We start from the raw sequence: 72,089 nt of genomic DNA on the forward strand, positions 1-72,089 counted from the left end.
ACACAACTGTTGCTTTTTTTAACTAATTAATCTCATTAATTAGATCAATAATTGATTTAAAGAACCAATCATACATTATATTAAGATACTATCCATAAATAGATGATCTGCATTAACTATTCTACAGCTAAAGTTGATGTATCATATACATAACTAATGTATCAGCAAAACTAAAAAAAGGGGAAATCAGGTAATTTTGGTATGATGAGGGATGTATAGTAATTAGACTTTTCCATTATGGGATTTAGGTAAAGTTTACAATAATTTTTTGGGCGGAAATTAGGGCAAGAGTAATACTGGGATGGAAAAAATACTAAATCATGCACTTAGTTTAATGTTGAATTATTGATTTCTTTTTTGATAAAAAATGTAAATACGCCAATATAATAGTTAAAAATTACACTCGATAATGTTTTTAAAAAAAATTCTACTGTCAATATATTTATTTACATTGAACCTTAATTATAAATATGTACCTACACTTCATCACACACTTTCCACAGACCTATAAACCAGCAAACTTCTCCATCACTGGACTAGTATTTATTTATTTATTTATTTTTAAAAAAGGATCTTTTTTGCAACATATTTTGGAAAATATTTTCTTATTTTTATGAAGCTTGTTTTCCTAAAAAAAAATATTTTTAAGAAGTTTATTTTTCTAGAAAAAATAATTTTAATAATATTTTGATCAATCAGATATGAAAAAATTGAAAAATATTTTCCTCTATACCAAATACACTCTTAAGTTTCAAGTTCATTAATTAAAAAATTAGTATCTGACTCCTCTTCGTTATATTTTTTTTCTACATTTCTTCAAATACATATTTAAATAAATATCATTTGTCCTGTTTATTAATTCTTAAAGGCCATCTTTAACAAGTATATTAACTATAATTAGGTGGATAAGATTTTGAAATGCACTAACTTTGGAACCAAAAGATAATTTCCCAATATTATTCCCCAAATCATATAGTTTTTTTCCAAATCTTATCCACTTATCGATGATTTAAATATACTTATTAAATTAATATAATCTAGACCTTTTAAAAGTAGATAGGACAAATGGAATACATCCAAATGTGTACCTGAAAAAAAAACAGTAGGTTGAATACATTCATAACCTTTTTAAATTTGTCATTAAATTTTATTTACACATTTCAACTATAAAACTATAGGTTATTCCAGATGAACAGATAAAGAGTTTATATATAACACTCTTTTAATTCAATTTTCTTAAAAATAACTAAATTAATTACATGAATTGTGAAACGCTTTATTAAGTAGAAAATTGCTTTCCTTATCTTCATAACATGATAATCCTTAAAAGTTGCAGTGATTCTATCATAAAAAAAATCATATGTTATTAAGATTCTTCATTTTCGATGCTACATTTGTGTTAATACGATGTGGATGTGAGTGTGGAGTGTGAAATTCGTACCCAACCTGGTCAATCAATTTTGAATACTTTGACCAAAATCGACGAATTTGTTTTGAACATATTAATGATTTCTATAACCAAAACAAAGCTAAGATGAAATTGAAGAAAATATATTATCTCGTATAGAGAAATTTCTAGATAACTCTTTTTTCTATTATCTTCTTCCGAAATTCTCCTCTTGATCAATATTCTCTCCTCAAATTTTCCACATAACCTGTATAAGACACCCACACCCAGGGGTGGAGCTAGTGTAGAACGAGCGGGTTGATCGAACCCAATAACTTTAATTCAAATTTTATATCTTTCTTAAGAAATTTAATAAATATGTACAAGTTATTTAGTTTAAAAACAGTAACCTAAAAGAATTAGAATCTCAAAATTATAAGTTTTAAATCTCAACTCCGCCACTAATTCACACTCAGTCCAAGCAACTTAGGAAAAACATACACTCATTATTTTCCAACATTCCTATTAAGCATTTTCATATTTCCTAAGGTTGATAGACAGTTTGACTAACTCAAAAATCAGCTGGACAGAGATCCCACTAGTCACCAAATCATTGAAGAGATTACAATCTTTTTAACTATACCAAAGAATAGTGTATGAGACCGGCTCGTTTGTTGGAGGAACAAGTTATTTCGAAATTAATTATCTCACACGATTATAATCCACTCTCAAGATAAAATAAAAATAATACTATAATTTCGAAATTACTAATCCTTAAGGTATTAGACTTTACAATTTGGACAATGTGACTTATACTGACACCTCCAGAAATAGTAACAACAGATTCGAACATACATAAAAACAAAGAGAATATGTGAACTTGAAGATATTTCATAAGTCTTTTTTATTTTTTTGGTATAACCTGTATCTCATACACACTTGTCTGACTAATTCGAATCTGCACCATGTTATCACCTATTTAAGGAGTTCAGCATTCTACAAAAAATGTAACCATTCCTCGAACCCAAGACCTTTCTCACTAAAAAGACATAAGAAATGCATTCCTAAAAAAGCACCCTACTTGTGGGAGAGTGTGTAAATGTGACCGGTATAAAGTTGCAAGTCAAACGAGTAAGGCACACAGACCAGCAACATATACTAGCAAAGTTTAACAAGTACTAGTTCAGAATCAAGCTTAACATAAAAACAGAATAAACAGGAACAAGGTAGTAAAAGTAATTCACTTGAAAACACTAAAATTGCAGCTTAAAAGAGTGCAAAATTGCACCCAAACTATATATTAAAAACTTATTCCAATGAACATAAATAAAGAAAAGACTGAACAAATTCAATCATTTAAACAGAACTAACATCCCCACAGCAACTAAACTTTCTCCTTTTCTTTACACCCCCTTTCTATTACCTGAACAAAATCAATGGTTTCATCAAATTTCCAACTACACTACTCGATGATCAGTCACAAATGTATCGTCTTTTCGTCAGAAAATTGCACTTCCAGCTTCCCATCTGCAGCTAATTATAAACAAATCACGATTATTCAAATCCGAAACCTTTAAATTAGTACAAAGTTAAGTGATGAATGTTTGTTTACCTGAACAATCTATTGATCCTCAGGCACTTTGTATAAATCAGCAGTAATTTCCGTCAACCACAATCCTGGAAATAGCGTCTGCAGAATAGATCAATGAAACAGTAAAATGATCAACATCATTAACAACAAAATTTTTGATGTTTAATTAATTTTGACTAACATTAATCAAGAGAGAAAAAAATTGACTTACATCTAAATTTCTTTGAACCAATTTAGCTCGTTTCTTGGGTCGACGAGGGGGTCTATGTCCGATCATCGCCATGAAATCTTCATCGATTTCTCTACGCGAAAGGGGAACGGAAAATCTCACCTTCTGTCTCTTCTCGCCGACTGAAGAAGCTCCGGCAGCTGGAGCATTTGTTCTGCTAGTATCAATCTTCGATCCTCCTTTCGATCCACCACCATTTCCTCCGGCAACAGTACCGGCGCCGGTGGTGACGACTCCATTAGGCTCCTTACAAGCCGCTCGGCGAGTCCTCAAGTTCCATGGACGAGATAAATCAGCGGCAACAGATACAGCTCCTGTCAAAGTTGTCGCTGTCTCCAGCGCCGGCGCCGGCGACGGCGACGGCAACGGCGACTTCTTTGGTTGCTTCTCCATACCTTCTTTGAAGATTGTTTCTTTCATCTTATCAGCTTCTGTTAGGAGATCAAACATCAGCTTCTCTCTCACAGCTCCGATTCCCTCACCATCATCCTCTTTTCCCGGCGACCTGAATTTCCGGGTAAACCGATCGTTTGATCCACGTCGGTCCACCATTTCCGTCTCCTTCTTCCGTCCGATCGATGACTCAGACCCATTTGACCTCCGATGAATAGAAGAGCTTTGTCCATTCGATTCAACCTTAGAGCACCTCAAATGCCTCTGGTTTCCCCACTTCAACCCATAAGGTAAGGTAAAATTGTGTAGAGGTTTCGATCTTTCTGGTCCCATCGTCATCAAACACTGCTATTCAAATGTCTCAAACTATTCAAATTACACACACCCACAAGCCCAAAATCCCAAATTTGCTCCCCCGGTAAGCAAACACAGACAAGAAAATGACTCAAAAGTTCCTATTTTTTTAACTTTGGTTTCAAGATTTTGTGAAGAAACACTTGAGAGAAGAATAACTGGGAAGGGGTTTCATATTGTTAATCTTTCGAAGCATTTTGCCATTTTTCTTTATATTTGTGTTGGATTAGTTTACGTACAGTGTGTGTGTGTATATATATATGAGGTAGCCAGAGAGAGAAGGGGCGGTTTTAACGTTCGGGTTCAGAACAGAGTATGTGCTAAAGTGCACGGTGGATTGAGGGTTTTCATTCATGCCGCATCCTCAAAATATATTTCATTTTTATCTAACTATATCTTATTACTCACCAATTTTTTTAAAGGAAATAAAATAAATATTTTATATTCGGCTTGAACTCGAGATCTCTGACTGTCAACGCTTGAAGGGAAGAAAGAATATTTTCAATTAGGATTTAGGTAATATATGCACTAACGGTCACATGTGTTGACTTTGACGGTAAACAGTTCGCTTGTTATACAAAGTCGTATATCTTTTTTGACGAAATTATGAAATGGCATATATGTGATTTCAATTAAATAGATGGTATTGATTTATTGATTTTATATTGTTATTAGACGCAACTCATAAATAATTTGATTAATCATTCAGAAAAAGTATTGATTATAAGCTTTAAGTAATATGCACTAACTGTCACATATTTGAATTTGAGAATAAAGAACTGTAACGACTTATCCCCATCGTTATGGATAGGCCAATGGGGAAGGATTTTGGACCAAAAAACTTCGGGTAATAATTTCAAAAAAATTTAGTCTAAGGCAGACTTGAACTAATTCTAAGTCAGGTGAGGTCTAGAGTGATCTTGTGAATGGTGGGGATCAATTCTCTAATTTGATTGGGTAAGCTGATAGCCAAGACGATGCAGAGCATTTACAGCTTTGCAGAATCGCATTTAGGCCAGTAAAACTCCTGAAATAGGACTTGGCGTGAAGGGTATAATTTAGTACATCACTGGAAGGGGGTGTGTTGTGAAATGGGGGCTTGGAGCTCAAAATCCAAGCTTACTGTTTCCGCATATCCCGCTAGAGCGGGGACAGTTGCGACTTAAGATGGGAAAAACCTCAAAAACAGTTAGTTCTACAATTACAGTTCCTAAAACGACAGGAGGCGACCTAGGGCGATTTTTATCATTTTTTCACAGATTTTCACGCTTAAGGTAAGATTTCTACTCCATAAACTTGTAAGTTGATTCCTAAATCCATAGATTTGGATGGGTGATCATTGAGAGAGGATTTTAGACTGAAACCAATGGTGGAAAATAGCCCTAGGATGGGGTTAGGATCATGAGTTTTGGTCTAGGAGGGGAATTATGTTATAATTCTTGTAAATTAGGCTATTTTATTAATCTTTATGTATATGTGACTTGTTTTAAACCAAGAACTAGCAGAAAGAATTCGGAAAGGGAAAGCTCTTGCATCTTAGAGTGTTTGAAGCTCAAATTCAAGGTAAGTGTGGTTTGTTTCCCGTATGTGTTTCATGTACTTGTTAAGTTGTTGACTATATTTTCCTGAGTTAATGGGGACTCGGGCTTATATCTTTAATTAAGACTGCTTCCGCATTCTTATCTTATTATCTTCTGCGTTTACTAATTGTTGGGCTGTTGAAAATGGTTCTTCCATCGGAGGGTTAATGTGGGTGTCAGTCACGACAGATCGAGATCGTGACAAGAACTTGCTTGTTATGAAATAATGAAATGGTATATATGCGATTTCAATTAAATGGATGAGATTTACTGATTCATATTGTTATTAAACTCAATTCATAAATAATACGACTCACCATTTAGGAAAAGTATTAGCTATAGAATTGAGGCAATATGCACTAACGGTCACATATATGAAGATGAAGAGTTCGCTTGGTATAAAAAACTACTTTTTATAATGAAATTATGAAATTACATATATATGATTTCAAATAAATAGATGATATTGATGTACTGATCCACATTGTTATTAAACTTAACTCGTAAATAATCCGACCCCTTTCGATTATTATGTGAAAGCCAAGGGTGAAAATATTTGTGGTAGAAAACTTTTAAGTAGTAACTTAAAATTTTTCAGGCTAGGCCTGTCTCACATGAAATCGGAGTAAGGTGAAATCAAGGGTAATCTGAGAAAGTATTGGGGTTAATGTCTAAGCTTGGGGTTGGTTTTTTATTAGCTAAGACGTTAAGAAATTCGTAGGGCTTTTCAAAAGTGAATTCAGGTGTGTAGAATTTCCGATATTGAACTTGGCGTGAAAGGGTTATTTTAGAACGTCAAGGTTTGAGGGTGTGTTGCAAATGGAGGTTTGTGGGAGAATTTCTGAGTTTAAGACTCCGTGCAAGTCGCCACAGCGAGCTGGGAGTCACTATCGTGGAACAATCGAGGATTTAATACAAAAATATCTTTAATCCATTTTTATTTTCTGCAACTTCATTCTTGGGAGAGAAAGAGATGATTTAGGGCTAGTTTCTTCAATTTTTCACTAATTCCTTCAGTAAAGGTAAGTTAATTACTCCCCTAACTAGTAATTTGATTCTTGGACCTTAGAATCTATAGTGATTATCTTAGAGAATGATTTTTGACCTGAATTAATGATGGAAAACGCCCTAGTTGGGTAGGATGATCGTGAAATTGGTCAAGGGTTAGGATTTGAGTATAATCTGAATATTTTTAGGTCATTGTTCATTGATTTTTGTGTTTTGTATTTGTTTTAGACTAAGAACAAGTCAAGGAATTACAAAAAGGAAAAGTTCGGGTTCTTTAGAGAATTGAGGCTTGTTTTGAGGTAGGTGATGGTTGTGTTTTTTCCGCTTATGTTATATTGACTTTTTAACTACTTCATTAGTATTACATGCATGACATATGATTAGAGAAAAAAAAGAATATGAGTTGAAATGATAATTGTGGCCAATTGTATGCAATAATTTTTTTTATTTGTACAAGTATGATTGTTATTCATTGTGGTGGTGATTGTGATATGTAATTTCCTGTTTGGATCGGATACCACATTGGTATATTTGAATTAGGTAGCACATCAGTATATTTGAATCGAGTACTACACATGTACATTAACTAATGATTGGGATCGGGTATCACGCCGGTATATTAACAGTTTGTTTGTGGGTTCCATGAGAAAATCGAATTGGATATTGTGCTGTGATTGATCATGTTCATTGTGTATAATAATTCAAGTGTAAGGTCTGGGTGTTGCTTAATTGTGATGTAATTATGTATTATTTGTTTTACTAAGTTGTGGTTGTCTGTTCATATTGCATATATGTGGAACTAGTCGTGTGATCCTATTAGTACACCGTGTTTGTGTACTGTTTCTGCACTTGCTCTTTCTTTATCGAGTACGGATATATTCAGACGCCTACTGAAAGACCTCAATTATGAGACTTTCACTACTTGAATTCAAGGTTGAACTACTTTTACTGGCTGCGATGGATTCTTCCTTATTTTTTTGTCCATAAACAAACATTTTAGGCTTAGTTTATTGTTTATTGGGGTTGCATCCCCATATTCTAGATTATTGTTAGAATTTTGGTACTATAACTTTCAGGTTCTAGGAGGTATTTTCGCAAAGTGTTTTGTTTATAATATTGATTGAGTTTATGAGAACTCGATCATTTAATTGTTCAAACATGTTTTCACTCGTTCAATTGCTTGACTTATTTCTTAAAATAGTGTTGATGGGTTAGAAGTTAATTCTCCCACCAAAAGGTTAGTGTGGGTGCCAGTTCCGGCGGATCATGATCGTGACAATTACCTATAACATTTAGGTAATATGCATTAATGGTCAGTGGTCACATATACAAATTTGAGGGTAAAGAGCTCACTTGTTATACAAAGTTGTTTTTCTCTTTAAGAAAACTAGTTTAATGTACGTGCTTTGCACGAATGTCTCACGTCAAACAATAAAATTATTTAAAAATAATAATTGACGTTAAAAGAAATATTATAGTTATCAAAAAGATAAGAATTTCATATAGGAAGATAATCTTGAACGTATTTATACAGTGAACGCAACATTTTATTCAATATTTTAGCTAAATTTCGAGAATAAATTCACGTATATTCATGTAATTTGAGCTATTCGCATATTCATGTAATTTGAGTTATTTGACTCAAATAAATAACCCCACCTATCATTCAAAAAAAAATAAAATTGCCTATAGGATTCAGGTAATATGCACAAACAGTCACATATTTGAATTTGAGGATAAAAAAACACTTGTTATATAATGCCGCTTCTCATTTATTTTTTTACAGTATTATGAAATGAAATATGTGAGTTCAATTAAATAGATAATTTTAATTTATTGATTCATGTTATTATTAGACTCAATTTATAAATAATCCAACCTATTATTTTTTTAAAAAGTATTACCTTCAAGATTTAGGTTATATGCATTAACAGTCACATATTTGAATTTGAGGATAAAAAGTACCCTAATTATACAAACTCATTTTTCTTATTAACGGAATTATGAAATGTTATATATGTAGTTTTAATTAAATAGATAGTCTTGATTTACATTGTTATTAGACTCAACTCATAAATATTCGATTTATCATTCAGAAAAAGCATTGACTATAAAATTTAAGTAATATGAACTAATACTCACATATATTAGAATTTGAGAGTGAAGAGTTCGCTGTTATATAAAGTCATTTATGTTTTTAGTGAAATTAGGGAATGACATGTATATGATTTCAAATAAATGTATGGTATTAATTTGTTGATCCACGTTGTTATTAGACTCAACTCAATAATTTGAACTATCATTCAGGAAAAATATTCTCTATAAAATTTAGGTAATACTTCCTCCGTAATATTTTATATGGTACCGTTTGATTGTGCGCGGTGCTTAAGATTTTTTTTTGAAATTTGTGATTTAAAATAATTCTTAGATATTTGTGTACTTGTAAATTATTTTATTAAGAGTAAAAAAAATTAAAGCTAAATTGTTTCTAATTATAGTATGATGATATTCTTTTGAAACAGACTAAAAAATGACAAGGTGCCACATAAAATGAGACAAAAAAAATATGCACCAATTCTCACATATTTGAATTTGAGGATAAAAAGAGCGTTAGCTATACAAAGTCGCTTCTCTTATAAACGTAATTATGAAATTATATATATGTGAATTCAATTAAATAATAAATAAATGTCATTGATTTATTTGACTCAATTCATAAATAACCCGATCTATCATTCGTGAATAATATTGCCTATAAGATTTAGGTAATATACACTGTCACATATTTGAATTTGACATTAAGGAGCTCACTTATTATATAAAGTCACTTCTCTTTTCAAGAAAACTAGTTTAGTTTACGTATTTTGTATGTGTGTCTCGCGTCAACTATAAACATATATATAAAAAGAATAAAATTATCAAAAATAGCAATTTGACATTAAAATAAATATTATACTTATCTAGATGACAAGAATTTCATATAGGAACAAAATCTTGGGCGTATTTATACACCTAAACACAATATTTTACAAAATATTTCAGCTAAGATTCGAGAATAAAATTCACATATATTCATGTATTTTATGTTATTAAACTCAACTCCTAAATAATCGGATCTATCATTCAAGAAACGTATTGCCTATAGAATTTAAGTAATGTGCACCAAGTGTCACATACTTAAATTTGAGGGTCAAAGTTTGGATCAGACCTCGAATCAGTTCTCAGATCGAATATTAGGAGTTGAAACTCGAATCTGGATCAAATCTCAGGTGGAGATCGATGTGGGGTCAAGTGTCGGAAGTTAGGTCTTGAATCAAAATTTGATCTCAGGTCAAGTCGGGGTTGGGTCTCGAGTGTCGGGGGTCGGGTCAGGTCTTGGATCGAATCTCAAGACGAATGTCGGTCTCTAGTTGGGGTTAGATTCGGATCTCGAGTTGGAGTTGGATCGGGTCTCAGGTGAAGGTCATGTCGGGGCTCGAATTGGGTGTCAAAAGTTGGATCTAGAGTAAGGGTTGGGGGTGAGATCGAATCTAAATTCGGATGTCGGGGGTCGGGTGTCGATTCCCAGATCAGGGTCAAGGTAGGGAGTCGGGTCTCGGATCAGGATCAGGTCTCGAATCAGGGTGGGGATCGGGGTCGCGTTTCGAGTCGAGTGTAGGGGGTCGGGCTTGGTTCACTGGTTGGGGTTGGGTGTCGGGGGTCACGATCGGTTCTTGAGTCGGGCTTAGAGTCGAGTGTCGGGGGCCGGGGTAGGGATCGAGATCAGGTCAAGTTTCGGGTCTCGAGTTAGGGTCGGGGTCGAGTGTCTGGTCGGAGGGATGGGGTCTCGAGCCGAATCTCGAGGATCGAATTTGGATCTTGGGTTGGGGTAAAGGTTAGGTCTCGGGTCGAGGTCGAATCGGTCTAGAGTCAGGATCGGGTCTCGAGTCAGAGTTGGGGTCGGGTTGGAGTCGGGGTCGGATCTCGAGGGTCGGGTTCGAGTCTCAGATTGGGTCTCCAAGGTCTGGTTTGGGTCTAGAATCGGAATCGAGGTTAGGTCTTGACTCGGGTTCGAGTCTCGGATTGAGTATCGAAAAGTATTTTCCTCATCAACCAAACATGAGATTAACTTATTTTCTCAGGAAACATTTTTTAAGAAAATATTTTTCTTCGTACCAAACACACCCTTAATCTAAAATTTATATACTGTAATGCTACCAGATTAATTTCTTCTCTATATGAGACTCAGTGGCGGCATCAGAATTTTGACTAAGAGGGTTCAAAATCTAAAAAAGTAGATATACGAACTAGTCGAAGGAGGTTCAATATCTATTATATATATAAAAAAAATTATTTTAATCATGTATAAATAATATAATTTTTTATCGAAGGAGGTTCGGAGGTTGAAACTACATGTGGCTCCGCCACTGACGAGACCAACCTCAAGGTATGTACATTACGGATCTTACAATAGAGCAATGAGTAATATTGACACATTCAAAGATAGTATTCTCTTTGTACTATTTTACATCACACATTACTTTTAAAAACTATTTAATTTATCATGTTTATTTTACCCTTTAATGTCTTATTTGTCGGGATTCATTTGATATAAAGAATGTGGTCGTTCAGTTGTTTGATCAGAATATTTTGAATTTCTTTTTTGAAAAACAAAACTTTTAAAAATAATTTTCCTGAAAACAAATTTTGTAAGTCATATTTCAAATTTATTGTCTCTCCTTCATCTATTCAATCTAATGAACCTCACTTTCCACCATATTTTATCTTTATAGTATTTTGCTACATTAAATATAAATATTTTCGAAGTAATTTCTTTTCTTACTTATCAAACATTAAAAAATACATTAAAAATTTACTTAGTTTTTTTAAAAATATTTTTTTCGAACACATCCAAGTTCATTACACATAAAGATAAGGGAAATAAAAAAAAACATGTTTATCTCTTTTTCTTCGTATCAAAAGTTCAAAACCCAAAGTTTTATTATATAGAATATTAAGAGAGGGAATAAAAAAATCCACTTGCCTAAAAGGATAATTTTGTATGTTGTCTATTTTTCTTTTCAATATCAAAATTTTATTTTAATCTATTTAACTTTTCCACTCAAACATTGATATATAATAAAAATATTTAGAAAAACAATTCACCTAAAAATAACTTGTCAAAAATATTTAAAAAGCTATGACCTAACATTTTGATTATAAATTTAAAGAAGAAATAGCGATTTTAGTCCATGTGTTATTGCATAATTTCAGTTTTAGTCTCTGTCTTATTTGATTATGCGCATTTAACTTTCAATTATTTGAAGTGTGTGATTTTGATCTTTGGAGTTAATAAAAATTAATTATTTTAAAAAATAATTATTTGAAATATATAAAATAAAATAAAATAAAGGATTAGTGATTCTAAATGCTTAAAAAATTATGTGGATAAAAAAAATTAAATTTAATAAAAATTAAATATTAAATTTTTTAAAGAGGGGAAGTTGTTACACCATTGATAGCCTTAAAGAGCTTGTCCACCTACTAAACCCTCAAATATAATCGCATTTGATCTTGATTAGTAACCATTAAAAAAGAGAGGAAGAACGAATCGCTAAGGAATATAAAATAATGCATAGAACATTTGAATAAAATATAATTTTAATTTTATATACATAATTCTTCAAACATTTAAAATCACCAAACTTTTATATATATATTATCAAATAATCATTTTGTTAATTTTTGTTAACTTCAAGGACTAAAAGCGCACACTTTAAATAAATAAAGGTTAAATGTGCATAGTCAAATAACACAGAAACTAAAATTGAAATTATGTAATAACACAAGGACTAAAACCGCTATTTTAATTTTAAATGCATTTTAATAAATTACACCAATTTAATTTAAAATCACAAATTTAAAAAAAGTCTCCCCCAAAAAACTCTACATATGTAAATCAATCAAATTAAGATACTTAGTACGTAAATAAACATTCGGAAAGAAGACATGCTCCTTCCTCTGCTAAAATTACTGACTCTAACACTATATCGGTGCTAGAATTTTCACTAAAAATTCAAAATATAAAAAATAAATACAGGAAGAAATGTACTAACTATCTTTGAATTAGTACATATGTAAATCAATCAAATTAAGATACTTAGTACGTAAATAAACATTCGGAAAGAAGACATGCTCCTTCCTCTGCTAAAATTACTGACTCTAACACTATATCGGTGCTAGAATTTTCACTAAAAATTCAAAATATAAAAAATAAATACAGGAAGAAATGTACTAACTATCTTTGAATTAGTACATAAAGAAGTATTTTTGTTATCAAGAAAATAAGAAAGCAAATGTAGACATTGTTCATGAGAAATATACAAACAATTGGATTTACAGAGAGAACAGAACCAAGGCATTTGAAAACATTAAAAAAAACTGCAATCTAACAACATCAACATTATGTTAAAGTTAAACCAATGAAAAGAAACACAAAAGATTAGAACAAATAACAAAAATTGCATATCACAACTGCATTTTTTTTTTTACAATCTTTTCCGTTACACGAAGAAATTCAATGATTTCATCAAATTTCCAAAGTAGTAGGTCCATCATAAAAAATTACCATAGATATTACAAAAATCTGATCTTTTCTTCAATCTACTGATCTTCAGGCACTTTGTATAAGTCAGCTGTAATTTCCATCAACCACAACCCCGGAAATAGCGTCTGCAAAAAGTATAGAACAACAACAACATATTCAATATAATTTTACGAGTGACTCAATCAGTGTTGTTCAATCACACATCAAATTCAAATTAGTTGTAATCGACTACATGAATTTAGATATTTAGGAAAATTTAACTTACGTCTAAATTTTTTTGAACAAATTTAGCTCGTTTCTTGGGTCTACGAGGGGGTCTATGTCCGATCATAGCCATGAAATCTTCTTCGATCTCTCTTCGTGAAAGGGGAACGGAATATTTCACCCTCTGTCTCTTCTCGCCGCTACAGGAAGCTCCGGCGGTCACTCCACCGGAAAAATCACTTCGAAATCTCGAAGATTTGTTGTTCTCCGTCCGTAATGGCGGCAAACCGTTCGATCCGCCAGCTCCGGCGCCGGCAACAAATCCGTTCGGCTCGTTACAAGCCGCACGACGAGTCCTCAAGTTCCATGGCCTAGCTAAGTCGATGGCGGCTGCATCAGATATATCAACCGTCGTCGGCGGAGCCGGTGACGGCGCCGGTGATGGAGCATCTAACCCTTCCCTTAAAATTGCGTCTTTCATCTTATCAGCTTCGGTTTGAAGATCAAACATCAGCTTCTCTCTCACAGCTTCGATTCCTTCACCACTATCTCCGTTCACCGATCTGAATTTCGGCCGGTGCCGGTCCATCACCCCTGTCTCCCCCCTCCTTCCGATCAATTCCGACCTTGACATTTCCTCGTCGGAATCTACCTTAACGCACCTCAAGAACTTCTGATTCCCCCACTTCAACCCACATGGTAAGGTGAAATTATGTAAAGGCTTCGATCTTTCAGGTCCCATCGCCATACGAACACCTTCAAATCTTCAATATCAGTCTAAAACCATCAAAATCGAAACACCCACAAGGCAAAAATCAAATCTTTGTTCTTTTTCCTTATAATTTCGTACTCTGCTCAATATCAAAGCAAATGGGGTTCATATTCTTGAAATTTATTTTCAAGATTTGAACTTTTTTCTTCTTTGTGTGTTGTGTTTAGCTGAGTTTACGTGAAATCGCCGGGAATGTAAAGTGTGTATATATATCGGCAAAAGGAGAGAGAGGGAGAAAGAGAGAGAGAAGAGGCGAATTTAACGTTCGGGTTATGAATATTGTAGGTGCTAAAGTGCGCGGTGGAGTGACGTTTGCTATTTATATTTACAGGGTTACCCATGATACGACGTCGTTCTAGTCCTCTCCTTTTTTCTTTTTTTTTTTAATTTGTTTTTCTTTAGCTTATTGTTATTTATTTATTTTTGGCAAATTTGTAATCTTTTGTTTTGGCCAAATCGTTCTAGTCCGCGCAATTTTTTCCTTCTCAAAATTTAACAAATAACTATTATAAAAAATTTTATAGGCCGAAATAGCTATAATTTAAATAATTACATTTTGTAATTATAGCTATAGCAACTGCTTATATAATTCGCATATCCGTTTATATAATTCATTGTGAATATACAAAGGAAAAATTATCAAGGAAATTACTTTTTAATAAATAATTACTGATTTTAGCGATAATTTTTATTTATTATCATCTATAGCAATAAATAGCAATATTATGATATATCTATCATGAATTAAAAGTAAATTATGCATGCAATATAAATATATTATAAGTGTTTTAAAATATATTATACTTGCCTAGTAAGAAATTGACACAATGTATTATAAGTGTATTAAAGTGTGTGATAAATATATTATCCATGAATAAAACTTATATTATATGAGTTTTATAAATTATTCTCCCTAATATGTATTAAAATTGTATTAAAACTGTATTATAAATGTATTATAAGTATCCAGTGAAAAAAATATTATTGTTATAAATGGTAAATATTTTTTTAATATAGTATATTTATGTAAGTTTCCCATATACAAATCCGTTTGTATAATTTGCTGGCAATATATAAACATGGTAAGTATATATAAATTCTATATTTATACATTTTAGTATTTTTCAGAACTTATACAAATCAAATGTATCAATATTATAATTATATACATGGTAGCATATACAAAAATATGGATTTATTCAATTAGAAAATTCTGAATTTATACAAATAAATTTTGAATTTATATAATTGGAAGCTTAATTATACAAATTTTGGATAACTATATTTATGTATATTAATTAATGGAAAAAAAAATTACCACGAGTAGGAATTAACTTAAACTATAGCTATTTATATTAATTAATTAGTATATGTTTACTAATTCGTGTCATTTTCCCATTTGTTTTCTTCAAAAATTTGTATATTTAATCCATCAATGATTACAAGAAATTCATTTTGATACTTGAAATACAGAGAAAATGATATGGTATATGTATATATATATATATATATAAAAGTTGGATTATTTTAGTCATTCATATATCATGTAATTGGAATTGGTTCTTAATTTATAGAAAAAAGTGATCATTTTAATCTTTTTAACTTTTAATATATCGAAAAAGTGATATTTTTAGTTTTTATAATCACGTAACCGAAATAGTTCTGAAAGTATATATTAAAAAAATGATCATTTTAGTTTCTATCCTTAAAAGTAACGGCATAAGTCAAACAATTTGTCTCTGCACCAAGAGACAGTTGGATTCTAATCTCAAAGGCAAAAACATATGTTTATTATTACTTATTGCTGCAAAAATTTTCATTAAAGCTAGTAAAAGTTGATATTTCTTCTCATCATATAACATTTGCTTATGATCGAAATACTTCATTTCAATTTTTCATATTTTTATATAACTTACGTGATTTGTTGGTTAAATTTAAAAAATAAATAAATTACTTGTACCATTACTTTTAAGATTTGGGACAAAAATGACCACTTTAATTTTTTCATAGATTAAACACTATTTCAGCTACGTTATATCTATATATATATAAAAGACTAGAATAATCATTTGTATTACATTAAGGATAATTTCGATTATATGGTATATATGAAAAATTAAAATAATTATTTATTTATATATTAAGAATCATTTTTTATTTACGTAATATATATATGAAGGACTAAATTAATCCAACCTCCATACATTATGGCCCTTTTTATAATTCCCCCTTGAAATATATGTCTTTGAACTTTCAATAAATGTGTACTTTTGAAGTTTGATCCCTTATTTCGTAGATCTTTACAAAATTAATCAAATTAAATTAAATTTTATTATTTAATTATCCCTGTATTATGTCATATTTGTGAGTGTTATAGTTTTAGATATAACTTAAATGTAATGTATTTCTTATATAAAAAACTAAAAATACATATTTTGATAATTGAATATATTTTTCATATAGGTGGAATGACCTACGACACATCTATACTTAACTCCTTTTATCAGTTGGATCATTTTTACTTATTATTTTGTTAACTTATTATTGAATTTAAAAAAATGTGTGATTGCACGTATTTAAAAGCGAATAAATATAATATTTTACATTAAAATTAAAAAATAATAATTTTAAAAAAAAATTAATAAAATATTTTCTTCAATCCCCCCTCCGCCCCCCACCCCCACCCCCACCCCCACCCCAGAGACACACACATGCACAATCACGAACTTCTTCTTCTCCAGCCCTCTCCCCTTTTTTTCTTCCACCACACCCACTCCTTCTCTTTCTTCTTTTTCTTCTCCAACATAGTCTCCTTTTCTGCACCTCTTCCCTAATCCCTTCGTTTTCTTAACTTTTTAGTTTTTTAGATTATTAATGCTTGTGTTAGCTAGGTTTAATGAGGAGGTGTAGATATGAATTAACGTGAAGGGTGATGTGGGTATTGAAAAATCAAAAAACTCTATTAATAATTCAATGAGAAAAGGGTTTAAGATATTGCGTTCTTATGAATTCAAGAATGATGAGTAAAAAGGTCCAACTAACAAACGAACTAAGTACATGGATCTCTCAGATCATTCCACCTATCATATATTACAAGGATTAAAATCAGAATGTATCAATAATTAAATGATTATCATCTTTTAAGGCATGGTACGATATTAAAAACTTTAGTTTGATAATTTTAATTTTCAATTATTGAGAATACTATATTCTTATCATACCAAAATAATTTGGCATGGATAGATATTTTAAAGTTCAATTTTATGACTTTAATTGCGATACAGTAAGCAAGTAACCATATTGTTTGATCGATTTCAACTTTTCAAGAAACTCCTCAATTATATCATACGTAATCCTACAAATATACAATTATTCAAAAGAAAGTCCAAGCAACTCCCTTCGTTGATCAATCACCCCAAAAGGATATTTCAATCAAGATAGAATACTCAAAGTTTAGACGTCTAAATAATTATATTTTTGTATCAATATTATTTAATATATTTGCTAGTATAATAATAATAATATATATATATATATATATATATATATATATATATATATTATTTAGACCTTTGTAACTATATATTTCGATCGGGTATTCGATATTTCAGACCTTTTTAAAATGAATACGAAATATTATAATATCAAAATTGCAATATCTAAAATTTCGATTTCAATATAATATTCGATATTTATTATACATGTCCACCCCTAATATTTGGTACATGAATGCAACAATGGATCATAACTAATGCATAATACCAAATGAAGGAGTCACATGTCTAAGAGCCTATTTGGTATTGTTATTGGGAGACCAAAATCACTTATTTTAATTTAAAAAATACTTTTTTTTTGAAAAAGGAAAATATTTGGCTAAGAAGTAAATTTGTTTTTAAATGGAAGCAGAAACAGTTTTTTACTGTTGGGAAGAGCTAAAGCATAAGCAAAATATTATTTTTAAACTATCTGACATTTTATCTTGTTTTTCTCTTTTGAGCTGAGGGTCTTTCGAAAATAGTCGCCCTACCTTTCAAGGTGGGATTAGTTCTGCGTACACTCTATCCTCCCCAAACCCCACATGGTGGGACTATACTGGATTTTTTGTTGTTGTTGTTGTATATACATTCCAATATTTTTCTTATATTTATTTATTTTTGTGGTAAACTTTTTTCATATGTAGTGATTTAATTTGTAAAATAATTTTAAATTTATTTTGCTAGATATTTTTAAATATATTTAAATCAACATATTAATATTATATAAATATTTAAAAAAATTTATTTATCTATGTATAATATTGATTGAAATTTTGAATATGTACATTTTAATTTAATAAAAGTGAAAATTTAATTAAAATTTTCAAGATAAATATTTAAAATAATTTCTCTATGAAATAATCTTAATATTGAGAGTATATTGATACTTGTCATTTTTTGTAATTTGACTCTCAAAAATACTTTTTAAAAATGATTAGTCAAACACAATTAGCTTATCAAAATCACTTTTCAAATGAATTAGTCAAACACAAATTGTTTTTATTTAAAAAACAATTTCTCTGAAAAGTTATTATTAAAAAATGCTTCTGAAAATAAGCAATTTTTAACAACAATGAAATAGAAAGAGGATAGTCGTCCCTGAGCCCTTCCACTCTGGCCTTAGAATGTTTTCTCAGACGGCATCTCTCGTCGTCTTCACGGAATTTCTTCATCTGAATGAGAGGAAAAAAAAACTGAATTTAAAATTCCCTAGATAGTGATAGTTGGCTTTGTGAAATCCGATAATCGATTGGCTTTAGAAAGGCGAAAGGCGGCTTGTATCTTCCATTAGAACCCAAAATCGGCAACGAATATGTCTTTTAGACTTTGCTAGAAATGGCCGAACACTAAAAAATCGAAAAAATAGAAAAAAGAAAAATCTTTTTTCTATGGACCCCTTAAGCAAAACTCTAATTTACTCAAACTAATATATGCTGAATTCATCCACAGAATTTGGATTGAAAAAAATATTCGAAATCAGGACAGAAGGTTATATTAAAGTTTTGCTTAGTCAGTGTAAATAAATACTAATTACAGAGATTTTATCAATTTTGTTGTTTGTACTTTATTCAGTGATAAATAAAGTGTGACTGAGCAGATTGTGGTTGATCTGATCACTTTGATGATTAATAAAAAATTACTGAATTATCAAAAGGATAATAATAAGGGATCAAAAAAATCAATCGTTACATTAAAATAGTCAAGTGTACGATATGAAAGAGGATTTATCATTTTCTGAATTAAATTACTTAAAATTTGTTTAAACAATTGTATTTATATAGTCGATCAAATCACATGGCAATTTTAAATTATGCGATTAGTGAATACAAATTAATTAAAAAAATATGAAGTCGAAAGGTCAAACTTTATAAAACAATTTTGAGACTGGCAATGCCATGAGAGCAAATTGGGTCTCTAAAATCCAATATATTCATAAAAAGAATACCATAAGACAGATATATTAAAATTTTTATGGAGTTATACAATATTAAAAATATTAGGAAAATCACTTTAAGTTAGTTTTATATCAATGAATTTGCTCCATCTTTATATAAATATTTATATAGTAGATGCTCAATCGAATTTGATTGTTGGGTTGGATTATTTTGATTTGAGTCTTTTGATATTGTATTATTTAATATTGGTTCAGGACTATACATGACATGAAAATTTGGCTTCTTTTTTCGAGTAAACTATTACTAAAATTACTTTTAAGTTAGTTTCTTTTAATCAATATTATGGAGTAGATTCTCAAGATCGGTTTGATAATCAAGAATCTTTTGATATTATATTATTTAGGGTTGGTTCAAGACTATACATGACATAAAAAATTAAATTATTTTTTCAAATCATTTCTTTTTTTGACGAGTTAAGTGACTTTACTAAATAATTCTACATAATTGAGTGATTACCATAGAGTTTGAAATATATTCTATGATGATATAAATAATGATGCTTAAATAATGCAAAAATAAAACAATCAAGAAAAAGGTTTTATGGATGTGCTCAAACTTTCTTTTACAAATGCATGAACTAAAAAAAATAAATGGCCCATCTAAATTAAAGTAACATGAGATATTTTCTTCTTCAACCTATCCAACAACACTTGATAATTTATAAATTTATTGCATCTTGTTGAACCTATATATAGAGAGAGAGAGACTGTCATATGATTATGCTTTGCCAGTCGCATTAATAGGTGCCTTCAAATAAACTCCTCTGCCACTTTACCGTCCCAACTATGTTGCCTTTCATCTGTCTTCTTTTTGATTTTGTTGCTTCCGCTTCTTTGTTGCATAGGTGATATATCCCTTCCCTAGTCACTCTATCAAAACATATGTCCAGCATATTGCCTTCCTCTCCATCAATTGTATAAGTATTAGTTGGACTAAATTTTTTAGGCACAAATATGAAAGCTTATGGACTTAACTTGCTATTCAAAGCAGGTGATGAAATCTGCTCTTCTTTCATAAGGGTCGTTTTGTTTAGAAACAAGTTATGGAAAAATTAGTAGCATGTGAACTAACTGTACGGAGATTATTAATGCAAAAGATTAATAATATGAAAATTATTATTTATCGTACGTTTAATCTACTGTGTATTAAAGACTGAACATACAATATATAATTTAAACTTATATATATATATGTTTACAATTACAGTTGTACTCTTAAACTTTTGGATGACTTCTCTATCTCATTTGAATTAACTAAGCTGCCTTAAATTTTTTTTTAACTAAACAGCCTCAATTTATTCCTTAACTTATTCTTTTTACCTTATGTTTAAATAACTCAAATAAAGTACCACACGTTACAAAAATTGAATTGAATTAGAAATAAATGTGCCTAAAATAAAGTTTAGTTTAATTAGTTTATATACCCAAACACATATACAACATACGTTATGTTAAACCAAGCACTAACAAATCAGAAGTATACATATAATGGATATATTTTTTATGTAATTAAGTTCAAAGATGTTTAATTGTTTCCCAATTGCAGAATGAATTGCATTGTACAAAAAATTCAGCTTCAAAAATACATATGACAAAATAATTTCAACATGCGACATACTCGTTTTGGTCTCTCCCAAATTTCACAACCCCTTTCCTTCGTTTGCTGGAATAAAGTGCCCTTTAGGTTCCAAACTCTTATATCAAACGTATTCATAAAGTATAATCGTATAAGGTAATTTAATCATGTCATACTCCCATATAGACCTTCAGATAATTTGTAGTATGCAAGTATGAGGGTTCATTATATTACTCAGAAAGTCACCCAACTATGAAAATTATTTATCAAAGCTACGTTTATTTGTTATTATAACAAGAAGGTCACTCAACTTTGTCTATATCACTTCAAAAGTCACCCTATTAAAAAAATTTCAGCAAAATATAACGTGACATTTTATTTAGTTTACATAATTTGTTTATTTTTTGTCAGTCCACATGATTTTAATAATTTAAAACTTAACATAAATGATTGATCCAACCTGACCTTTAACACATAACTCGAATTAACCTTATTCATTCTTAATTAAAATATAATTTCAAGTGGAATTTGATTACTATGTGGTAAAATTCGGAATTATTTGCTATATATGTTTACAGAGACTCATAACTCGAAATCAGCACAACCTAACTAATAAGAACATAAACCATGAAGGCTTATGGTGGAAATATTACTATCGATTCTAAATTTTAATTGTTTTAACGAATTGAAATTATTTCAAAATATTTGATATTTTAGAAAAATAAAAATCCATTTATTATATTATTTTCATGTCTACCCTTATATCGTTCAATTAGTGAAGTATTAATTAAGATAAGGAAATATTGATTCGTGGTTATTTAGAAATATATTTTATGATAAAGACTATTAAATCTCTTTTCTAAAGATAAAGATGCGCAAGAACCTTTAAAAAAGGATAATTAATGTGGATAGGAGGAAGTAACAATTAGTTGATATGAATTAGTTACTCATGTTAGGATAAGAGTGAGGAATTCGACTTCAGTAAGGAATTCCCTACAACAATTCCTCTATGGGTCAAATTTCCAAAGCTTCATATGTCTTGCTGGGGTAAAGATTCATTGAGTAGAATAGCTAGTGTCATAGGAGTTCCAATAAATGCTGATGAATGTACTGCTAAACGAACAAGGATGTCCTATGCTCGAATGTTGATTGAAGTGAATGTTACTCAACCACTGCCTAATAAGATTGTTGTTATGGACCCTCCTGAAAAAGTATTTGAGCAGGAGGTTTTATATGATTGGAAATCTAAGTTCTGCCCTAAATGCTCAATTGTTGGACATGTATGCCCAAACCAAACAATGCAACAACAACCTTTCCAACTCAAGAAGAAGCAAGGCACTAGAAGAGTTGAACAAGAATGGAAACCTACAGGTGTGATCAGGGAACCTGCTCCAGAAATAAAAGAAACTTCAGTGCAGAAACAAGTAGAAGATAAGTCCTCCCAGGGTGCAAAAGGCAAAATGGTTCAGGTGGATATTAATCCAGAGAGAACAATAGCTGAAGTTACTCAAACCTCCACAAGCAGAAATCAGAATGGAGAAGTAATATATAGCCCTGAAATTAACTTTACTGATTTCCCAATTTTGGGATCTTGGTCAAAGAAGAATGCATGGGGAAATACTTCCAGAAGGCTCAGTGAATATGTGCAAGTACCTCCTGATAAAGGAGAACAACCACACAGTGTCTACTGAGTTGACGCATATGGAATGTGAGAGGAATAAATAAGAGGCATAAGTAGAAGGAACTTAAAATCTATTTAAGGAAGAAAGGTATTAAACTAGCTGCTTTAGTAGAAACTAGATTCAAGATTCACAAAGCTCCTAAGATCATTGCAAATATCAATCCTGGATGGCAATTTCTCAATAACTATCAATGTGGAGAGAATGGAAGGATATGGCTGATGTGGGATACAAACTATTATAAAGTGACTCATAGTAGAACTACTGCTCAATCAATCCATTGCATGATTAATAATACCACTGGTACTGTATTTTATTTTGCTACTATTATATGTGCTTTTAACACTAATGAGAAGAGGAAAGAACTTTGGACAAAATTAGCACAAATTGAACAAGGGGTTGATAGACCTTGGATTATAGCTGGAGACTTTAATGTTGTGTTGTATCCAAATAATAGATTATATGGTGCCCTAGTATCCTCAACTGAAACTCAAGACTTCACCAAGTGTCTGCATGAATTACATCTTAATGAACTACCTTAGAAAGGAGATTATTATACTTGATCAAATAAACAGATGGGTACTGATAGAATCTGCAGCAGAATTGACAGGATATTTGTCAATCCAGATTAGATGATGTATTGGGGTCATGTGATTACACAATATAAAGTACCATATATCTCTGATCACTCTCCTATGCTAATTAAAATTGAGGACAACCAATGGGCAGTCAAGCCTCCATTCAGATTCTTCAATATTTGGGCAGATCATAGCAAGTTCATGAAAAATGTAACAGAAGTATGGCACAAACAACTAGCACCAGGAAAAATGTCAAACATTTGGGCAAAGTTGAGAGCCCTAAAGAAGATATTAAAAATTTTAAACAAGGAGGAATATCAAAAAATCTCCATAAGAATAACTGAAGCTAGACTTGAACTAATCCAAACACAGGAGAAGATTAGTCAACAATGCACATATGAACTCCTTAACAAAGAAAGGCAAGCATTGATGAATATTGAGAAATAGAACCTAGTGGAAGAAAGTGCCCTCAAACAAAAATCTAGAGCTAAATGGATAAAGCTTGGAGATAGCAATAACACGTATTTTTCAACAATAATCAAGGAGAGAACTAATAAGAAAATGATGCTAGAACTCACTTCACTCAGTGGAATAAGCCTCAAAACACCAGCAGCTATTAAGGAGGAAGTCACTCAGTTCTATAAAGCTCTTATGGGATCTAGCAGTACAGAATTACAGGCTGTTGATAAGAAGACTATGAGGAGAGGAACTACAATCACATATGAACAAGGAGCTGAATTATGTAGAGATATTACAGATGAAGAAATATGAATTAGCTTCTATTGGGAATGATAAATCACCTGGAGTAGATGGATACAATGCCTATTTTTATAAGAAGACTTGGAGCATCACCAAAGATGAGATACTGATAGCCATCAAAGAGTTCTTTATTTCTGGTAAACTCTATAGACCAGTCAATTGCACTATGGTCACTCTAATCCCAAAAACTGCTAGCCCAATAAATATTAAAGAGTATAGGCCTATAGCTTGCTGCACCATTTTATACAAAATCATTGCTAAAGTACTAGCTACCAGAATGCAGAAAATTATGACATACATCATCAGTGAAGCACAATCAGATTTTATTCCAGGGAGGAAACTTGCAGATAACATCATCCTAGCAAATGAGCTTGTTAAAGCTTACTCTAGGAAACACATCTCTCCAAGGTGTATGATCAAAATAGACCTGCAAAAGGCTTATGATTCTGTGGAATGGTCATTCTTGGAACAATTTCTAAAGAATCTCTGCTTTTCTAGGAAATTCATTGACTGGATCCTTGAATGTTTGCACATTGTGAATTATACAATTTTGGTTAATGGAGAACCCAATCCTCCTTTTAATGCTACAAGAGGACTTAGACAGGGAGACTCCATCTCCCCTTACCTATTTGTTATATCTATGGAGTACTTGAGCAGATGCCTAGATGAAGTTAAAGACAATGGAAGATTCAAGTTTCATCCTAAATGTGCAAGATTGAAAATAAATCATATATGCTTTGCAGATGATTTACTCTTGTTCTGCAGAGGGGATCAACAATCAATAGGGGTTGTATATCAATGTTTCCAAAAGTTCTCCCTAGCTTCTGGACTGCAAGCAAATATGAATAAGAGTTCCATTTATTTTGGTGGAGTCACTAATCAATTAAGGAGACCATACTGCAACAATTCCATTTTAGCTATGGAGAGTTTCCTTTTAAATATTTTGGTTTTTCTTTATCCACTAGAAAATTATCTCTTATGCAATGAACATCTCTAGTGAATAAAATTGTAGCTCGAATTATCTCCTGGACTGCCAAGAAGCTTTCCTATGCAGGAAGAATGCAATTACTTCAATCAGTTCTCTTTGAAACCCAAGCTTACTGGTCCCAACTATTCATTATACCTACAAAAGTCCTTAAATTCATTGAGGCTTATTGCAGGAGCTTCATATGGTCAGGTACCAACACCATCACCAAGAGGGCACTGATAGCATGGGAAAGGATGTGCTTACCCAAATCTGCTGGAGGAATGAGGCTTATCAACATACAACTATAGAATCAAGCTGCTATTGCTAAGACCTGATGGGATCTTGCTCATAAAACTAATAAGTTATGAATTAGATGGATCCATTCTTATTATATAAAATTCCATACTGTCTTTAATGTTTCTATACCTCAACAGGCTTCATGGTGGTTAGGAAGATACTTGCTGCTAGAGTGATATTAGAACAGGTACATACTCAAAGAGAATCACCAATTATTGCTAACTTTTATGTGAACTTGCTAGGGAATAGACCAACAGTTCCCTGGAAAAGTATGATATTTAACAACAATGCAAGACTAAAGGCTATTGTTACAATGTGGATCATGTTGCAGAACAAACTCCCAACTACAGATAGATTAACCTCCTGGGAATGGATGTCAACCAACAATGCAAACTCTGTCAGCAAGTTTTGGAGAATAGAGATCATCTTTTTACCCAATGTGAATTTACTAGAGCTATTTGGAAGAGACTCCTTACCTAGATTAAATGGCCACTCTTTCAAGCTGATACATGAGATATGCATTTGGAATGGACTCTGAAACAATCTAAAGGCAAGTCTCACAATGCGCAGCTCTTCAAATTAATGTATGTCGAGTGCTCTTATGCAATATGGATGGAAAGAAATCAGAGAACATTTGAAGACAAAAGAAGAAACTATGAAGAGATAACTAAAGAAATAGCATATATGTGCAGTTTGAGAGCTCCTTTGATGATTAGTACTCGACTACAACAATTTCTCCTCTTCTGAAGTTAGTTGTATCTTTGAGGGCTTAGTTGAGTTTTTTTTCTTTTGCTGTATAACAAACTGTGATGTAGTTTGTTATGATTATGTAAATATCTCTTGGTGATTAATAAAAAGTATTAGTTACCAAAAAAAAGGGTGAGATTTGTAACAAGAAGAAAATTGATCTTCTTGGTGAGTTGTTAGAACAGTTAGAGTTAATTGTTGAGTTAGAATATTAGAGTTAATTAGTCCTTTATATTATTGAATTGTAATCTGAAACTACTCTAAAAGTTGGTAAAGTTTGGTTGCTGAAATCATACGCATTGTAGGTCCTAGCTTATTCCCCTTAATTAGCAAGAAAGTTTTTCATGATAAAACTTGTATTCTTTACTTTATTATTTCCAGTTCAACATACAGAACCTGGTTTATTGCACGAGTAGTTGGTACTATCTCTTTCAATAATATTAAGAAAATGCAAAAAAAAAATCACTCTTACTTGTTCACTTTAACATATCAAAATAAAAACATTTTATTTTCTTATTTATCCTTTACTTTAACTACTCATTCTCTAAATCATTTCATAAGTACATTAAATTATTCACCAATTAATATGAGTATAACTTGATAAATGTCATACAAAAGAATGCAACAGTAAGAATCAAATCTTGTACACAAATTAAAGCTATATATAATAAAAACTATTGAAATTGTCTCTGTTTATTTTTTGTTATCGTATTATTAATCTATATTTAAGTCAACTTGAAAACGTAACAAAAATATTCTCGACAAGATACGAATAAAATATGTTAATGTACACTGATATTTTATTGGGATTTGAAAATTTAAAATGTTGTTTTTTTAATTTTAAGTCGTTTTACATTGGTATAATTAAATTATACAATTATAAATGGAGTATTAATTATATTGTGTGCCTCCTTGTTGCATGTAAATCAACAACATATCTTTTGTCTAGTTTTAAACTTGTTGATCAAAGTTAGGTTATGAAAATAAAATCTAATTTACTAACTAAACATAAAGTCATAGGTAAATATCAACTAATTAACTATATCTCAATCTGAAAGAGTCTAGGGAATCGTTCTCTTTCTTCTCCCCAATAACATACATCTCACACCTTTGGATCACTATAGGCTATAGCTATTAAAAGAATGAAAAATCTTATAATTACAACCACATAATATCATGTATGCATAGTTAGTTGAAGGTCTTCGTAGTGACAGTGAATAATAATAGTGACAACCATGGAGCAGGTGGTGTGGCCTAGGGAAAATATGTATGAAAAAATTATTGTTTTTAGATATCAAGGGTAGAATTGTAATTTTATAATATATTTTTAAGAGTAATGGCACAGATCTTATAGTGCATCACATAGACGTATTTAGAAATTAGAAACAAGGCTTAAGTCAGCGACGGTCATTCAAAGTTTTTCACATATTTTACTTAAATACCTCAAATAAAAATAGTACTTATTAAATATCTAAATTATGTAAAACGGACCTATTAAATACATCATGCTGATATGACACAAAAAGTGACCTGCACTTTCTGTTAGGATTGCTCTAAAAATCTATTTTATATTTTTAAATAATTTTTTTCCTTTCTTCTTCTTTTTTATTTATTTTTATTTCAAATAATCTTTTCCCCTTTTTTCTTTTCTTTTAGATGGTTTGTCTTATAAAAAAAAATTGCGAATTTTTCTCATTATTATTTTTTTAAAAACAACCTTTTTCTCTTACCTCTCTCATTCAAAATTGTTGCCACCACTTTACCACCACAAATCCACCACTAGATTTTTTTTTACCAAATTTCCTCATTCTTTTTAAAAAAAAAATCTTCTTATCATTGTATTAATTATTCAAGTAGAATTACCTTTCGCCCTTTTTTGTCGAAAAAAATGGAGATCATCATCTATGTTTTTCTTGCCGAAAAAATTAGAGACCGCCATTCATGTCTTCTTTGCCGGAAAAAATAGAGATCACTATCTAAAGTTTATATTTTCTCTCTCCCTCTTCACCTCCCCCAACACGAACCCTATCCCTTACCTACACCCTCTCATCCCCAACAAAACGAAGAAGAAACAGAAAAAAAAAAACCTTGAAATTGAAATTAAAAAGGAAGAGCAGATTTTTTTAAAAAAAATACTACAAATTTAAACTTGGAATAAGAAAGAAGATATAAATGAAAACAAAATAGTGAATTCATATTTAGTACTATATGTTAAAACCTTCATTTTTTCTAAATGGAGAATAAAAATGGTGGACAAGGTCAGGAAATTAGAAGAAAGGGGAGGTTTGCGGGGGCGGGGGGGGGGGGGGGTGTAAGTGGAATTTTTTTTCTTTTTTGGTTGAAATTCTATTCTTTTTAATTTTATACTTTTTTATATTTACAATTTATTTTTATGATTATTTTAAATTAAAATGACACGTGTTTTCGGTTGATTTGTTATTTTGCCATGTCATTCGCGTGTCTATTACACACACTTTTTTTTTACTAGGTGTCAAGAAAATGTTTGATAGGTATTTATTTGTTAAGAATGGGGTGTCTAATAGGAAAAAGAGTCGGTTGAAGTGTCTAAGTGAAATATGCGGACAATTTTAAAGGGCCGCATATTTCGCTTAGACACTTCAACTAGGACTTGTACGTACCTATTATATTGAACACCACTGCCGCTTAAAAATGATATCAATTTGACATTTTTTTGACAATTAGCCAAAAATATAAGAAGTGTGTAATATACTCGCGATGACATGACGGTGACATGGCAAAGTGATAAATCAAATAACGTCATGTGGCATTTGAATTCAAAAATTTATTTAAAAAATGAAAGTCTAAAAAATAACTATTTTAGCCTATTTAACTAATTAAAGAAAAAAATATTTTCTAAAAAAATCACCCACCCACCAACGACAACCCACCCTCTCCCTCTTCATTCATCCCAGGCCAACTGTAACATCCCCAACAAAACAACCCTCCCTCAATCTATTTTTCAACTTTAACCTTCTTCTCCGTCTAGTTTTGGTGAGAAAGATGAATAAAATTTCGTCGGAAAATTATAAACTCCCATCAATATTGTCGGGAAAAATTTAGTTACGGTGAAAACTTTTTTGAGTTCCATAGTTGATTTTCTTAACTTTGGTTGAAGAATTCCTCGTTTCTTTTTAACTATCAATTTTAATTAATTGATTTGATATTTTATTGTTAGATTATATTGATATAAGTGTATGTTGTGATTAAACTTGTGGGAAAAAAATATTTCACCGGTAAAAATTATACTACTCAAATTTGTTTTTTCTTTTATTTGGAGAGATAACAAAGGAGTTCTGTTTAGTTTAAGAATATAATTGATAGATTTTATAGCTATTGTAATAGCAGTGGCAAACAACTTGATGATGGGTAGTGATACAGTTAAGAAAGGAGAAGAAGATGAAAAAATGTCAAAAAATTATATTAAAAACCACTGATTACAAAGGTAATGGAGTTTTTTCATATGAAGATGGCAGTGGGAAGGGATGGAGAGAGGTGGCTAAAGAAAAGAGAGAGAAGAGAAGGGTGGATGGTGGTGGAGGCGACATTGACGCCGGCGGCAATGGCGGAAATAATGGTGGTGGTATTGGAAAATATTATGACTAGAAGAAAGAAGAAGAAAGAGATACAAAAATAGCTAAAAATTATACCACTCACGCGTTCAATTTAGGTGCATTACGACTTTCATGTCATGTCAGGGAAAAGTGTTTAATCATTTTGAATAATGAAAGTGTTCAATAGGTACAAGTCTTAGTTAAGATATTCAAATAAAATATCTAAATAACTTTAAATGTTTGTCAATGACTTAAGCTTAGAAACAATGATCAAGCACAAAAAGTAATGTCTATTATATTATTATTTAATAAAATATACACAATTACTAAATTGGTCAAACACAAAACTGATGTGCATTATAAAATACATTAGGTAAAACGTTTGGTGGATAAAAGATTTCCCTCGAAGGAAGAGTATATACAATGAAATTGACTACAAATTCAGAAAGGTAAAATTATGTATTAAACCTAAGATTGTTTAATCATTGTTTAATGATGAGGTGATTGTTTCCTTAGAAACGATTTCTTCTACAGATTGCTTACCCAAATGAAAACGACGTCTAAAGTTTAGAATGTTTGAAGAGAAAGAAAGTTAGAAAAACCTAATCCCTACCGATAGCCTTTTCTTTAATAATAACTAACTACTACTAAATAAAATACATTCTTAGATATTTATTTGTATAATTTAATTGGTGTTATAGTGACTAATGCAATAGTGATAGTTGGTAGTTGTGATTGTAAAGTTAGTTGATGTTAGTAGTTGGCGATATTGATGGTGATGGCCAAAGAATATATGGTGCTTGACGATGTATTGATGTTAGTTGACACCAGTACTAGTTATGATGGTGGAGATGATTGATAGTAGGGATTGACTGCAATGGTGATAGATGATTGATAGTAATTGTGGAGGTAGTAGCAATGATGACATTGGTGGTAGCCGTGGATATAATTATAATGATAGAGATGGTCGGTAAGGTAGCTATTAACTGTAGTGGTTGGCAGCGGTGGTTGTCAATAGTGATTGTGATGAAAGAGGTGGTTCATGGCCGTGTTTGGCTGCTGGTGATGCTAATGTTGATCGACAATGGTAGTGGTGATGGTTATAGTGGATATAATTATAATGGAAATGGTAGGTGTGGTAGCGACTGACAATAGTAATTGACAGCAGTGGTGGTTGTAATAACAGATCAGAGGTGGTTGGTGGTGATTGTGGTTAGCGATGGTAATAATAGTTGTGGGTATGATGACAGAGTTTAGTGGTGATGGCTAATGATTGTGGATAGAGTGTAGTGATATTATTCATACAAAAATACCACTTAACGATATTAAGACATTGTTCAAGATCTTAGGTCGCTTGGTAGTTGGTTTGAGTTATGCAGATATTGATGATGTAGAGATTAATTATGAGAGACTTTATGTATTTTTTTATGTGGGTATTAGTTATATTCCACATTCTATCTTGCATAAAATAATGTATAGATTGTGCGCCCTATAACTTATACATGTATTAGTTATTATGAGTTTCTAAATTGTCAACCAAATATCGTATTAATATTATACATGAATAACCTATTTCCTCTTTACCTACAAATGTCGTATAAGTTATACATAAATTAATACACAAATAACTTGTTTCTTATCCAGCTACCAAACGATCCCTTGATTATTAAAACCTAGAGCATGTTTGGATTGAGTTATTTTATGTGCTTGTAAGTCAAAACAGCTTTTAAGCATTTTTGTAGTATTTGATAAATAAAAAATATTTGCAATACACTTGTTTTTAAGCCAAACTAACAAAAATACGTACATATTGCGTTAATAATAATGGGGGGAGGTGGTTTTGATTTGTTAAATAGTTGTTGTAGTTTGAGTCCTCGAATCAAAATTCATAAATTAGAATTTCTAACTTTTGACTTATAAGTCATAACCCAAATACCAATTCAAACAGGCCCTTATTTAGATCAAATAAGTATTTAAATCTTAATGAAAACAAATGCATTAATGACCTAAAATCTGAAGCATTCAGATTCAAACTCATTCCTCTATTAATTACAAACAAAAGAGGCCTAGAATTACAAAATGGAAAGTCAAACTCAAAGTCTATACAACTCACCATATATTTATATTGCAAAATCTAAAAACTAAAATAGTAAAATACAAATACAAAGTTATATTATATTTATAAAATATGTAAATAACAACTAATATATTTTAACCAACGGTACAAGCAAATTTTTACTTGAAGCCAAATTTGAATTATAAATCATCAAACTTTTACTAAAATTTGAAAGCATCGGACCAATAAAATAACAATAGATATCATATACAACTAAAATTGTATCAACCAACAATCCAATACGAAAATTCTCTCTGTGACAAACATTACTAACAATTAAAAACATTGGATAGTTCGTAATAAATAAATATTATTAGAATAATTCAATTATAATTTGAGACTAGTTAGCACCGTTATATTTATGTTAACATTTTCGTTTTAGAATATAGATTTTTAAAAATCATTAAAAAAAAAGTTTTAGAGAAGGTGTGTTGACCCGAGCCACGACCTATTAGGCTGGGCTGGTCATTTCAAGGCCTGTGGTCGTAGTGGGCCGACCCAACTCACCGCTAAATTTCAAAATGGGATAATTACGCCACTTGACTATTCGGTAAAAATAATTATCAAAAAATGGTTATTCGTTGTATAGGCATGTATAGTCAGTGTATACTTCATGTATAGTCAAGCTATATTCAATTTTTGAGTGTATCATAATGTTTATTCAGTGTATAGCTCATGTATAAGTAATTTATATTGTATAGTCAATGTATATTTTCTATGACTTTTGACAAGCTATATTATATAGTCACTGTATATTTTCTATGATTTTAGCTATTTTTTAAATAAAATATAATTATATTTATTATGAACTAATTAGTTTATTATATGTATTTGAAATTGTCTCTTTCAAAATCTACATAAGCTAAGCCCAATTAAATCCCGTCCACTCATATTGATAGTTCTAATTAAAATGACTGACACTTATTATTAAATCGAAAATAAAGTCATATTTTTTTCAAAAAATAAAAGAAAAAACCATCCAAGGAAAAAAAATTAAATTGCAATTTTATTTGGGATCTGAAACGGATCTCTTGCAGAATGAAGCAATACAAAAAAAAAAACGCCACCAGCATCCTCAGATTCGAAACAAAGCTCTCTCGCTAGTATCTCTCTCTACTGTTCATCCAACACACTTTCACAATATCAGTTCTGCCGGAATGGCTTTAGCGCCGCCGGTGGAGCTCCCCAGACCACCAGAACAAGCCTCATCCTCTAATCCAGCTAATACCACTTTGAATCTGCAAAAATATACTGAAAATGCAAATTCAAGTGAGGTTGGATTGATTCAAAATGCACAATATTTCCCCAATCAAATTGGGAGCAATCATCAGGCGATTATGCGAGAATTGCATCTGAGTCGCCTGAACTGCGCCTCCAAAATCGAACAACTTCAGGCGAGATTCGAGACATGGCAGTCACTGAAAGAAGCCGCTCACAGTCGCCGCCATCGCGCCTTCATATTCGAAGCGGCTCCGGCGAGATTCGAGCGATCGGACCTACTGGGGTTTGCTCACAAGATCATGGCGCAGCTGTAGGAACAATCTTCATCGGAGAAATCATCGCCGGTGAAGAAAGTGGTGTCGGCGCAGGAGCTCATGCGAACCAATTTAAACAAAATTAATACCAAAATGTTCCTCAGTTTGATGCGCCTCTCCTAAGCTCAGAGCGCCACTTCGAATCACCTCCATTGGATTCGAATATCCCTTGGACCTCTGAGAACAGTAGGAGCCACGAAATTGCAGGTTCAGCAGGTCAATTTTCAAAAAATATTAATTTGCAAGACCAAGTACAGCAACAATTGAATGGAATACAACCGTGTGATCACTATGATCATGCTCCAGCATAAATTCAAGAAATTCAAGGTACGGAGAAGCAATGTAACAGTAAGTCGTCAACAGAAATTCGAGGTAAGTCTTCTCAGCTCACTAATTTCTCTCAATCTGAACAATTTCATCATGTTAACAAGAATGTTGATGCTCAAATACCTGTGAATACACTTGAACAAAGGGCTTATGGTTCTACTGCTAGGAATAATATTATAGCTATGACCAATGACAATAGAAATGATCAGAATGATAGAACTCAAACTCCCTTAGTTGTCAATCAAAGTGTTCATGAAAAGAATCAGTCGCAAGGAATTCAAAACAAGGAAACTGTTAAGGATCCTAACAATAGGAAACATGTTGATCAGGCCAACATCGAAACTAGTGTAGAAACTATTGAAAAATCCACCGGAATCGCTATTCCGGTGAATGCCCAAAATAATTAGCAATCCCAAAACGACCCACATACCATTACGAATGACAAAAATCAAAAATCCCAATTTTTAGGCACCCGAACTCAAATTCTAAAATTCCAACTTGCACAAATAGGGCCGAAAACAGTCTTCTCGTGCCCGAATCTATTTTGGTTGATCGTATCACCACCCCGAGCAATCCTAGCACGTCCACTAATCCCAAACGTACCAACCATCCTCCCGTTTCAGAATTCCCTCCCATCTCATCCAATTTCCAAAAATTCGACTCAAAAAACTCTAAAAATCTGTAGTGTCCTTAACCCCCAGCGCGCTACCTCCTAAGACTAAGCCCCTCTACCAACCAACCCACCATCACAAACCACCCTCCACCCCCTATAGCAAAGCAATCCATGGCTACAAGACTAAGAGCCAAACAAGCTGAGCCTACAACCAGAATTGATCTAACACCCCCAAAAAGGGTGACAAAATAAGGTTGTCCGGCTATCATGTTTAAGAGAGAAGACTACATGATTAAGATGGCTGAATCATGTAAGTATACTCTCATAGGCAAGTTTTACAGCCCAATGCCAAAGCTGGAGGTAATACGAAAAAAGTTCATTACTCAAACTGAACTTAGGTCGCGAGTGGAATTCGGCGACATTTTTGCCAAGGTTAAGAAATATGAAGAATTGGTGAAAAGTGCCGAAGAAAATCTGATAATATCCAATAATGAAGAAAACAGGATGCAATTGCATGCTCTCAACGCCGAATACACCAGATTTCTTAAAATTGAAGAGAACATTCTGAAACAAAAAACTCAACTACATTGGTTCAAGGATGGAGACGCTAACACCAAGTATTTCCATGCTTTAATTCGTGGAAGGAGAAGGCGACTGTTCATTCACAAGGTTACTAACGAAAAGGGGGATTTGATTCAAGGCGACGAACACATTGCTAGAGCAACTTGTGATCATTTTCAGAAAATATTCACAGGTGATGAGTCTCCGATTTTGGAGAACATCTTGAATTACGTTCCTAGAATGATCACAGATACTCAGAATGAAAGCCTTTAAGCCACGCCTACCATTGAGGAGTTAAAACAGGTGATCTTCTCCATGAATCCTAACTCTGCATCCGGTCTGGATGGCATGAATGGGAAATTTTTCCAAGCTTGCTAGAAAATTATTTCGGAGGACCTACTTACAGTGGTTAACTCTTTCTTCTGTGGCCATGCTATACATAAGTGTTTTTCTCATGCCTGTTTAATGTTGCTCCCAAAGGTAGATCACCCCAACACGCTCTCTGACTATAGACCCATTAGTCTTACTAACTTTACTAATAAGATAATATCAAAACTCATTTGCCTCAGGCTTTCTCCCATTCTCCTCGGTCTTATTTCTCCTAATCAGTCCGGGTTTGTAAAAGGAAGAAGCATCTCAAAAAATATCATGCTAGTACAGGAGATTATCCATGATATCCGGAAGCCTGTTATTGGTGAGAATGTGGTTATCAAGTTAGACATGGCCAAAGCATATGATAGAGTCTCCTGGTCCTATACTTGTCTGGTAATGAGAAGAATGAGCTTCGGTGAGACCTTTATTGATATGATTTGGCGAATCATGTCTAATAACTGGTACTCCGTTCTCGTTAATGGGTCTAGACATGGTTTTTTTCACTCCACTAGAGGGCTCAAACAGGGTGACCCTCTTGCTCCCGCCTTATTCATTTTAGGAGCGGAGGTGCTGTCCCGAATGCTGAATAGTCTTCAAACTTACCACTTCTACCAGGGTTTTCATATGGAGAAAAGAGGCCCACAGATTAATCATTTGAGTTTTGCGGATGACGTTATCATCTTTACCTCCGGAAGGAGGGAAACTCTTCAGATTATCATGAAGACCTTGACTCTATATGAACAGACATTGGGGCAAATTATAAACAAGAATAAGAGCCACTTCATGATGCATTCCAATGCACTCCAAGACAATGTGGATATGGTAAAACAGGTTACGGATTTCACTCAGAAGCATAGTCCCATCACCTACTTAGTATGCCCTCTCTACATTGGTAGGCAGAGAGTCATGTACTACATGAACATGGTTTCTAAGGTTGTCATCAGAATTAGAGGGTGGCATTCCAAAATCCTCAGCTACGGAGGTAGAGCTACACTTGTAAGATATGTACTTCAGTTGCTCCCCATTCACCTCCTTTCAGCCATTACTCCTCCCAGTACTACTCTCAAGCAGATTGAGAGAGTTACCGCTGATTTTTTCTAGGGGTGGAAGGATAACAAGAAAAAATACCATTGGTCTTCATGGAAAAACCTGTGTTATCCTTATGATGAAGGAGGTATTGGGTTGAAGAGAACTACAAATGTCTGCAAATCTCTCTAGTTCAAGCAGTGGTGGATATTTAGAGCTAAATAGACGTTGTGGGGTGATTTTCTTAGAGCCAAATACTGTCAAAGAGCCAACCCCATCACCAAAAAATTCCATTCTGGGCAGTCGCGTGTGTAGAAACATATGATGCATAACAAACACACTGCTGAACCCCACATTCAATGGAGGCTACACTCGGGTTCGTGTTATTTCTGGTGGGACGATTGGCTAGGTGTCGGACCATTAGCGAACTATAGATAGGAGCTGGGAAGAGCGAACAATGCTAGGGTGGCTGATTTTCTTATAGATGGGCAGTGGAACATCGACATGCTAAATCAGTTGGCTCCAGCGCAGCTCATTACTCTCATAAATCTACCACACTACAAACGCAAGAAAACAAACCGGATCAGGCCATTTGAAAGTTGAATACCAATGGAAGCTTCACCTGTTCTTCGGCATGGAAGCTTGTGAGGAAACACAAGACCAAGACACTCTCCGACCACTATACTTGGCACAAAAACATACCCTTTAAATGCTCTTTTTTGCTGTGGAGGGCTTTTAGAGGCAAGCTGCCCACGGAGGAAAAGATCACTGCATTCGGCCATGTTTCCACTCCATGTTATTGCTGCCACAGCTCAGGTCCGGACACCATAGAACACATTTTCAGCACTGGCCACTTCGCTAGGAATATTTGGCGCTACTTCTCAGATTCCCTAGGCATAAGACATGAAGTCATGCCCCTCAAACCCCTTATTATGAGCTGGTGGCTTCGCAAGTACCGCACAGAAGCTCACAAACTTATCCTTCACTCCACCCTAATATTTATATGTTGGAATTTGTGGAAGAATAGATGCGCGAGCAAATATGGGGGGAAGAGTTCTAGCTTGGCGAGAGTGAAATTTGCAGTTTTCAAGGACATCTCTAATCTTCTTAGAGTCGCATACCCCTATATCCATTGGCCTTCGAACTGGATCCACACTATCTCCTGCATAGATAAGTGTAGTCATGAGATGAAGATTACCCAAGTCTCATGAACATTTTTTTTGAAATACGGAATGATATGAATAAGGGAGAAACTCCATGAAAGGAAAATTAATGATTCATATAAATCGCTTAGTGGGAAATGTCCTGAAGAAATCCAACGAGTAACTAATAATCCTGTTATACAGAAAAAAGTAACTATTATGCCCTTTTCTGACGAATCATATAGTTTTACAATTTCATCGACAAGGTTATCAAATGAATTGTAATTACAATTGAAACGATCGAAAAGGAAATGTGAGCTATTAATGTGGGTATCTCCGTTTCCAGAGTGGGGTCCGCAGCTCAAATAAAAGCCATGAAACAAGTAGCTGGTAAATTAAAATTAGAACTAGCGCAATTCGCAGAATTAGAAGCCTTTGCACAATTTGCTTTTGATCTCGATTGAATTACAATTAAACTCGGCCCAATCTTTTACTAAAAGGATTGAGCCGAATACAACTAAGATTCTATTGCATATATTTTGATCAAGATTTAGAAAATTCATGATTTATTTGAGAAAAAATTATAAAATAAATAAAATCAAGGTGTTTGATTTCATGCTCCTGAAGATAGGAATCAAACAGTCGATGGACAACAGGTGAATATTCATGTACTACCCCTTGTTAGTCCCGAGGGACGGAGGAGGCTAGGTTAGCCGAAAGATTAAGCCACAACTCGGTTTCGTTAAGCTAAACACTGACGGTAGCGCGTTGGGTAATTCGGGGGCAATTGGGGGGGTGGCATTGTAAGAGATCATATGGGTAAATTCCTCTTCGCTTACGCCATACCACTAGGGGAGGAAACCAACAATCAAGCTGAACTAGAGGCGGCTACTTATGGGCTTAGATGGTGCATTCAACAGGGCTTCCAACATGTTATCCTAGAAGTTGACTCAGAGTTACTCACTAAATGGATCAATCACCAGACGAAACCTCCGTGGAGCCTTCACCAGGTAACTCATGACCTTGTTGATATTTCCAAATTATTTGCCTTCTTTTCTTGCAGGCATGTATACAGGGAGGCAAACTTCACTGCGGATGCTCTCTCCAAGCACAGTCACACTCTTACCATTCCAGGCCACTACACTACCCTCCAGCAGCTACCTCGTGGTATTCGAGGATACTACATGCTAGATAGAGTCGGCCTACCTAGCTTCAGGCGGAGGAAGACCAAACGGATTAAGAAGCTTCCATGATCTACTACTTTGTGTTACATCCTTGGATTGATCACCCAATTGCAGTGTTTGTGATTCTCCATGTTATAATTTTAGCCATGTTTTTTGATGATCCTCATTTACGCTAAAATTTTGTTGTATATATAGCTTTTATGAGGATTCATCTCCTTTTTTCTTTAGATTTTCCCTTTACTATGTAAAGGGAGAGTCTCCCTTATTTATGTTTTCCCAGTTTCTTTGTATCGAGAGGAGTCCTCTCCTTTAGGTGCATAGTTTCTAGGATTCTTTTTTGTGTGCTTGTATCGGGGATGAGCTGGTTGACCTTAGTAGGAAGATCGGCTTATGGGCCACTATAGGATTGGAAGTTAGGTTTATGCCCCCCTCCGTGTATTTTTCTGTTTTTTATGTATAATACAGCTTGGGGGTGAGCGCCTCAACCTCTGGCCGCGCACGAGAGGTGGGAGCCTCGTGTATGGTCTGTTCCCCCAAAAAAAAAAAAAAGCAGCAATACAAAACTTTGATTAGAATGCAACACAACTGTACTTACTGTTTTGTTCCATGTAAACATGGCCAATTAATAATAGCAGATGAAGGAATCGAAATTTCTTTTTAGTTTTATATTCTATTTTTTCTGCTGCAGATTTGGAAATCGAAATTTCTTTTCATTTTAAATTCTACTTTTCTGTTTCAGATTTCGAAATCTTTCTCTCTTTTTTTTTTCAGTGTCCGATATTTGTATTTTTGATCCGACTAATTCAAATTCGTGCCACATAAGACTCATTTGAAAAGAAACAATAATATGCCTAGTGAAATTCCACAAGTGGAGTTTGAGTAGGATAGAATATACGTAAACCTTTTCATTATCTCGTGTAGATAAAGATGTTGTTTCCGAAAAACTCTCAGCTTAACTATAGCAAATCCAGATTACAAAAAAAGAGAATGAAGAAAATATAGCAGGTAACAAGGAGACAGGGTAGAGTCTTCCCAAAAGAGAGCAAATACATCAACCCATTTGAGAAGAAAGTGCTCTCTAATACGGATATTTTTCGTATACACAAACTCTAGACCTCTGATTAAGAGTAAAGAGATTCTATCATTTTCACCACAACTCTTATTAGTCAAGATTTGAAAATCGAATTTATAAAAGACTAAGAGGTCGTTTGGATAGACTTATTTTAAATATTTTTAAGTCAAAATAATTTTTAAATACTTTTATAGTGTTTAAATAAAATAAAATAAAAAGTATTTTAAAGTATTAAATTTAAAGCCAAAATCATGAAAATAAGTCAAAAATCATATGTTAGATATTTTAACTTGATCCAAACAAACTTTAAAGAATCAAAATTTCTTTTGATTTTTTATTCTATTTTTTCTGTTAGTGTCCGATATTGTATCTGAGATTCGATTAATCTAAATTGGTGTTGTGTAAAACTCATTTGTAGATGAAGTATTCTCTAATAACATATATTTTCATGTTCGAAAATTCAAAACCTCATATTAAGTGCAAGGAAATTCTATTCTTTCAACCGTAATTTTTATCGATCCAAATCTAAAAATCGAAAATATAGCAAACTAAGGAATGGAATTTTTTTAAAAATTTTATATTCTATTTTCTCTGCTCCACCAGATTTGAAACTCACAGAAAACCCGCTCTTTAACGGCTACTTCATTTCATTATAATAAAATCCAAATTGGCACCGACCACTAACCTTTCCAGCCTAGCTTTCTTCATATTTCACATTCTTGAAAAAAGAGAAATTGACAAAAATAGTCCTTTAGATTTAAGGATACGTTCAAAATAGTTCCTTAGATATGCGGTTGAACAATTTTGAGTATTTAAGTTAGTCAAAAATTATATTTTTTGTTAAATATTTAACAATTTATGTTTCGTTGTATTTGATAGAAACAGTGAGGAAAAAAGAATTAACCATAAATATCAAGAAAATCTCATCAAATTCTAAAATATGCAATAAAATAAACTCAACCAGACTCTAGAAATAAACCTAAAACAAATAAGAAAATATAAAAAAATTATGTCTCTAAATATGAGTTCTAGCTTATTTCCTTTTTCATAATTTCTGTCAAATCTAATATACAAAGTTCAATAAATATATGATGGAGAGTAAAAATATTAAGTTTTAATCCTCCGTCTCAATATATGTGTCACAATTGAAATTTTAAGAGTCAGCTAAATATTTTTAACCAAAATTTCTTTATATATATTTTAAATATTTTAAATTGTTAATAATTTTGATTTAACAAAATCTATAAATAAATCAAAAACAATGAAAAAATACAAAAAAGTTATGTCTCTAAATATGAGTTCTAGCTAATTTCCTTTTTCATAATTTCTGTCAAATCTAACATACAAAGTTCAATTAATATATGATGGAGAGTAAAAATGTTAAACTTCTAATCCTCTGTATCAATATATGTGGCACATTTGAAATTTTGAGAGTCAGCCAAATTTTTTCTTTAATCAAAATTTCTTTATATATCTTTTAAATATTTCAACTTGTTAATAATTGTGATTTATAATTCTTTGTACGTAGTTTTTAAATATATAATTACAAAAACTTAAAGCTTTTATATTCGAATTCATGATCAAACTTTATAAAATCTCAAAATTTCAATTGAACCACCACATAAATTGAGAGAAAAAAAAATACTGTAATAAACATAAAAAGAACCAAAATTGTTTAATACATACTTAAGGGACTATATCTTAAACTGACACTCAAACATAAGGGACCATCTTTGTCATTCAACTCCTTGAAAAACCACACCTTTTTTCACCAATAAATTGCTCCACACAGTACCCAAGAAAACACTACAAATAAATTTCCAAACAAAAAACATTCTTCAAGTTCAAAAGTGAGGGTCACATTTTGAACTTAGAAGAAAAAACAAAAGTCAAAAAAATGCCCAAAAAAAGTTCCCCTGTTTTCCAGAAAGTTTCTAATCTACTAAACATGTCAATTTTCTTATCAAAAATGAGAAAACCCATTATTACAAGGCTAATTTCTCTGAAAAAAGCGAAGAAAATGAAGAAATTTAGTCTCCTTAAGCATTATAATTATGGGTATATTCAAGAATACCAATTCTCTCCTTCAAATACACCATTGATTCATTACCATAACAAAAAAAATTCACTCAGAAAACAGAGGAGTTACAGAGATATTTGCTCTGTTTTCTTTATTTCGAGATGTTTGGGAATGGCGAATGGCGAAGGAGAAGAAAAAAGGAGAAAGTACCCAGTGTTGGAGTTGGAGGGATTAGCTTCTATGGAACAATTTGCAGATTTTGGTGGTGAGGACGACGACGACAACGATGATGATGATGGTTCAGTTGATGAAAGAGCTGAGAAGTTTATTGAAAGGTTTTATGAAGAAATTAAATTGCAAAACAACAATCATTTTTTGGAGAAGTTTAATGCAATGGTTGATAATTCATGAAAGCAGAGCCCCGAATCAGTGACAAAACTAGAATTTTAAATTCGAAAAAAAATGTCATTCGGTTCCATAAATGATTTTTTCAACAAAAATATAAAGTTATTAGATTCTGTCGAACTTGCAAAGCCGATGACTAGTCTGCGTTCTCTAAGAAGAAAAGGAGAGAGATTTTTTTGTCTTTTTCATTTTCTTATTTTTGATTTTTTTTTGTTGTTGTTGTTGGTGTTTGGGTTTAGGTTGGATTGTGATGATATTCTATTTTGATTTATTTTTCTCCACATTGTTTTTAATGGCTGTGGAGAATTGTCGTTTACTTTTATTTTATTTGTATTGTTGGCTGGTTGTTTTAAAAGTTGTCCATTGAAATGGACTACTTTTCTCATTTTATACACAAATATTTGAAGAAATTATAGAATGTGATTGTAGAATAATTTCATTGACTTTTCCACCCAATAAAAGAACATTGACCTTCAGCCGGACATCGGTCTTATTTTTATTTCGCTCGAAAAGCTCAGTGTTCAACTTTAAGATCTCTTGAGTAAGGGACTAGAATCAGATGAAATATCCTGTTGAGCTGGGCAACCTGAAGAAGTAGATTGAGTTTATTGACGACCATCCTTATCCTTGTTAGAAACTAAAGAGCAATCTCTCAAAGTTGGCTCGTTTCTATATCCAGTAGATTTATTATTCTTTAAAACGGTAATGAGCGTCGGCTCTACTAGATCATGAAAGTAATGACTTCAAATTCAGAAAGTCAAGAGTTCCCAATTTTAAAAAGCATGCATTACGAAGTACTCCTTTAATTTCATTTTACTTGATGTTTTACTTGTCAATCTTAGTAAATTAATTTTTATTTATTTACAAAACATAATTAATAAGGTTAATTTAATATATAATTATCCTTTTTAATTACATGTTTTTTTTAAAAAAAAGATATTTTAGCTTTGTGAAGGTCCTCATATTCATATTTAGAATGAATTTTTTTGTTAAAATACTTATTTCTCCCCAGTATCTTTTTCTCCTTGAGCCTATTTCTTGATAGGTGATTGTTCTTTTGATATTTTTTTTTCTTTTGAAATTTTTTCGAAATTATTATCTTCTTTTTTTTTTGGTTAAGAAGAACCATAAAGCTCTATTTAAATGGAATTTCAATCCCATCTTTAGTATAGTGATTTGATTTTTAAATTTAAATTTGTTGATAATTTGACAGTTTTGATAATAGAAGGTTAGAATTTAGTAGAAGATAAAACAAAATGAAATAGTGATATTTATCAGAGGTTGGTTCTGGAGGTTGAAGAGAAGTTCCCTTCTTCCCCCCCCCCCCCCCCCAATGAGACCAGACAAGTCTGTGTGGAAGATGAAGGAAGGAAGGAAACAAGAACTAAAAGGGGAAAAGAGGAATAAAATGATTGACGCATGATTTTTTCCTCTTTCTTGTTACTGAGGTTTAACCAAAAAAAGTTGTATTTATGCTATTTTAGAATTGTTCAGAGGGGGATTAGGACTCCCGCAAAGTTAGATTGTTTTTTTAAGAAAAGCGTCATAGTTGAAGGAGTACTTAAAAAGAGTGTCAAGTTAATAGTAAAATGGAACGGAGGGAGTAAGAAATATAAATTGACACCAAAAAACAGAGAAAACTCATATTGTATACACTTAGTGTTTCAAGGGAAAGTGCATGCACAATGCTAAAGTAAATAAATACAAGATAGAATTTCTATAGAATTGTTTTTGTAAGAATTGAGATTCCCATCATTGAAACATTACAACTTCACAGTGCCAACCAAAAAAGAACATGCCCATTGACTAAAATTACAACACCTCTGAATTCTATAATCTTATATGGATTGAAGGTGAAGATCAGCCTAGTTTATGGTACATCACAAGAATCATGCATACAATCACAGAAACAACACCTATATATTCCACACCTTACTTGCCTAAAGACAAAATGTACCAGGAAAAAGCACAAACTAACAAATTGAACAAAGAATATACGAAGACAACTTGTTCCGGCAGCACAATACCTGCCTGTGGCCTTTGCCAGCAATGCAACAACTCCAGACTCGGCATCAAGTATAGAACATAGATAACCGTCCACTTTTCAGTTCTTTTTATCTGATCCTTTAAGGTTAAGGTTGAACCATCTTTTCTTTGATGACTTGTCTTTGGAGTCTGAGCTTCCATCTTCCCCTGGACTATCGGTTTTATAATCTTCACCAAGGACTTTACTGCTACTTCCATTACTGAAATGCCCACTTCCACTGCCACTTAGATTAGCAATTGACCTTGAAACTGTGAATGAAGAGTGGATGCTGTCTCTTTGTTTCAACATCTCATCGACCTTTACAAACAGCAGTACTTAATCAGCACAAGGGAACAATCAGGTACTAGAAGGAACAAAGCGAAGTAGCATCTAAGCAATCAAGAGATGCATTGATGATAGCCAGGGAAATCTATTGCTCTAATTACCACTTCATAATTTCATGAGAAATAAACTTGAAGAACTTAGGAAAATCAAAAGTTGGACTTTAACATCTCAATAAAAGGACATTTATGAAAATGATAGTTAAACCATGAAGACTTGCAGCAGTGAAACTTACAGACTGCTTCTCTTGGCTGTATCTGTTGGTTACTTCCTGGAAGTGTGCCAATGCCTGTTAACATCACATGGAAAGTAGAGTACAATGAGGATATCTGAAACAATCAATCGCCGATGATAAATATTGTCCAGAAGAAGACCTTTCTATATTCGATTTCGAACTGCCTAAGCTCATTTCTCTTCCTCAAAATCTGAGCCTCGATTTCCTTGAGCTTAACAGTAGTATCCTCATATGACTTGGCACAAAGAGCCTCAATTATATAAGTAGCTGGCTTAAAGAAATTATCTCCTGCAGAAATCAGATCAAAATTCAGCCTTGAGGATTTAGCATTGGACAATCAATTGGGAATTAGATGGTGTTTGCAGCAACAAAAACCAAGTATTCAGCAAAATAAGTAGCTCCAACCATAAACAGCGAATATGTGAGTGCCAGCTTTTAGTTCTGAGACCTCACAAGGCTGAAGGCCCTCCAGCTTCTTAAAGAAAGCAGCTTCAGGGTCCTTAGCCATTGCTAACTACAATATTTCAAATTAGTTATTAGTTCTGACAACACTGCATTAATGGATTTGACCAATAGGTTGATATTCACATACCGCATTCACAGTTGAATCCATTCTGTAAACCTGAAAGTGCAAGAAATACATTCCTGCTGACGTTACCTTACCCGTTTTCTCACTATCTTCCTGTATACAATGACAATTCATCAGGTTCATTAAGATATTCTGATCAGTCAATTGCCTGGTTAACATATACAAGACATGCACAACATGTCCATATAAAATACAGTACACTTGCTCACAAATCACATCAGAACTAACAGTCAAAAAGAATTACTCGAAAGATAACTGTGACAAGAAGAAACCCAGTTTGCAGGCAGATTTAATGTAATTATGAGCATACTGAGCTTATATATCTGAAGATAAAGAATACGAAGTCCAGTATCTCCTTGGTACAAGTGAGTTCACTTGAATATAGAAGCCTCACAACTGATGCAGATTGTGAAGAGCTTCAAAATCAGCAAACTTCAAGAATGAGGTCTAGGTTTCCAAAGCAGTTGATTTATACTGAATTCAATACTTTAGAGAACTGAGATCTTACAAACATACAGCCTTATCTACTACACTGGCCCCTGACCATAATTTCCTATACGCACATATAAGTCATGACTCATGAGTCATTTTGAGGCATCAGGGACAGTGTCAAAATAGCTACTATTTCCCTTTACAGGAAAAATCATAAAGCTTTTAGAATCAACTTGCAAAAATATTTTTTTGAAAAGTAGAATTGACTACTTCTGACAAATTTCATAAGCTAAATCTTTTGTTGACATTATGAAAACTGAAATGAGAGGTGCATCAAGATGTCATTTAAGACATTACATTTGATCGATAAATGCGGGGAAGCTTTTTTAATATTAAAAGTTATGTTGATCGGGAATTTATATTATATATGTAAATGTCATGAAGTACATGTATAAAGGAACTGTCACTAGGGTGAGAACAGTAGTAGGAGATTAAAAAGAGTTTCTCATAAGTCATAACCATGAATTCTGGGATAAACATTGAGCCTACACTTAATTAAACTAGTTATGGATGAGTTGGCCAACACAAATACAAGATAAAGTCACATGGTGTATGCTATTTGCTAATGATATTTGGCTAATTGAAAAAAAAGGAGCAAAGGTGTGAATCAAAAGCTTAAACTATGGAGAAGCACTCTAGAGAATAAGAGTTTTAGGATAACTAGAAGTAAAACTGAATATATGAACTGAAAGTTTAGTCAGCATAAGAAGAGTGAAGTTGAGGTGCGATTCGACAAGATAATGGTTACTAAATGCAATCAATTCAGATTTTAGGCTCATCGTTCCATGAGAATAGAATAATAAGTGAAAAAGGTTACATATGAACAAAATCGGATGATTGAAGCCGAGAAGTGCTATCGTGGTGTAATGTGATAGAAGGATGCCTACCAAAAGGAAATGTAAGTTCTATAGAACAATAATAAGATTAGCAATGTTATATAGCAGTGAATGTTGTGTTGTTAAGGTCAAAAACATCCACAATAAGTGAGCAGAGATGCAAATGCTAAGATGGAGAATAGAATAATAAGTGAAAAAGGTTACATATGAACAAAATCGGATGATTGAAGCCGAGAAGTGCTATCATGGTGTAATGTGATAGAAGGATGCCTACCAAAAAGAAATGTAAGTTCTATAGAACAATAATAAGATTAGCAATGTTATATGACAGTGAATGTTGTGTTGTTAAGGTCAAAAACATCCACAATAAGTGAGCAGAGATGCAAATGCTAAGATGGATTGTGGTCATTCAAGTTTATACAAGATTAAAGCTGATCACATTTGCCAGAATGAACTAGTAGTACAAATTGAGGGTAAGTCTTTAAGATTGGTCATGTCCTATGTCTATCTCTAGATGTGCTTTTGTGTAGGTTTGAAACCATAGTGAGTGGAGGTGTTAAAAGAGACTACGTAAACCTAAAATCAAATGAAACAAATTGTCTTCAAAGAGCCACAATTTCTGGAATCCAGATAGACTTGGCGAAAGATAAGATACAATGGAAGTGAAAGATCTAAACAGGCAATAGCTTTTTTTTGCCCTATATTGGTCTGAGATGAATTAAAATTGAGAAATATGGTCAATGAGAATTTATATAGCAAACCCCACTTGTTTGGTTGAGATTTAGGGCCCATTTGTTTTTATTTTTATTAAAGATTAAAATGTATGAATATTGATACACATCTAAATATTAAGATGTTGTCTACATCAACAATAATATACCTAGTGTAACTCCACAAGTGGGATCTGGGGAAGGTAGGGTGTACACAAACCTTACCCCAACCTTGCAGAGGTAGAGAGGTTGAATACTGAATAATTAAGACTATTTAGATTTCAGCATGTTCATATATATATATAATTTATTTAAAGTAAGGACCCGTTTGACAATGAGAATTATTCATTTTTTCTGATATTTTTTCAACTTTATTTGGAAATAAGCGTTTAGCCATGAAAGTTTCAAATAGTTGTATTTGGAATTTGGAGAACACCCTAAACCATGTTTTCACTTTTTTCACTCTCACTATATTTTTCCTTTCACAAATTTTACCCTAACTTTTTTGTTTTTATAAAAACGACCCCATTTATATTGTTTTAGAAAAAATATATGCAAACGACCAAATATTATTTTCAAACACTATAACCAAACACAACTCCAACTTCAAAAATTCCAAATAAAGTGAAAAACTATTTGTAATAGTATGTAGTAGCTCGTATATGGAATCTAATCAATGACATTATGTGACTATCTATTTTGAGATAGTACTCTTTTTGAGTAGATTTTATTGTATGTTTTATGTAAATTAGAGTCTGCTTGGATTGACTTTTGATTTTTGACTTATAAACCAAAAGCATAAGTTAGAAATTCCAACTTATGACTTTTGGCTTTGACTTATTTTTATCATTTTAGCTTAAAACTAAGAGTTGATAAGCATTTTTTAATTTACTCAGAACACTCCAAAAGTGCTTAAAAGCATTAAAAATAAGCCCAATCCAAACAGGCTCTTATTCAAGTTGGGTGATTTTGATAGTCTTTAGAAATAGAGGGGTAAAACCATATTTATAAAAAGTACACTCAAATTCTAAATATTCATTGCAAAAAGTATGGTCAAACACAACTCCAACTTTTAAGTTCCAAATAAAGTGAATAATATTTGATTTTCATGGCCAAATTCCCACTATGTAAGCTCTAATTCTCAAAAATGTTAACTGGTACTCACTCCGTCTCAATTTATGTGGCACCCTTTGACTTGCCACGATTTTTAAGAAAAAAGGAAGACTTTTGAAACTAGTGGTCTAAAACAATTCTTAGATATTTGTGTGGCTGAGAATCATTTCATTAATGGTAAAAGAAAAATTTTAAAATTAAATTATTTCTAATTATAATAAGGTGACATTTTTTTGGGGACGGACTAAAAAGGAAAGGAGGTCACATAAAATGGGACAGAAGGAGTACTAAAACAACAACATATCCAGCGAAATCCCACAAGTGGGGTCTAGAGAGGATAGGATGTACGCAAACCTTACCACTACCTCATGGAGATAGAGAGGCTATTTCCGAAAGACCCTCGACTCAAAAGTCAAAACCCCAAGTAAGAGAGAAAAACAATATATATAGCATAATGGCAAAAAAAATCGATGCAAAACGATGCAAATGTTACAAAACAATAACAACAACAATAGCAAAGTAATGTGATAATTAAAAAAAATAATAACACAACTATAATGGCACGTCTAGATCTACGACCAACCCTAAATCGACACAAGGCAAGACACTATTCTATCCCTACTAGCTTTCTACCCTAATCCGCGACCTCCACTCCTTTCTATCTAAAGTCATGTCTTCGGTGATATGGAGTAGCGTCATATCTTGTCTAATTACCTCTCCTCAATACTTTTTCGGCCTACTCCTACCCCTCCGCATAACCCCCAAATCCAACCTCTTAAACCTCCTAACTGGAGCGTGGACACACCTCCTCCGCACATGCCCCAACCATCTCAATCTCGCTTCTCTTATCTTGTCTGCTGCAGAGGCTACTCTCATCTTCTCCCGAATAACCTCATTCCTAATCTTATCACTCTTAGTGTGTCCACACATCCATCTCAAAATCCTTATCTCCGCAACATGCATCTTCTAAACATGAGAGTTCTTTACTGGCCAGCACTCCACCCCGTCTAACCACCATTCTGTAGAACTTACCTTTAAGTTTAGGTGGTACCTTTTTATCACACAGGACACCAGAGGCAACCCTCCATTTCATCGCGCTGCCCCAATGCGATGTGTGACATCCTCATCGATGTCCCTATTGCTCTGGATGATAGATCCAAGATATTTAAAGCTTTCTATCTTGGGGATAGGTTGAGTGGCAAGCCTCACTATAATTTATATAACCTAAAATGTCAAAAGAACACAAATCTCTCCAAAATCTCTCTTCTTCATGTTATGACCTAATGCCACCACTCCCCTTCCACCACTAATCCTAAATTCTCTGCATCTCATTCCCCAAACCCCACCCTACCAAACAATCCAAGTTCATCCTTCCTTTTACATGATAAGCCATCTTGTTCAAGTCCCTCCCAACACACCTACTACCTACTAACCAACCTCACAATTTCTAGGACTCTTTTATGATAGAAAATGCATAATCCCACTTCTTCACCATCACAAAGTGGAGCTCCAACCCATTTCAAGAACACTCAGATGCTTTCCTTCATACTTTCCCGGTACCCCTGATGACCTAACTACTTCCTCCCTCTTTGACTGGTTTGATATTTTCGAATTCAACCTCAACGAACAACTGAATGCCACCATCGGTGGCCCACTTCACCAGGAATAGCTGTCATAGCAAGAATTGGCATCGCTGGTGCCTCGGAAGATTTCGGCAAATGCAACAGACATGAAGTTCCTTTTATTTCGCCCGAGATGTGAAGTTCTTCCCATAAAGAAATACAAGCATGATTTTTGCTACGAAAAAGAGAATTTTGAGATCTTCATGGTGTTAGACTTGATTACAGATCCGATTCATACAGACCCATTTATATCCATTAAGAGATTCTAAAACACAAAACAAAAATTCTCTAATAAGATGATGATTGATCTATGGACCTGGAAGTTGGTCTGGAAAACTAAACTCCCCCCTAAAGCCTTGGATAGCCTTAAAAGAAGCATGCCTCACTCAAGACAATCTTATGAGAAGAAAATTTCAACTGGTAAATAGGTGTTACATGTGTCAGTCAACTTCAGAAAGCATCAACCACCTTATGCTTCACTGCCCTTTTGCAACACACTTTTGGAACATGTTCCTAGCGCTTTTTGGTATAAGTTGGTCCATGCCCTTCAATATCAGAGACGCCTACACTAGTTGGAGCTCTATGGAAGTTAGAAAATCTGGATCATGACCCCAACTTGTATTTTATTTGGAATGAAAGAAACAGGATATTTTTCGATGGAGTTTTAACTCCAATTTGTAAGCTTAAGGCTAGTTGTTTGGTTAACCTTTTTAGCTGGGCTAACTTTTCCCCTGTAAATAACTTAGATCACTACCTGAATTTGGTCAGCTCCTTAGCTCTAAGTTTTTTGTTCTTACTGAGCTGACAGATCCCCCTTTTGAATCTTTGCATCTACTGGATGTCTTAATGAAATCTCACTTACTTCATCAAAAAAAAATTCACTTAATGGGCTGAGATCTGAATCATTCATATTTAGACCCCTATAAGTGCAAGCAGAAAAGGAACTAGCAGTAGTTGTTAAAAGTTATGTTGGTCAAGACTAAGCTTTAATTTCTCAACCTAAGTTTCAGCCTGAGTCTAAAACAAAGAAAAAAAACTCAAGAATAAGCTTTAAATCCCAGGAAAATCCCATTCAAGCCAATAGAGATACATCAAAACAAGCGCTTAGCAAAAGAGGACTAAAGGTGCAATTAAAGAACGTTACTTCTTACAATTTAAGGAGAGTTATTTTCTGACTTGCTTTTTATCTTTTAAGAAAATAATAGGTGCTTCTTTCCTCGATGCATAGATTACTAATCAAGCAACAATCCTAGAGAAAGTTATGTCTGTACATGCTCGAAATGTCTCCCAAATTAAGTATGGGATGAAGAGTAACATTTTTTTTTCTAATTAAAGTTGGGTGATAATTTCCTGTTTAATGGGTTGATCCCATCCACCTCCCTAAACTGGACCAACTCATTTTGGTTTTATTTCCAAAATAAATTCGTTTCTTAGAAGCTTGATGAATCAGTAACTACCTGGCAACTTCAAATCACTCGGAACTCTACATCAATTAAAAATATATTGAATTCACAATGGAAACAAAAACTGTAAAATATACTACCTGCAAAGCCAGGCCATAACCTCCATTTGCATCTTGTTCAAAATACAGTAGCTGAAATTATATAAAATTTAGTTTTAACATCTTAAGTCATGGAACGGTAAAAAACACAAAAAAACATGACATATACACTGCTTACAAAGTATAAAAATATGATGATAACTACCATTAAAATTCTATAGATCTGGGGTGTACCTTAAACTTGCTTTGAGCTGCTGAAGTAACTCTAACTACAAGCCCTGCCTCCGCTTGTTCATTGGTAATCGTTACACCAAAGAAATGGGCACTTTGCTTTTCAACCTGCAGCAAAACCAAGCTAAAAAACTTGCTAGAGCTGATATATTTTACCCTGCTAATTGAAAGAGGAAATCAAATGCTACCTTTCCACTAAGTGATGTCCCAATTGGAAGAGGGCGGATTGTGACAGTTCCATTCAAAGCTTCTTCAAGAACATTAGCAGAGACAGTCGTTTTGATGGGAACGCCCAACTTGCTATCAGGACATAAGGAAATTCAAACACCAATAATCTACTAAAAATACAAAGTTTGGTATGATGATTACCTGAACAATGCTGCAAACATTGTGTTGACTGTTCCAAGATTGGACAAATCAATTTCCATATCTGTTCCTTCCGCATCAAGAGCCTTACAATTTTCAAGATCAAATGTCAGAGCAAGGCAAATAGTACATGCTTGTGAGCAGTTATCTAGAACTATAATCGGCTGAAGATTGCTACAAGTATTAGCCAATTGGGAGTCTGTTTAATACATAAATCATGCCCATCATATCTGATTACAAATTAACTACCAAAGATTGTAAAAGTTGCAAAAAGCATAAAAAAGAAACTATACATGTACCACTAGAGAGAGAGATGTATATGTGTCTCAGTGTGTGAGCAACCACCTTTTAAAATCCATGCATACATAGAGAAGTCATTGCAAAAAGAACACCAACACATAAATCCAGCTACTGCAATATTTCATAATAGCAGTGGAAGATAACCAATGTCATCAAATTTATTAGTTTGAGTCCCTCTTTGACCTTCTAAATTCTTCCACTAAGTTTTCCTACAGCCCCCAATTCAGCTCCAAAAAGTCAAGTAAACTTCTTTTATAAGAAAAAAATATGATACAATAACTATACCTCGATCCCAAAGATGTTGGGGTTAACTATATGAATCCTTTATAGCCATTCTATTATATTTAGGCCTATTTCATTCCAATACTCAGTTATTTGTGTTCTCAAAAAACTAAGAGCTCTCTAATACTAAAGTTCTCTAAATCTCAAACTTATCTCTATACTGGCATACAAATCTCTACCCAAACTAAAACTTTTGAGAAACGCCAGACCTAATGTGAGTGACTAACAATGACTAAGCCTTAATACAGTAAGAGGATTCTTTTTGATAAGGTAAAAAATTAATTAGTGGTACTTTTTGCTTCAATTATATTTTGTTTTTAACTACTTCTCATGGATCCCGAGAGCTTATAGGTCATTTAAGATTCCCATACATGATACAACTCAAAGACTCCTAATGTAACCTCACAATATACAACTAGAACAACTACATTTAAATCCCACTAGGGCAACGCTATAAAAATCCCGTTCAAACAAATTTATTGTAAGGTATATAGCTTAAACAAAAAAATTTAGAATATGTGGTCCAAATTTTTAAAGTTGTTGCAATATATTCGTGCAACATACGAACTTAGGGACTTCTCTATAGATTAAGGCAAGATACTTATTATTTTTGACTTCTCATTAAATGATTTTGATACAATGGACATTTCGTGTTTATTTGATTTGATTTCTTGAATGAGCCCACAAGGTTTGCTTTCAAACTTCGAACAAGAGATGCCCATTTTCATTTTTGTTAGAGACAGTTAAAAAAAATCCATAATTGACAGTGGATGTGGACAAAGTACCTCAAAACCAGCCATATCATATTGCCTCCTTTTTTCTGGATCAGATAGAACACCGTAGGAATATGCAACCTCCTTGAAGAGTTCTGAAGCTTCGGGATTGTTAGCATTCTTGTCAGGATGATACCTGCCAATTTAGGTTGTGTATGGCTACTGTATGAGAGATTTTTTCTTCTAAAGAAACTAATGTAAGAAATTCTTAATTTTTTTGGTATAATCAAACAAAAGCTCAGCTAATGCATAGAGGCAGACAAGGAATCAACAAACTTCCCTACACCTTCACCCTTAAAACCAATTGTTCCCTCTATAACCCAACCTAACTTCCCATCACAATTAAGCTTTCCATGTTAGAAACTCTAGGTTCCAATAAAATAACTTCAACAAACTATTACACAAGCATAGCTATCATCTATCTACTACTCAACTCCCACACCACGTCAACCTTCAAACTACTAACTTCAATTCTTGGATAGCTAATAATGAATTTCATGCTAAAGCTAACTTTATCCTCAAAATGCTTGATACGTCAAATATAAATCCTAACTAAATACATAGCAAAACAACACACCAACTTTCACTTTAGGTACAATACATGTAAAATTCTCACAGCAACAACTCAATTAATCAATCAACTACAACTCATAACGACATTTAAGTACATACAGCGATAGTATAACTTCAATCAATCAACTAAGTCTCCATCCAAAACTAATCCGAATCCTCTACATACTCATTCCAATCTATTCAAGTCCATTTCACATCTTTATTTGAATCTATAACATACCAACACCAAATAATTTGTCCAACAGATCAACCCCAATTAAACCGACCACAATAACTATAAACCGAAATTCTTTCGAGTAGGATGGGGATTACTTACTTGAGAGCAAGCTTTCTATAAGCACTTTTAATCTCTTGATCAGATGAATCCCTTGTTACACACAATACCTCATATGGGTCTCGCCTTACAGCTGGAGCTGATGACCCCTCCATTTTCGAACCAGCCATTAGCACAATTTCTTCCTCCCCTAATTCTAGAACCTTCTTTTTTTTCAAATTACTTGCAGTGTATCATCCAAATAGCTCTCGTGTCTGCAAATATACAGGCAGAGGAAACTTGTATACACGCAAAACAATTAAAAAAACTTTCTTTTTGTGAAAAGTCACAATCACATCAAAGTTTGAGAAGGAATTGAGGGGAATTATGAAGATTTTTCACGGAATTCAAAGAATTGGATCGTCTTTTCATCTTCTTGGGATTAATGGTAACAAAAATTGGAAAAATTAGTTGGAACTTGGACCAGGAGACCTAACAGAAGGATTTTGAATTGATAAATGATGTTGGAAAAGGGAGAAAACTAGGGTTTTGAGGAAATTTACGAGAAGAGTGTGTGTGTGTGTGTGTGTGTGTGTGTGTGTGTGTGTGTGTGTGTGTGTGTGTGTGAGAGAGAGAGAGAGAGAGAGACGGAGCGCTAAAGCTAAAAAGACAAGAGTTTTGATTTTTGCTTCTGAATTCGAAAAATCAATTAAAAGGGTTTCTTGAGAAGGAAATTGAATTTTATGAGTATAAATTTGGAAGGGTCAATTTTTTTTGTACAAATATATGAAACAGCGAACTTTAGCTTATTTGATTACTAGTTACATGAGCTCATCCAACCACGAATCCAATATATGTTATTTTATTTATAATTTATGCGATATTGATAAAATTATGAGAATCAATAAAATTTTATATGATTTTATGTGATTTATAATACTTTTAACATAATTTTTATAATATATGTTACTTTATTTGTCTCAATTTATGTGGCATATGTAAAATTTTAAGAATCAATTAAATTTTTAATATATTTGAAGTTGTTAAACATTGTGCTTGGTACTTGTATCAATTTATGTGATATGCATAAAATTTGGAGAGCTAATTAAAAAAAATTGTATGATTTTTCAATATTGTGAATTTTTAATTATTGCAATCTATAATATTTTTTACGTAATTTTCAAATAATATATGTTACACTTCTTGTCCCAACTTGAGTGGATCTGATAGAATATATTTTCAAATATTTATAGTTGTTAATTATTATTATAATTTATAGTAATTTTTAAATACGTAACTAAATATTTTAAATTATTAATTATTGTTATTTATAATACTTTTAATATGATTTTTTAATATATAATAAATTTTAATAAAATAATATAAGTAAATTGAAATTAGGAGATACTAATGTGGCCCAAATACTTGAAGCCTATAGTAGCATAATAGTAAACACAAAAATTGAAGCTGTGTATAGATTTGAACACATAACCTACCATACAAAAATTGAAGCTTTAATCAACAAGTCATCAAGCAGCTGACCACACAAATGGACAAAAATTGGACCATGAAACAGACTGCTTAAGCAGCATAAACTGCTGCTTCTTATATAAGGAAATATATTTTAACTCTGATACTCTTGATTTGAGGAATTAGTCTCTTATCTTACAGTTTAATAACAAAAAAGGTAAAAAAATTAAACTTATTCTTGTTAGATATGGGATGATTTCAAAGTGGAAAATATTAGGTATTGGATGTTTTCCAAGTGGGCCCCACTTGACATTTAATCATCTTTTTTGCCTATATATATGGGCATTGAAAAGAACAGATATACACACGAGAAGAAAACATATTTGTACTCTCTTTATATTCTCTTATTCACTTTCCTTTATTAATTGTCAAGTTTGTTAATTTATAACACGTTATCAGCACGAAGCTCTGATATGGGCATTGGAAAGAACAGATATACACACAAGAAGAAAACATATTTGTACTCTCTCTATATTCTCTTATTCACTTTCCTTTATTAATTGTCAAATAGATAATTTATAACACGTTATCAGCACGAAACTCTGCTATTTATTCAAGGTAACAAAAGTGGTAAGAGTTTTATTTAAATTTATTTTCATAAAATGGCAAATATTTCAAAAATTGAATTTACTGCTCTTGATATCTCTGGAAAAGGCTACTCATCATAGGCACTTGATGCCGAAATTCATTTAGAATCAATGGGTCTGGCAGACACCATTAAAGATGGCAATATGGCATCCAATCAAGACCGTGCTAAAGCCATGATATTTCTCCGTCACCATCTTGACGAGGGGCTAAAATTACAATATCTCACATTAAAAGACCCCCTTAAATTGTGGAAAAATTTAAAAGAAAGATATGACCACCTGAAGTTGGTCATGCTTCCACAAGCTCGTCATGATTGGCTAAATCTGAGATTAATAGATTTTAAAAATATAACTGAATATAATTCTGCTCTGTTTAGAATTATAGCTCAGTTAAATTTATGCGGAGAAGAGATCACTGAGCAGGATAAACTGAAAAAAACATGCTCCACATTTCCACCCGCGAAGATGCTCCTGCAGCAGCAATATTGCAAAAAAGAATTTAAAAAATATTTTGAATTACTTTCTCACCTTCTGATTGCTGAACGTCACAATGAACTATTAAGGAAAAATTATAATAGTCGGCCCGTTAGTTCTTTGCCCCTTCCTGAAGTGAATCAGGCAAATTATAACCAACGAGAAAGAGGCCATGGCCCCAGTCGTGGTCGTGGTCGTGGTCGTGATCGTAGTTAAAGAAGAAATTTTAATCATGATGCTAGGCTGGCACCGAGAAATAACCATCAATATAAAAGACAGGGTAAAAAGCCAGAAGCTTTATCGAAGAATAATTTAGAAATAATATGTCATAGATGTGGAGGTATGGGGCACTGGTCGCGGATTTGCAGGTCATCAAAGCGCCTTGTTCAGCATCAGGCATCTCTGAAAAGGGCAGAAAATAATCTAGAGACGAATTTTATCTCTGAAGATAATATTGAGCCCATGCATTTGAATGTAGCTGATTTCTTTAATTTTCCAGACGAAAATATGAATATTGATAAGACTAATAATATGTAAATATTTTTCTTTTTATCTGTATTAAATATGATGTTTGTATTTTCCTAGTCAATGTAAATAAATAAAATATGTGTAATATACCATGTGTTAATACTTATTTTATTTCTTATTGAAGAAAATATGGAAATGCCTCAAATCTTACTTGGATCAATGATAAATCAAGAGGATATTTGTGTAATTGATAGTAGAACAACTCATGCTATTTTTAAAGACGAGAAATATTTTTCCAATTTACTTAGAAGAAAAGTTAATGTTACTACAATTTCTGGTAATTCAAAAATGATAGAAGGCTCCGGAAGAGCTACTATAATTCTGCCTTAGGGGATAAAAATTGTTATAGAAGATGCACTATTTTCTTCTAAATCCCCAAAAAACTTGTTAAGTTTTAAAGATATCCGCAGAAATGGATATCATGTTGAGACACTAAATGAAATGAATATTGAATATATTGGCATAACCAAGAGTGTCTCAGGCCAGAAATATATTTTGGAAAAATTACCAACTCTGTCATCTGGCTTATATTATGCAAAAATTAGTGCAATTGAAGCACATATGATCGTAAACCAGAAGTTTACTGATCCAAATACATTTGTACTATGGCATGATAGAATAGGTCATCCTAGATCAATAATGATGAAACGAATTCTTGAAAATTCAACTGGACATCCGTTAAAGAACCAGAAAATTCTTACGAATGATGAATTTTCATGTGCTGCTTGTTATTAAGGCAAATTAATTTTCAGACCATCGACCCTGAAGGTTGGCATCGAATCTCCTAGTTTTTTAGAGCGTATACATGGAGATATATGTGGACCTATTCATCCACCTAGTGGATTGTTTAGATATTTTATGGTCCTAATAGATGCATCATCTAGATGGTCTCATGTGTGCCTGTTATTATCTCGTAACCTGGCGTTTGCGAAGTTGTTAGCACAAATAATAAGATTGAGAGCGCAATTTCCAGATTATCCAATTAAGGTCATTCGCCTTGATAATGCTGGAGAATTTACATCCCAAGCATTTAATGATTATTGTTTATCAATTGGAATAAAAATTGAACATCCTGTTGCTCATGTTCATACTCAAAATGGCCTTACAGAGTCATTTATAAAGCGCCTACAATTGATAGCAAGACCTCTACTAATGAAAATAAAATTGTCAATTACTGTTTGGGGTTATGCTATCTTACATGCAGCAGCACTTGTACGTCTCAAACTGACACATTATAATAAATATTCTCCATCACAATTAGTATTTGGTCATGAACCAAATATAGCCCATTTAAGAATTTTTGGTTGTGCGGCTATGTGCCTGTAGCACCACCACAACGTACAAAGATGGGCCCTCAACGAAGGTTGTGCATATATGTTGGGTTTGACTCACCCTCCATAATTCGATACCTTGAGTCGTTGACTAGAGACTTATTTACTACTCGATTTGTAGATTGTCGGTTTGATGAAACAATTTTTCCGCCATTAGGGGGAGAGAAAAAGGAACTCGAAAAAGAAAAAAAAATTGCGTGGAAAGTTTCATCACTATCACATTTTGATCCACGTACTCGCACATGTGAGCAAGAGGTCCAGAAGATCATCCACTTGCAGAAAATAGCAAATCAAATGTCAGATGCCTTTACTGATTTGAAAAGAATAACTAAGTCACATATCCCTGTAGTGAATGTGCCTACCCGAATTGATGTCCCAAAAGGACCATCTACTAGTATCATAGCTTCTGAATCTCAAATACGCCTGAAGCGTGGTAGACTATTGGGATCAAAGGATAAAAATCCTAGAAAGAGAAGCGTGAAAAATAATCAAAATGATACTACACAAGAACCTCCTGGAGAAGGTCAAGATTTGAGTACTCCTGATATTTCTGAAGAAATCAGTGAACCCGAGACTCAAGTGAATGAAGAACTTTCAATAAGTTCTTTTGGTGATGAGATAAAATTAGATCGATCTAAAATCATGGTTGATAATGTTTTTGCATATAATGTTGCACTTAACCTCATGCAGGATAGTGAAAGTCTTGAGCCTAAATCCGTCGAAGAATGTCGACGTAGATATGATTGGCCAGAATGGAAAAAGGCAATTCAATCAGAATTAGACTCACTTGCTAAACGTGAGCTTTTTGGACCTGTAGTCCAAACCCCTGAAGGTGTAAAATCAGTTGGCTATAAATGGGTTTTTGTACGAAAACGAAATAAGAGAAATGAAATTGTAAGATACAAGGCTCGCCTTGTTTCACAAGGATTCTCTCAAAGACCCGGGGTCAACTATGAAGAAACATATTCACCTGTTGTGGATGGAATAACATTTCGATATCTCATCAGTCTAGCTGTATATAAAAATCTTAATATACATCTAATGGATGTACTTACAGCTTACCTTTATGGTTCACTTGATAATGAAATTTACATGAAAATCCCAGAAGGACTAAAATTGCCTGAAGCATGTAATAAATCTCGGGAGAGGTACTCAATAAAACTACAAAGATCATTATATGGTTTGAAATAATCAGGGCGCATGTGGTATAATCGCCTAAGTGAGTACTTAATAAATGAAGGCTATATTAATGATGTTATTTGTTCATGTGTTTTTATTAAGAAAACGGAATCAGAGTTTGTTATACTCGTCGTTTATATTGATGACATAAATCTCATTAGAACCCCTGAAGAGGTCCAAAAGGAGATTGAGTATCTAAAGAAAGAATTTGAGATGAAAGAACTTGGAAAGACAAAATTTTGTCTAGGTCTACAAATTGAACATTTAGCAGACGGGGTTTTTGTCCATCAATTTGCCTACACTGAGAAAATCTTAAAAAGATTTTACATGGACAAAGCACATCCATTAAGTACTCCAATGGTTGTTCGATCACTTGAAGTGGAAAAAGATCAATTTCGACCTCCAGAAGAGGATGAATAAATTCTTGGTCCTGAAGTACCATATCTCAGTGCTATTGGTGCACTTATGTATCTTGCTAACACAACTAGACCTGATATAACATTTTCTGTTAATTTTCTAGTAAGATATAGTTCATCCCCAACGCGAAGACATTGGAACGGTATCAAACATATTTTGCGATACCTGAAGGGTACTATTGATATGGGTTTGTTTTATACTAACAAAGGTTGCACATACCTTATTAGTTATGCAGATGCAGGTTATTTATCAGACCCACATAAAGCTCGATCTCAGACAGGCTATCTGTTTACACACGGAGGGACTGCTATATCATGACGATCTACAAAGCAGTCCATTGTTGCTACTTCTTCAATCATGCTGAAATAATAGCAATTCATGAAGCAAGTAGAGAATGTGTGTGGTTGAGATCGATGATACAGTTCATCAAAGAAAGATGCGGTCTAGAAAATGATGTTAAAGTACCCACAATTATATTCGAAGACAATGCCGCGTGCATAGCTCAATTGAAAGGTGGCTTCATAAAAGGAGACCGAACGAAACATATTTCACCAAAATTATTCTTCACACATGATCTACAGAAGAATGGTAATATTGATGTACAACAAGTTCGTTTAAGTGATAATTTTGCAGATTTATTCACAAAGACGTTACCAACATCAACTTTTTAGAAACTAAGATATAAGGTTGGAATGCGTCGTCTCCAAAATATCAAATGAATTTTTCATCAGGGGGAGTAAAATACGCGTTGCACTCTTTATTCCTTAACCAAGGTTTTGTCCCACTGGGTTTTCCTTGTAAGGTTTTTAATGAGGCAGCATTCAAAACTTATTACCATATGTGTGTACTCTTTTTCCTTCACTAGGCTTTTTCCCACTGGGTTTTTTCTAAGTAAGATTTTTAACGAGGCACAATATCTATGAAAATTCATGATAACTATGAATATTTATTCTTTTACTAAAATTTTTCATTACACGTGGACATCCAAGGGGAGTGTTAGATATTGGATGATTTCAAAGTGGAAAATATTAGGTATTAGATGTTTTCCAAGTGGGCCCCACTTGTAAGTGGGCAACTTACCCACTTGTAAGTGGGCAACTTACCCACTTGACATTTAATCATCTTTTTTGCCTATATATATGGGCATTGGAAAGAACAGATATACACATGAGAAGAAAACATATTTGTACTCTCTCTATATTCTTTTATTCACTTTCCTTTATTAATTGTCAAGTTAGTTAATTTATAACAATTCTTGAGTTATGTAAAATGAAATAAATTTGTCCTTTGTTGATAGTTGAGAATAAATATATCTTTAGCATTATTAATTGAGAACAAATATATCTTCAGCATTAATAGTTGACGTTAAACGTATTCATGAACTATACGAAGACGAATAAATTTACCTATTTTTAATCCATTTTAACTGAAGGCCGAATTTGAACCTTTCGCATAATGCATGGATAAATTTGTGCCTTTCGCATAATTCAAGAGTAAAATTAACGTTTTCTCATAGTTCAAGAGTAAAATAATCTTTCCACCTAATTTTTGAGCTTTTAAAAATTTGTGTTCCTTAGGCCGAGGGCATGTAAGAAATCATCTTTCTACTTTAAAGATAAGAGTTACGGTAACGATCCATAGGTCGTTTTGAGTACTAAAACTTTTTATTTCATAAAATACTCATTCTGTAAATTTTTAACGGGTAATTTTGGATAATTAATTTGACTGATAGGCTAAATTGATAAATTATTTAATACTTTATACCACTTATTAAAATAAGTTAGTAGGGTTTGTCACTTTTAATACCTAATAATTTTAGAGAAAAAAAAAGACAAGGATTTGGGGGAGAACAGACGTCGTCGACATAAAGGAATGATCAGGTAAGAGTACCTCTATTTCCTCCATTAAATGATTAGCATTAACTGATAGTATGTATATGTTATAAGGAGTAGCAGTATATTATAATATAGATTGGATAGTGGAGGTTTGATTTCGAAAATAATATGTGTGCATGTGGGATTGGGGAGACAAATCTTAGTGGCAATAATTGGGTAATGGTTGTCAATGATTAAGCCTAATGACATGGGAGTTCAGGGTGAATGTTTGAGGTCTGCAAATCATTTCCAGCGATACTGTTTCATTTTCAATGTTATCAGATAATTCTTTCCTTCACTGATTCCTTTTTTTTTTTTTATAGTAATCTCATTATGATTTAAGTTTTGAAATATTGGTATAAATAATTAAATATTAGGTGTATATATCATTAAATTTATGATATTAGAGAAATTGAGACTTAACCCTTATTTAAGATTTAGAAATATGAGACTTGAGATATTAGTTGATATCAATATTTAAGAAATTGATTATAGAATTAGGTGAGTTTTGGGTATAGACTAGATATATAGTGATATAGGTGTCTACGGACTCTTTTGCTTACGAATATTGTATACTTGATAGATTAGAAACGTGAGGCATTAAAGAAAGGAAAGGCATTGGTGGATTAACTTGCTTTACTTCGGTTCTTCGGTTGAGGTAGGTTATGGTTTATTCTATATCATAGATAAACTCTTAATATCGATTGATAGTCATTGAGTAATGTGTGAAGTTCACTATGCATTTAATTATTGTGGTTTGGATGGTTGATATGTTGTTGTGATTGGTCTGAAATCCCGAGACCAAGAAATTCATAATCTTGAACTTGCCCTATCAAAAATGGTGCCTTGAATAAAAAAAACTTGATGAAATATTATTAATGAAGTGGAATATAATAATAAAGAATGATAAATTAATTATATTTGGATCGGGTGTCATGAGCCGACACGGTATATTTGGATCGGATGTCACGTTCCGACACGGTAATATTAAAGAAAAACTAATTAAAATGACTTAATGCTACCCAATCTCCAATAACTCAATTCCCAAAAGAGCGAGATGTGGAGGCCTGAGTCCTCATGTGTGATCTTGATATTGTTGACTGGTTATGAAATTTTTCATTGTGTTGTCACTTGATCTCGATCTTGTTGGTTTTCACTTGTTAAGTGCTATGGCTGATTTTTCGCTATTACTTTATGCATATTGATTTCTATTTTGAGCCGGCCGATGATACCTACTCAGTACATGTTGTCCTGTACTAATCTCTACTTGTATTTTTATTTTTTTTATTTTATGGAGTGCAGCGAGTTTTCCATCGACTTTAACTCGACCTCAGCTCTAGCTAGTGTTCAGTGCATCAGGTTCCAGGGTGGGCTATTCCTTCTAGCTCATGTTGGATTCTCTCAGGCATAACATGATGTCCTTAGTTTTCAGACACATTAAGTTATTTATTTATTTTGGTGTTTGATATTTTTAGACTTAGTATTTTAGAATTAGATGTCCTTGAAGTGATGATTTTTAGGTTTTGGGAAAACGTATCTAATAGACTTTAATGGTTTTATTATTTTTTACTCTCATAAATTGAGTTTTCGCATTATTGTCATATTTTATAAGTTGGAGTTTGTATCGTTGGTTCTCCCACCTAGGAGGTTAAGTGTGGGTGCAACTCATAGCCCATTTTGGATCGTGACAGTTACCTCCTAAGGTAGATATAAGACTTGCATACTTTCTACCCCTCACATCTCATTTGCAGGAAAACATTGGATATGTTATTGTAAAGTTTTTTGTTCCTCCTTTCTCTTTCCATCACTACTTCTACCACCAATCAATTTTTCATCATTCTTCATTCCCTATGTGGCTATATACCTACATTTAAATTTGATCCCAACAATATAACGACGAAAGCATATTTGACCTCAATTATTAACGAAGAATGCATTTATTCCATTTCTCATAATTAATGAGGCAAATTTAACCCTTTAAATAATGAAAGAAAAATTAGATTCTAGATTTATATATGCAGCCAACTCATTCATAGAGTTTCATGTTATATTGAAGAAAGTCAAAGCAGCTCTAAAGAAAATGAAATAACGTCTCATTTGTTTGTGCTTAATGAAGGTTTGAATCTTAATCATTCAGATTCAATCCATTAAGTGCGTTTGAATTTTAGGTTGTTTTTTTTTTAAAAAAAAACCTTTTAATGTATCTGAAAAAATCTGAACAAATCAAATCTGCATGAGAGTCAAGCTGACAAATCAATATATATATATAAAGGAGGAACATATGAGGCCTTTGGATTGACTTATAAGCTGTTTATAAGTTGTTTTCAATTTTTTTGAGTGTTTGGCTGACCAACTTAAAGTCATTTTGTGCTTAAAATAAAGCTCAATAAATAGTTGAGTTTATTTAGATGAACTTATTTTAAGCAGTTTATAAGTTGAAAACAGTTTATAAGTCAAAAAAAAAAGTTGGTCTGTACCTACATTTTTTTTAAAAACTTATAAGTAGTTTTCAACTTATAAGTTGCTTAAAAATAAGTCAATCCAAACATGCTATATACAAGATGATGTGGTACCTCTTTATGACCTTCTTTCTTATTTATCTTTTTTCTCCTTTTTTTCTTTTTTTTTCAATTATTTTTTTCTTGAAAAATCATCTTCTTAACTCATACCTATTCAATAACATAAATTTTATTCTTAATTAATATTAATAATATCCATAACCCTCAAACCTTTCATATTCATAATCTCCAATTATTTAATGTACAAGTTTATAGTACTATAAAATCACACTAAAAGTGTGTACAATTATTTTGTAGCCATTGCCTTGGTTAGAATGTTTTTAAGCTTTGAGGTGCATTGTCTTTTGAAATTATGAAGAAAACTAACTGTATTTTCCATGTGATTGTACAGTTATTTTGTGAGCCAATATGGCCATGATCAAGTGTATCCATTATTTACAACGTGGTATACTGATCGGGTAAGTGCTGTAATACATACATAATGATAACAAATTATAGTAGTCTTCCTTCTACTAACATTGTTTTCAATTTACTAACCATATATAGGTCTACAATTCAGAAAATACCGCCACATGTGATCAATTTTTCAAGTATATTCTTGGGGATCGACTGTTAGAAACTGTAGTGTAAAATATTAAAACAGTAACAATAATCTTTGAAAATAAAAGACAAAAACTGGAAAGAAACTGAAAATAAGAACAGTATATGAAAAAATTATGTAAGGACAAAAATCGAGCTCACTGAATGCACAGTGTGTCCTTAAAGAAATTATTCCCCTCAACGTAACCGAGGTTTTGGAATCTTTCCTTCCAGGATAGAACGATTTATTCACCAGAATAGCAGTACAATAAATTATGGTGAATGCGAATCACTCGAAGGCAGTATATCACTTGAGATTTTAGGAAGTGCAGAAAAGATGAAAAAGAAGAAGAAGATTGTTTATCAGAAAATTTCGTAAGGAACAATTCTATGGATCATTAGAAATATATAGCATGTTTGCAACTTTTCAGAAAAGGTGTTTGTTGTGAAAGTGTTGCAACTTTAAGGTTTGCAACTTTTCAGAAAAAGTTGCAACCTTTTTTCAAAAAATCCGTTGAAACAAAAAATGGTAGGAAATATTTTAAATTAATCTAGAAAAGAAACGGGTCGGGTCATGGGCCAGGATTTTTTAATTAATTAATTAATTAAATAAATAATAACTAATTAAAAAATAAAATTAAAGGAAATTTGGTCCAAAAAGATTATCAATCAGATCCGAAGCCGAAGCTGAGTCGAGCGAGCGACGACGACGACGGCGCAAGGGGAGACCCTCTTCTTGACCCTTTAGCAATATGAAGGAGAGCTTCTATTTTTAAGTATGAGACTTTTTCTTTCCACCACCTATGTGTGACAAATTCTTATTTTATAAAGCAAGAGGGAACAACTCATTTTTTCCCTCTATTTCTTTTTCCCTCCATTTAGCATTCAACCTATCAATTAAACCCAACACCGATTACAGATCACTTGATGTCCCAATATAATGTAAATGATTTCAAATTTCCCAAGGAGGAATACTTGAAGAATAGAAAAACTAATAATAGTAGTGTTTGGGTTAAAGGTGGTGATGGAAACCAAAATGAGAATGTTGATTATTTTGGTGTCCTATAGGAGATTCTAGAGTTGGAGTATTCTGGTTGGCCAATCACAAGAATAGTACTTTTTCGATGCAAGTGGTTTGATCCAACCTCAAACAGGAGGGAACTTAGGCAACATAACATCATTGAAGTCATACACATTTGGTCGTATCAAGCTTATGATTATTTTATCATTCCACAAAATACTAAGCAAGTGTACTATGCTCCTTATCCATTGCGTAGGAACAACTCTGATTGGTGGGTTGTTATCAAAACCAAGCCGATGAGAGGGTGGAAGTTGAGAATGTGTTGGATGTTGCATATCAAAGTGTTCACCAAGTAGTGGATGCTGAGTTAGAAATCAATTTGGAGCATCCTGATCACATTTTAGAAGAAGTTAGTAGAGAAGAGTTAGAGGTGCTAACAAATGTGGAGGAGGATGAGAAGGAAACTTTCGAATAGGATGAATGGATATATGAGGAGGAAACTTCCGAAGAGGATGAAGGGATAGATGAGGAGGAAACCTTTGAAGAGGATGAATAATAATTACTCTCCCCTTGTATATGGATTCAAGAATAGTAATTTGTAGTGTCAGGTCTGCTTTGCTGTTACAATTTGATAATGATATCATAGGGGTTGTTACATTTCTTACTACTATATATGTTCTTTTCTGATCGAGGATGAATAACAATTAGTTTGTTGTTCATTATATTTAATTATTGATATTTGTATAATTTATACTAGAATACGTTCATGAATCTTTTACAATTTAATTTAATTTTCAAACCAATCATTATTGAATTGGAGATATAATAAAACATTCTGTTCAGATAAAACACCATCAATTTGGTGTAAAAATTAAGTGTTGTGGCTGTAAATATATTTGTTACATGAATAGTGTATTAGTGTTTGAGTAATCTAAAAGCGCTATCTTTTGGTAGTATGAAGGATGTTGTTGAATCTCTATTAGTATTTTTGGAATCAGTGCAAGTAGTTTTGATAATCTTGTTAGAAGAACAAGTTTTGTTTAGGTGGACTGTAAATATGGTTTCCAGCATTTACTTAATGCTAATGAATATGCTATTACCATTTCCAAAAAAAATAAAAAAATAGTATGTAGGATGCTTACTGTCTTTTACTGAATTTACAAGCATCTACCTCAATGTCCATGGATTTTAGTGGATATGTTGCTGAGTTTTAATACTCTACAAGTTGTCGATAGGGCCTTACATATTTGTTTGAATGTTGATAAATATTTTTAACTTGTGGATCGAATCTGGACGAGCAGGGCTATTCACATCTTGGTGTTGAGTCTACCATACCATCAGCTAGAGCTAGTCTGTGCAATAGTTCAGCGGATTAGTTGGACTTTTCATTCTTCATCTTCATCTTGAATCTAATGTCTCGGAGCCTAATACACCCACGACCCAGCACTCAGATGCACACGGTCCACAACTAGGTGATAGAGACAGTGTTGGTTTAATTGATAGGTTGAATGGGAAATTGAGGGAAAACGAAGTGGAGAGGAAATGATATGTTCTCTCTTGCTTTATTAAATAAGTTTTGGTCCCACCTAGGTGGTGGAAATGAAAAGTCTCCTATTTAAAAGTAGAAGCACTCATTCATGTTGCTAAAGGGTCAAGAAGAGGGTCTCCCCTCGTGCCGTCGTCGTCGTCGCTCGGCTCGGCTCGGCTCCGGCTCCGGATTCGGATATTGATAATCTTTTTGGACCAAATTTTCTTTAAATTTTTAATTAATTAATATTATTTATTTATTTAATTAATTAAGTGGGAAAAAAATCCTGACCCGCGACCCGTTTCATACCTTGTCCGAAAAGTTGCAAACCTTTTCTCAACAGGCAAACTTTTTCCCAACAGGTGCCTTTTCTTAAAAGGTGTAAACAGTCTATATATATATCTGTTAATCCTCAGAATGTTCCATACGAAATTCTGAACATACCATCTTCTTCTTCTTTCTGCACTTCCTAAAACTCGTGTGAAATACAGCCATCAAGTGGTTCACAGTCACCAAAAATTAGCAGTACCTCTACTTTGGTGAGTAAATCGTTCTATCCTGGGAGGAAAAGATTCCAAAACCTCGGGTACTTTGAGGGGAAAAATTTCCTTAAGGACACACTGTGCAGTTAGTGGGCTCGATTTTGTTCTTGAATTAATTTCTAGATTCTGTGTTTTATTACTTTTAGTTTTTGTTACTGTTTTAATATTTTCCAATACAGTTTACTAACAATCTTAAGGAAATTATTATTATTATTGTTTTTTAATCAAACTGTATTCTGTCTTTGGAGACTAAAACCTATGTGGTTTTCTACTCCGTATGAAATAAATATTCTGATTTGAAGAGTATAAAAACTTCGTTGGAATATTAAAGTTCATACTTGTACAACGATTTGAAGAGTATAAAAACTTCGTCGTTGTTTTTGTAAAAGGTCTGATATTCTGAAATATTAAGACAGTTTGTCTATTTTGATAGTGAAAAGAAATGACAAGTGATACTGCTACTACTTCTGCGACTGTTGCTGCAACAAGCTGCACTTCTGTGCCACCGGCAGAAAAACCAGGAAAATTTTCTGGAGCCAACTTCAAAGGATGGCAGCAAAGGGTGTTCTTTTGGCTTACCACTCTTGGTATGCAGAAGTTCACTAATGAAGATCCTCCTGTGCCCGCTGCTGATATGCCGGTCAATGAAAAATTTATGATTACTGAGGCATGGACACAGGCAGATTTTCTATGCAAGGGCTACATCCTAAGTGCTTTGGATGATGATTTGTACAATGTCTATAGTGCTGTGAAAACTTTTAAAGAATTATGGGATGCACTTGAAAAGAAGTACAAGACTGAAGACGCATGCTTGAAAAAATTTGTGGTTGCTAAGTTCCTAGACTATAAAATGATAGATAGCAGAACTGTTGGAACCCAAGTTCAAGAACTACAACTTATTTTTCATGACCTTATTACTGAAGGTATGGTGGTTAATGAAGCATTTCAAGTGGCTGCGATGATAGAAAAATTGCCTCCTTCGTGGAGAGATTTCAAAAATTATCTAAAGCACAAGCGTAAGGAAATGAAATTGGAAGATCTTGTGATTCGTCTCAAGATTGAGGAAGATAACAAAACAGCAGAAAAGAAGTTGCGTGGAAATTCAACAATTATGGGAGCGAACATCGTTGGAGATGCTGCTCCAAAGAATAAGAAAAGGAAGCAACCTTTTGGAAAGAATCAGGAGCAGAATAAGAAAAAGTTCAAGGGCAATTGTTATAATTGTGGGAAAGTTGGACACAAAGCTCCAGATTGTCGTCTTTCAAAAAAGGACAAGAGAAAGGGACAAGCCAATATGGTGGAAAATAAAGAAGGTATTGATGATCTGTGTGCAATGCTATCAGAATGCAACCTAGTAGGTAATCCCAAAGAATGGTGGCTTGATTCGAGAGTTACTTCGCATGTGTGTGCAGTCCGAGAAGCCTTCTCTACTTATTCCCCTGCAGCACCTGATGCGACGATCTATATGGAAAATTCTGCAACTGCAAAGATTGAAGGATATGGGAGAGTATTTCTGAAAATGACATCCGGCAAGGTGGTGACGCTGAACAAAGTGTATCATATTCCAGAAATGCGAAAGAATTTGGTGTTTGCCGGCCTTCTTATCAAGAATGGATTCAAGTGTGTTCTAGTTTCAGACAAAGTAGTTATCAGTAAGAATGAAATGTATCTAGGAAAAGGCTACCTCACTGAGGGTCTTTTCAAACTAAATGTAATGGTTGTTGATGATAATAAAGTTCAAGTTTCTTCTTACTTACTTGAGTCAAATAATTTATGGCATTCACGTTTAGGATATGTCAATCATAAAACCTTGCAAAAACTGATTAATTTAAATATATTGCCTAACTTTGATTGCAATAAATCAAAATATTAAGTATGTATCGAATCTAAGTATGCTAAGCATCTTTATAAATCTATTGAAAGGAATTCTAGTCCCTTAGAATTGATTCACACAGACATTTGTGATATGAAGTCTACACCAACTCGTGGTGGAAAGAAGTATTTTATAACTTTTATTGACGATTGCACTCGATATTGTTATGTATATTTGCTTAATAGTAAGGATGAAGCAATTGATGCATTTAAGCAATACAAGAACGAAATAGAAAATCAATTGAATAAAAAGATAAAAATGATTAGAAGTGATAGGGGTGGAGAATACGAATCTCCTTTTGAAGAGATATGTTTAGAATATGGAATTATTCATCAAACTACTGCCCCCTACACACCTCAATCAAATGGAGTTCCGGAAAGGAAAAACCGAACATTAAAAGAAATGATGAATGCTTTATTAATAAGTTCAGGTTTACCGCAGAACTTGTGGGGGGAAGCTATCCTTACAGCTAATCGAATACTCAACAGAGTACCCCACAGCAAAACACAAACTATTCCATATGAACTATGGAAAGGAAGAAAACCCAACTTGAAATATTTCAAAGTGTGGGGGTGTTTAGCAAAGGTCCAAGTTCCTTTGCCCAAAAGGGTAAAAATTGGACCAAAGACCGTGGATTGTGTTTTTATTGGCTATGCTACAAACAGCAAAGCTTGTCAATTTTTGGTTTACAAATCGGACAATCCTGAAATTAATGTTAATACGGTAATTGAATCAGATTATGCTGAATTTTTTGAAAATATTTATCCGTATAAAACTAAAAGTGAATCCTCAAGTGAAAGATCTAAACGACCAACAGAAGTTCACAAGGAAAGTAAACCAACCGAAGAGGATCCAAGGCGTAGCAAACGTCAAAAGATATCTACTTCCTTTGGACCAGATTTTGTGACATTCTTGCTTGAAAATGAGCCTCAAACATTTAAAGTTGCAATGTCTTCTTCTGATTCAGCATTTTGAAAAGAGGCAATCAATAGTGAGATTCAATCAATTTTGAATAACCATACATGGGAATTGGTTGATCTTCCTCCTGGAAATAAACTTTTAGAATCAAAATAAATATTTAAAAGGAAAATGAAAGCTGATGGCACTATTGATAAATATAAGGCAAGACTTGTGGTCAAAGGTTATAGACAAAAAGAAGGTCTTGATTACTTTGACACATACTCGCCAGTAACAAGAATAACATCTATTCGGGTGTTAGTGGCACTTGCAGCTGTATATGGTCTTGAAATTCATCAAATTGATGTTAAGACGGCTTTCTTAAATGGAGAATTGGAGAAAAAAATTTACATGGAACAACCTGAGGGTTTCGTAGTTCCAGGTAAAGAAAGGAAAGTGTGCAAACTTGTTAAGTCACTTTATGGACTTAAACAAGCACCTAAACAATGGCATGCAAAATTTGACCAAACAATGTTGGCAAATGGATTTAAGATTAATGAGTGTGACAAATGTGTCTACACTAAAAATACTCCAAATCATGAAGTCATTGTTTGTTTATATGTTGATGACATGTTGATAATGAGTAAAGACATTGCCAATATAAATGCTACGAAGTGTATGCTTGCTAGCAAATTTGACATGAAAGACTTAGGGGTTGCTGACTTAATCTTAGGAATTAGAATCCATAAAACTCCACAAGGTCTAGCATTATCACAGTCACATTATATTGAAAATATACTTGATAAGTTTAAATATTTAAATTT

The 72,089-nt window shown here is 33.0% G+C and overlaps 4 protein-coding genes across 5 annotated transcripts; 1 reads left to right on the top strand and 3 right to left on the bottom strand.

Annotated features, from left to right (window-relative positions):
• Nucleotides 1-2,614: 2,614 nt before the first annotated feature.
• LOC129870406 (uncharacterized) lies at nt 2,615-4,303 on the bottom strand. Of its 2 annotated transcripts, none has more exons than XM_055945188.1 (3): nt 3,190-4,303; nt 3,000-3,077; nt 2,615-2,914 (listed from the first exon to the last, which is right to left on the bottom strand). In XM_055945188.1, exons 1-2 carry the CDS (start codon nt 3,937-3,939, stop codon nt 3,009-3,011), a joined length of 819 nt encoding a protein of 272 aa, XP_055801163.1. In that variant the 5' UTR covers nt 3,940-4,303; the 3' UTR covers nt 2,615-2,914; nt 3,000-3,008. The 2 variants fall into 2 exon arrangements, with proteins under 2 accessions (XP_055801163.1, XP_055801162.1); XM_055945187.1 differs by having other exon boundaries at nt 2,615-2,920; nt 3,190-4,301.
• An 8,720-nt stretch (nt 4,304-13,023) lies between these two features.
• Nucleotides 13,024-14,383, bottom strand: LOC129870491 (uncharacterized). Its single transcript, XM_055945296.1, has 2 exons — nt 13,394-14,383; nt 13,024-13,253 (listed from the first exon to the last, which is right to left on the bottom strand). Exons 1-2 carry the CDS (start codon nt 14,078-14,080, stop codon nt 13,185-13,187), a joined length of 756 nt encoding a protein of 251 aa, XP_055801271.1. The 5' UTR covers nt 14,081-14,383; the 3' UTR covers nt 13,024-13,184.
• A 27,124-nt stretch (nt 14,384-41,507) lies between these two features.
• On the top strand, nt 41,508-42,575 carry LOC129870875 (uncharacterized). Its single transcript, XM_055945759.1, has one exon. The coding sequence runs from the start codon at nt 41,615-41,617 to the stop codon at nt 42,146-42,148; it is 534 nt and encodes a 177-aa protein (XP_055801734.1). The 5' UTR covers nt 41,508-41,614; the 3' UTR covers nt 42,149-42,575.
• Nucleotides 42,576-43,856: 1,281 nt separating this feature from the next.
• LOC129870036 (chaperone protein dnaJ 15-like) lies at nt 43,857-55,087 on the bottom strand. The gene is made up of 11 exons (XM_055944615.1): nt 54,450-55,087; nt 53,573-53,696; nt 52,209-52,291; nt 52,028-52,139; nt 51,843-51,947; nt 51,651-51,701; nt 45,338-45,427; nt 45,151-45,259; nt 44,885-45,033; nt 44,746-44,799; nt 43,857-44,486 (listed from the first exon to the last, which is right to left on the bottom strand). The coding sequence occupies exons 1-11, from the start codon at nt 54,575-54,577 to the stop codon at nt 44,247-44,249; spliced, it is 1,245 nt and encodes a 414-aa protein (XP_055800590.1). The 5' UTR covers nt 54,578-55,087; the 3' UTR covers nt 43,857-44,246.
• Between the last annotated feature and the right edge of the window lie 17,002 nt (nt 55,088-72,089).

Source organism: Solanum dulcamara, chromosome 10 (genome assembly GCF_947179165.1).
Source record: "Solanum dulcamara chromosome 10, daSolDulc1.2, whole genome shotgun sequence".
Taxonomy (NCBI): Eukaryota; Viridiplantae; Streptophyta; class Magnoliopsida; order Solanales; family Solanaceae; genus Solanum; species Solanum dulcamara.

Excerpts from the sequence above, each read along its gene's own strand:
- LOC129870875 (XM_055945759.1), top strand. The coding sequence starts at position 41,615 with ATGCCCAAAAAAAGTTCCCCTGTTTTCCAGAAAGTTTCTAATCTACTA.
- LOC129870491 (XM_055945296.1), bottom strand. The coding sequence starts at position 14,080 with ATGGCGATGGGACCTGAAAGATCGAAGCCTTTACATAATTTCACCTTA. Across the intron at positions 13,254-13,393 it reads TTGTTCAAAAAAATTTAGAC|ACGCTATTTCCGGGGTTGTG; the intron begins GTAAGTTAAATT and ends TACTTTTTGCAG.
- LOC129870406 (XM_055945188.1), bottom strand. The coding sequence starts at position 3,939 with ATGACGATGGGACCAGAAAGATCGAAACCTCTACACAATTTTACCTTA. Across the intron at positions 3,078-3,189 it reads TGGTTCAAAGAAATTTAGAT|ACGCTATTTCCAGGATTGTG; the intron begins GTAAGTCAATTT and ends TCTATTCTGCAG.
- LOC129870036 (XM_055944615.1), bottom strand. The coding sequence starts at position 54,577 with ATGGCTGGTTCGAAAATGGAGGGGTCATCAGCTCCAGCTGTAAGGCGA. Across the intron at positions 52,292-53,572 it reads ATGATATGGCTGGTTTTGAG|GCTCTTGATGCGGAAGGAAC; the intron begins GTACTTTGTCCA and ends GAAAATTGTAAG. Across the intron at positions 52,140-52,208 it reads ATGTTTGCAGCATTGTTCAG|CAAGTTGGGCGTTCCCATCA; the intron begins GTAATCATCATA and ends ATGTCCTGATAG.